General features: G+C 42.3%; 1 protein-coding gene across 1 annotated transcript; it reads right to left on the bottom strand.

Annotated features, from left to right (window-relative positions):
• Positions 1-6,318: 6,318 nt before the first annotated feature.
• Positions 6,319-37,699, bottom strand: LOC108941030 (inhibitory synaptic factor 1-like). The gene is made up of 2 exons (XM_029256461.1): positions 36,362-37,699; positions 6,319-7,188 (listed from the first exon to the last, which is right to left on the bottom strand). The coding sequence occupies exons 1-2, from the start codon at positions 36,503-36,505 to the stop codon at positions 6,367-6,369; spliced, it is 966 nt and encodes a 321-aa protein (XP_029112294.1). The 5' UTR covers positions 36,506-37,699; the 3' UTR covers positions 6,319-6,366.
• Positions 37,700-65,154: the final 27,455 nt, after the last annotated feature.

Below are 65,154 nucleotides of genomic sequence, written 5' to 3'. Positions count from 1 at the left end.
TTTGATTTTTAATAACTCCTGCCTATTGGTGCTGTTTATCCTTTGACAACAAACCCCAAAAGCAAACTGCATGGCAACCCTTCAAAAGAAAAGGGGGGGGGGGAAACCTCGATTTGTTTGGAAAGGTTCTTTGACTACCCTAGTGAGCACATTCACAAGGTGAGGTCCTGTAAAGTTGAGAGCACTGTAAATTCAGCTTGGTCAGTGTTCGATTTGTTAAGTATCTGTTGAACGTAAAATAATATTGATCTGGCTGCTCCCTCAGTATGTTGTGTATGGCAGCAGTCTGCCACAACTGGCTGCAGTGTAAGATAAATGCGTGTGGTTGATGCCCACCATCAATTTGGTGGCTCTGTGTTTTGCCCCACCTCAAAGTCCCCCAGCGAGCCTCTATCATGGCAAAAGCACAAATATAAAATACCCCTGAGGCCCTTTAGTGAGTGTACTGTTAAATATAAAATACCATCAATGTGTTTTATGTCTGTATTAAATTTCTGCACCCCAACATCTTCTCTGAAGCGCACATTTAATGCAGTTGCCAAAGGCCCCATAACTTAAAATCCTTTAAAACCAGACAGGTATTATGCTCAGTCATAATTGAAATGTTATTCAGACAAAGCACAATGTGTTTTCCCATTGTCTTTCATTATAAAATGCAGTTGTTTCCTTCTGCATGACCCACATAATGGCGTTTGTAGATATGACATTAACAGTGAACACATCTTTGTTAAAAAAAAATGCATAAAAACAAATTCCTAAAGTGTAATGTGATCCAAGCTGACCAACAACGGATACATTAAACAACAATTTTAAAAAACTTGGATTGCTGGTAACGTAGTGGTAAGAGTTATTGCCTTTAGACCTGAAGGCCACAGGTTTGGTTCCAGCTGTAGTACCCTTGAGTAAGTTCTTTATCCAAAGTTGCTCCAGTAAAATTGCCCAGCTGTATAAACGCGTAAATAATTGTAAGTTGCTTCGGAGAAAAGTGTCAGGTTTTCGATTGCCATTAATCCTTGACTCACTTGTACGATAGAACTCCATTGGCACTGACAACCACCTTGATGTTACTTTTCCTTTAACACTGAATGCACTGAGCAGCATGGGTGCACACAGTAAAATGGGCTTGTCATCAATTTTTTAGGCATTCTTGCTGCATGGTGGCAGTTCATTAGCATTGTAAAGCTCACTAATGGATTCCTAATAAGCTAAATTGAATTAAAATGTTGCATTATTGAATGTGGCTAAATTAGGTTTCGCCTATGTTTTAGGTATGATTTCTCTGCTATTTGCAAATAGACTAATTTGTTCTGAGTGTATTATAAATGCATTTGTTTCAATAATATGTATCTACTCGCTACCAAATATTGGTGTTCAGTACCTAATTACACGGTGAGTTTGCTCTTGGGAATGTTAGTGACATTTAGTGAACGGCTGTTTATTCTTCAGTATTTCCTAAGCAAAAGACTTAATTAAATCCCATAACTATTAATCTTTAGACATACCTCAGTGTCACTTTGCTAGTGAGCCTCCAGCATGGAGAACTGGCGAACAAAATCTGACATTTTACTAATTGCTCAAATTTGAGAGCGATCACCAGCTCCACAGCTTCGGACCAGCACCGTGGTGAGATGAGATGCAGGGGAACCCTGTCAGGGCCACTGACCCATACTGTTTTACATGCTCCATAAATGTGCTTAAATGACCCAATTAGACAAATAAATTGTTGTGATAATTAAATGGGAATGGGGCTAAGGTGAAATTGATGGTGGTGCTCCAAAGGCCGACTGTGTTGTGGGAGCAGTGTGCATTTGTAGATGAAGAGCTCCTTGTTCCCTGAGGGTTCGTGACCTCCTCCCTGAATATATTGATTTTAAAAAAAAAAAAAAAAAAAAAAAATCTCTAATACAGTCAATCCTCCACCAAACTCATTTGTTGCTGGGCCTTGACTTTGCCCTCTTTCACATGGGCTTGGCTCTGGGAGATCAACTCACACTTGTCCCCAACACCAAAAGGAGTTTGCAAGCATTGGATATTTATGAGTGATGAAGAGAGACCAAATGTTCATGTCTCCCTGACTGCAGATAAGGGACTATCCAAGAAATCAACTTTAAAAGATAACTACCTCCATTGTGGGACCACTGCATACATTTCATCAGTCCTCATTTGCTTCACCTGATAACTCTGTGAGGGTACATTAATACCATACAATCTGTAGAAGACATGGAGAAGGAAACTGACTGCCTTAGCCCCTCATGGCAAGAGTAAAAACATGTTCCTTTGTGACAGAGCCTACTGGGATGTATGCACTGAGTGAGCATAAGCTGCATGCGATGGCTAACTCTTGACCTTTACACAGTAACAAGACCGGAGGGACTCTAATGAGCAAACGTAAGGCCATGTTGCTTTCCCATTGTACCATAAAGGCAAAAATAAAATAATTTATTTAGCAAAGCAATATCACATACTTCCTTGCAGTTGTTCTGATCTGGCTGGATGGGGCTAGAAATCGGAAGGCCAGCAACTGTCTTTTCTGGTCTTTTAGTGCTCTCCAGATGAGGTGGAAATTGGGTCTTGTGTGATGGATTCTGGGTGTAATGGAGCTGTAGAGTCTAGGAACTATTTGTGTGGATGGTTAGTGGTCACTTGAGAGTGGGGGGGTGTGTGGGGACTATGGAATGGCACAATTCCTTCTTTCTAATGGGGGGGAAACTGGTAAGACCACAGGCTGTTTTATTTATTTGTTCATTTTATTTTATCTCTTTTGTGAAATTGGAAAATATGAGAAAGCAGCTCAGTTGATTATGTTCATTACTGTGTTTATTACATCAGCTAATTGCTTTAAAACCAGGTCCCTTTGTGCTCCATCCGGCACAGGATTTGCCCTTCATCTTCCATGAAGGACTAACGTAATCTGTGGCTGTTTCCCGGGGGTTCATTAATCATCCCTGAGAGCCTACTCGGTTGTGAATGATGCTGGTCACGGCCTTGCTCAGGCATTCCTGGGGAAGCTCGACTGTCCCCCCCCCCCCCCCCCCCCAACCCTCTGCACCTCATGTCTGTATCTATGGTTCTCCTGCGATTTCTAAATAGGCGTTTTCTTTTCTCAAATGAGCTTTGCTGCTGCTGCTTAATGTCCACCAAATGATTTTGGATTTTGACGACAGCCTCAACTTTGAATCATCAGCACAAGTGAAGGAATGGCCTAGAAGTATCAGATTCATTTCCGTGTTGTGGTTTGTCTTCGTTTTCAGAGAGAGATGCGACCTTCTTCTGTTTGAACTCAACCAGTGCGTTTCAAGGATTGTGAACTGGAACAACAAGAATAAATGTCTCTCAGCACGTTGCGATGCACATTACCTTCACGCCTCCATGCAATTTAGACAAGGCAGCTAAGCAGTGAATTTAAAAAGGCCATAGGGGTGGGGGACACATGGTGGGGAGAGAGGGAAGGAGTGGACAGGAGTTTGTTCAGGTCACGGCGGGAAATAAATGGCACAGAGATTAAACAAATCAACCCCTGGTTGCCCAGTCCAGTGGCCAATCCATAGTAATCAGTGAGGCCATATTGAGCTCTCTGTTCCTGTGGAGCCTTTCCAATCAGCAAAGAAAACACCCTTCCAGAACATGGATCCATTTTCCATTATCTCTCTTTTTTCCTTCCCCAGCTCTGTGAGGAACTCAAGGAACCTCTTATCTGCGTGTGCACACAGCATGGGGGGGGAGGGCACTCTCCTGTGCTGGGTAATTTTGCATGGGTGCGTGAATGTGCTCAACTGAAATAGTTCTGTTTTGCCGGAACATGGACATGGGTAAAAAAAGGATGTGCAGAACCACACAATTAGTTAACCGAATTATGTTAAACAGTTGGAAACTCGCCCATGAAGCCCAGCAGCTTCTACTTTGCTTTCGGCAAGGTGTGCACATGTGAGTGCTAGCAAGAAGACACGGTACTCATAGAATATTTCAAAACAGTTCTCTAAAACTGACTTCCCCACCCAAGTTTCCATGACTGCCCTGTATATACCGAATCACTTAACTAATTCTTTTACCCTTGGATAGCTAGCTACATAGGTTCAGTTTGATGCGGCAACAGTGATTTGCATGCAGCAACAGTTGCATTAACCAGAACCCTTAAAATCAAACATGAAATATTTCATTTACATGGTTCTACTACAGTTTGCTTCTCTTGGACATCAGGTTTTCAAATCATAATTACATGCAAAACAACAATAGACAAATTGGTTTTCAGTGGGTAGAATCCTGCAGAAAATGTTTCATCTGCTGCTCAGCATAGTGCTACTGGAAGACAAATAGAAACCTCGAGAACCCAGGCAGACCAAACAACTTTAATACTGATTAACACCTCTTGTAGTTGCAAGGGGCATGACGGATGCTGGCTGTGGAGGCCGAGAATGTGCTGAGATTTTCATCTCTCTGTATCTGAGCCTCTTCTAGCCTCTTGCAGATAATAATCAAGCAGACATCCCAGGCTCTAAATATGCTGGAGAGGAAGGAAGAAGGATGTATGGTGCCGATGTTGATTTCTCCTTAGTTAAAGGTTTGTGTGAAAGTGTGCTGTCTGTGTCTGCTTTTGCTTCGGAAAAAGGTGGAACCAGGAAGCAGTTTATGAGCAAAGTGCAAGATGGGCATCAATCAATCAATCAATCACTTGTGACTGTCAGGGTTTATTAAAGTGTGCGGCAGAGCTGTGGTCTGCCGACGGCGGATCTGTCAGAGTTGGTGCGATGGTGATGGTGCAAGGCAGTGAAGTGTTTCTAATTGGCAATCTGCTCAGGTGGAAAGTCCCAATTTTGTTTCGCACATTCCCAAATGCATGTGACAACGGTTCTGTGCCTTGATTTGATCTGCAATTGGATTGGAGTTGGGGAGTGCGGCATCACATGCAGCCAACTTGAATGAAGAAGTGAACTGTGGAATGATGCAGGAAAACGCAGGAGCCACGTGGCATGCTCAGTCACCTGAAACACTCATGCAGAACAGTGAAAAATTAGTTTGAGGCTGGAGGCGGCTGTGTTCTGTATGTACACTGTTGACATCTGGGCTTCCGTTACTCAATAAGAATGGGCACCGAACCCAGAAACACAGAAGGGTGTGATAGAGCTCAGATCAGATATGCAGTTAAGGGCAATTCCCAACTCCCCCCGTCTCCCTTTCCTCGCCAGCGTATTGAGTGTGTGTCAGCGCGAGATGCTAGAAGCTGCAGTGCAGAAAATGATAGGCATGGAACAAGGATTAATAAGAGCAATCTGTCTCTCTGTGAGCCTGCACTGCACCAAGTGCTCACTTTCGGCATGTGCTTTTTCCGTTTCCTTTATTTATTAAATATTGTGTCCTTTATTATTTTCTGCCTCCTCCTTTCTGGCTAACTCACCCATGCATGTCCCCTGCCTATGCTGCTCTCTCTTCCTATTGTACAAACACATGGAACAGCCCTAAGGAGGGTTTGTGGGGACAGACCTTGGTGTGAAGGTTGTGTACCCATTTGTGACTCGTCTCAAGCTGGTCAATACATGCATTGAGTAAAAATGCAATTCTTGGGTGGGGGGGGGATAAGAAGTTGGAGCCAGGAGAAAGGCAGTTTTCTACGTTATGACTATGCACAGGCTAATTAGTGTCACCCTTCATGACATCGTTCCCTCCCAGAGAACAGGCAGAAAACATGCCCCAATGTGGAATACAGCAAAATGATGTAGGTCGACTATTTCCCCCTCAAGTCTTCACAAGAAAATGAAGAAATGTGTGAGGAGCTCTTCAAATCAGATACTATATTTTGCTTGCCTCTGTCAACAACACATCATAGTTCTCACAGATGCTGTTTTATGTTGCAGAAGGCATCATCTTGATGTTATTGTACACGAAAACATTTCAGTCCATACCACATTGTTGTTTCCCGCATTCATAGGAACATCCAGCCCGTTTCTATATAAAGCATGTGGGAGGCAATAAGAAAATACTCTCCAGGCTGGAGGTGGTTGGACTTTGTGCAAATGGAATGCCTTCTCCTGCCTCAATCAGCTCCGACGCTAGACCGTGTGTGTGTGTGTGTGTGTGTGTGTGTGTGTGTGTGTGTGTGTGTGTGTGTGTGTGTGTGTGTGTCTGGCTTGCGCAGCAGGAAACGGCTTTCTGCGTAGCCCGTGGGCGGTCCGCTTTCGTCACTGCAACAACGAGCTTTGCCTGTGTGCCACAAACACTTCTGTTAATCTCAACTTCCCTCGTAATGAAGAGCAGATGGGCAGGTTTTTTTCCTATATCATTTATTTATTTAGCAAGTAGTTAATTTGTGTAGTAATCTATTATCTAAGTATTTCAATATCACAGAGTCCGTGTTTGTCACTTTCGTCTCGTTCAGTGCTGGTCCTTTGCTTTCTGTTTGGCTGGGACATAGGGCAGTATGGTTTGGGTGCTCTTGTCCGACACAGTTTGTGTACTGCTGTTCCGCAAAAGTTTTTTTCTGCAGCTTGGGTTGTTTCGGGCCTTCCTGGCTGGCGTGGGGGGCACCAGTGGTGTTTGCAACCCCCCGGCCCTTGCAGGCAGGGAGAGAGAGGAAGAGTCAAGACAGTTGTGATGCGAGTAGTCAGTGGGCAAGAGCTCAGGTGTGGGGGAGGCAGTGGGCGGACTGGGCTCGCTGTCCGTCTCCGGCGTTGCGCGGCCACCTTCCTCTTCCTCTTCCTCCTCGGCATCATCGTCATCGTCGCAACACAGTGCGTGGTACAAGATCTTGTCGCTGAAGCGGACGCGCTCTTTGGCCCCCGAGGAGCGCGAGGCTTTGTGGCTGTGCGTGGAGCTTGAAGCCTCCTCGCTGGATGAGTCTGGGGTCACTCTCAGGGGCCCGTTGGGGACAGGAAGGCCTCCATTCATCTGAGAATATGTGGTGGCTGGTATGGGCATTACCACAGTTGCCTGTCCTACCTCCTGATCTGGCTCCTTGTCACTCGATCGCTGCCCTGCAGGTTTCTGGGTGGGCGCAAGGCCTGAGGAAGGGGTTTCTAGGAAGCTGCAGAACTCCCAGCTGTCTGAGAGCACGTCGGGGTTGAAGAAGTCCAGCCGGAAGGCGTCGCCCAGCCCCCTCTCGCTACTGGAGGTGCTGCTTGCTGTGGCAACTGTCCAGTCATCTGGCTCCAGGTCAAAGTCAAAGTCCGACGTCAGCTTGTCAATCTGGCCCACCACCTGTGAGGGAGGCAGAACCAGGTAGAGGATGTGAAACAGATGGTTGAGTTCAAGCAGGAGTTACAATGAATTCTCAGAGGAAGACTTGCAGCTTTCAGCAGTGTCCCAACACACAACAGTTACATACTGAATTTCCTACAAATATCACTCAGAAACATTCACCATTAAAGAAAAAAAAAATCTCAATAGCTCGTGTGAGGCAACAGAATTAATCCGTACTCCTTTTCCCTGCTGAATATTTCTGAATTTCATTTAAGAAAGTAATCCATCTAACATGGTTAATTCACGTGCTTAAATAACCCTCCAGGCTCTTCGTAATGAGTCAGTTTTCCAAAACATTGTGCAAAGTACAATGTTAAAAAGGAATCCATTTCTTACTGAATCTCTTCCTGTTACATAATTTGAAGTTTAATAAAGTCAGGGGTCAATCTGAGGCCCAGCCAGTTTATTCAACCTGAGTCCTTTTAGGACTCATTACTCTGGAACGGCAAGAAGGCTTCCATTCACCTGTTTGTCATCAGTGCCACTGAGTTGAACCTCAGATACGGTGACCACTTGCATGGTTTTCTGTGCAAGTAATGGAAGTTGTCTATTGCCTTCTTCCATGTATGCCGCACGGAAAACCAGCAAAGTCTGCTCCGGGCTCGAACCCGTGCACAATGATCAGCTCGGAAGATGTTAGGTAACATGCAATTCCTCCTCTGTCCTCACAATGTGGTACGGTAGAATTTGTTCTTAACTACACCTGCAGAGTCAAGGACCGGCAAACAGTCTTTTGTTAGAGTCCGTAGAATTAGTGGATGCTTGAGTGGTTCTTAGAAAAGAAAATATCAGCCGAAGAGCCCAATACTCTCTCAAGATTTTATCCCAAACTTTACTCTGGATCAAAATAAGCCTGTTTTATATTTTTCTGTTCTTAATGAGCAATTCACTTTTTAATATCTAAAGAATATGCTTTAAAATTTATGTGATCACTGGAAGCAGGTTCAAAAGATAAACAGGGAGCTGGAGGAGTGAGGAAATCGGCATGCTGCTTTATTTAGCTGAATGCTGCCAGGACATGTAGACATCAAGCTAAATTCTCCTCGCATGTTGAATTCTTCACGCAGCCTGTGGCCCTGGTAGAAGAACTTTGCGCGAACGAAGTTTTATGACATATGCCTTTATAATTTGCAGGAGGTTGACTTTTCAGTAATTGTCTTTTTGTGCAATGCTTAAAGCTGTGTTCCAGTTTCCCAGTGGAGGGAAACGATTGCACGGGAGAGCATGCAGGCCAGCAGCCCCTCTGTTGCAGTAAACATGCTGAGGTTGCTTCCTTGCCTGATCACTTTGTGCACCTGGAACTGTGCAGGAGAACTTTGCTACTCTACATTTGGTTACTTGGTGGTTCCAAGCGCAAGGAGTCTAAAATCAAAAGTCTGTATGTTCTTATTTTTGGCACAGATGTGATTGAATGAACCCCCTCAAATCTGATGAATCCCTTCCAGCATTCAGTAAGGGTTTCAGTCCTGTCTCTTTTGGACACAGTTTTCTCATGATCTCCTGACAGCTTCGTAAATTTGCTTCACACCTCTCACAGTCACCCCTGTATTTCTTATCAGACTGTTTTTTTTTTTTTTTTTTTTTTTTTTTTTTGCAGCTACTCATGTAGTGTGCTCTTGTAAAAGCAGTGCTATTTGGCAAATGAGCTCTCTTTCAGTAATCCCATGTTTTTGCCTAACGTTTTTTTCTGTTACTGGAATGTCATTCGTTTACTCTGAAATATGTGGTTTGGGAGGGAATGTCTGCCAAAAACACGAATGTGACGTAAACTTTTCACCTGATTATAGAGGCTATTTCTCGTTAATGTAGTTGCAACTCTAATCCTGACATTTCAGGACGTGCCTCGCTAGCAAAAATCATATGTTAGCTTCTTAAAGATTAGCTGATGGCACTGCAGTGTCTGTTGGATTATGTGAAAACCTGTGTAAAATATTGTGCGCGCACACTATCTGAAACGGCTTGTCTCGAGCCCAACCTGGCAACACAGGGCGCAAGGCTAGAGGGGGAGGGGACACACCCAGGATGGCACGCCAGTTCATCGCGAGGCACCCCAAGCAGAACTCGAACCCCAGACGCACCAGAGAGCAGAACCCAGCCAAACCCACTGTGCCCCCCTGTAAAATATCAGTACTATTCTATATATCTGTCTAAACACCGAAAAAGGAAAATTATAAAAATCTTCACTAGCTGCCCTGTGAAGTGTCTATTAAATGTAAAAATCAGAAAGCAAAATGGGTGTGGATGAATTTTTCAGAATGAGTATGCACCAGCAGTGGACAATGTTGTGTGTGTGTGTGGTTTTTTTTTTTTTTTTGCATTAGCTTTGGCATGCCGTGTGGGCTTTCCTGATGTGGTTGCACAGCATTGCTCTGATAATTGAATAATAAATAAACAGAGCTTGTCTGATTATTCCACCTAAGTGGGAACATTTCTGAGGTTTTAGGAGATAATTCTACTCCACACAGTCATTTGGCTGACGAACAGCCTGAGCTTATAGGGTCTATTAATTCTTTCTAGACCACAGATGGGCTCAAGCAGGAACAATGAGCAGTAATCTCCAGCCTTTTTTTTTTTTTTTTTTTTGAGGGGGGCGTTTTGATTTGGAAACACAGTTAATGATTGGGCAAACAGATTGTGGTACAGTTTAGCATGAATAAACAAATCAGGAATGCATCATTTGCAAGGGACAGACTGTGTTTCAAACGTATTGAGCACAATGAAATTCTGAGGCAATTGTGGGTTCCGGCGCCAAAACACACCCTTTTTGTTAAATTTTGCACAGGAGGTCTAAAGTGCTGCCGGGTCACAGTGAGTAACTTCCCATAGTAGCGGTATAAAAAGTTCATTTTGAACAGATTTACCAGTAAAACAGTCAGATGATTCTGCCATAGTGCATCAGTTCATGCCCTAATTTGAACTGGACCATTTGTTTTGACATTCACAATGTAAGGAGATGGCAAAGACCTTCATCTCCTGCTGGGGAGCATGTGCTTATTCTGCCATCTCCACGTCAACAGTGATTCCAATTTGGGGTTCCATGTGTGCGCCCGGCTGGTGGTCGAGCAGGGCCTCAGCTTTAGATAACTACCTCACGGCATGCTGCCGCTCCCATGAGACTCGCATGTTTCTCTCTGACAATCTACCGGGAGCCCCAGCCCAGACCCGGCACCCTGCGCGGTTTAGCGTCTCGTAGGGATCCCGGCTGCTCTTGCAGGGTTCCGCACCGGCGCTGCCGAGGAGGAGTGTCACCATGTGGGGTCTTACAGTAATAGGGCGAAATGGGTTTTAAGTGTAGCTTAGAGAATCTGGTGACACCTTAGCATAATGTTTCAAAAATAATTTTACTTTGTTGCAGGTATGAGTTACAAAAAAGTAATACTTCTGTGACTGAGCAAGAAATATTAGCAGTAGAGGAAGACGTGGGGGAGGTAATACAAGCGTCAGGAAAATACATCTTGGACACACTCGCGTTAGTTGAAACATTTATCGTTTGCTGAGCATTGAAGTCCACTTTTATCTGAAAAAGCTGTCTTCTCATCGGTTTGTTCTGCCAGACTCGTTCTAATGGTAGTCTTGAATACTCTGGTAATGGGGCAGCTGGAAGTGTACTGGATAGAGCTGTTGCCTTTGGATCTAAAGGTTACAGGTTTAAATCCAGCCTGTAACATCCTTGAGCAAGACACAAACCCTAAAACTGATCTAGTGAAAATTACCCAGCTCTATAAACGAGTAAATAAGTGTAGGTAGCTTAACATTGCAAGTTGCTTTGGATAAAAGCATCAGCTAAATTAATAACTGTTGACACAAAGTGGTTGTTTGCTGCTTGGTTATGCAACTGTACAGTAAATGAGTATGTCGCAAGCACAGACTTCCAACGGCAGCAAATAATACAGAAAGCTGAAATTTACAGAAAAATCAGGCTTTTGTAACCCTAATTTTGCAACGTAATGCAACATATGTTGTTTACCACAGGGAGTACAAAAATGTGGGCCACACGATGTTGCCATTAGAGGACCATCTCGCCTCTGATTCTAGCTCCAAATATGTCAGAGGCCCTTTTCAGCTCTTTTAGAAGCAGAAGCCAATGTTTATTTACTTTTTCCTCCTCTTCCGGATTACTACATGCCAATTAGGCACTCTCCCAAATTCCCATAATACCTTTGCATGCTGCTGCTGAAGTGAAATGTTAGCAAATATATATTTTTTTAATGTTTAGATAATGCACATCCCCTGGTCCTCTTCGCTGACAGCCAGTTTCTTTCCGATCAGTTTGCCTCCCTTTTGGACCAAGGCGTAGGATGTATGTGCACCCTGTTCGGAGACTATTTACTGCATCCCATTAAAACAAATTACTCATGAAAATATCATTCTGAAATGCTTTTTTCCCCCTCAGATATGCTCCATCTCTGCACATATTGCTTGCGTTTCTTTAGGATTTCTGTTATGTGACATGGATTGCAAATTGGAATTTACATAGAAGGGGAAAAAATGTCAGAAAAGTGTTTTAACTGTTTTCCAGCTCATGCTGCTGTATAATATTATGGATGCAATAGTTTTCAGTATTGGGACTTTTCTCCTGGTACATTCTGTGTCTCAGCAAAGAATAGATCAATTCCATCCATGTATTTTCAATTACTGCTTATCCAGTTCAGGGGTGTAGTAGTTTGGAGCTTACCGGCTCCAACAAGTAGCTTACCAGCGTGGGGGACACTTTTCCTTGAATTATTGCTCATTGTTTCTACTCAAAATGTTTGGTATCAAATTAACTGGTAATTAACTAAGTAACTGGTTCCAAAGTGACATCAGAAAGTAGCAACTCTTGACGCTGACTTCATTAATAGCAGAGTCCCCAGCCTTTGAGTAGTGGAACCAGTAAAGATGCTTATCCCTCCTGACTGGATGTTCCACTGGTTACAAAGAGCTGAGGTTCTGGCCTGGGTCTTTTTGTAATGTTTTTGGCTGACCGTTAGACCAGTCTTTCAGGGACCAGTAACATGCCGGCGGGTTGCCAGCAGTAAGAGAGGTGCTACTCCTTTTATGTTATGTGACACGATAAGGATGGACCACAGAAAAGTGTGAACCTGCAGCACTCACTCATTTCAGTGACCCTGGGAATTACTAACAAGCTTGGAGTTGGTCTAGGGTTAGCAGCTTCAGTCTTTGAAAGGTGCAGGCTCGGCAGGTTTTTTGCTCTATACACAGCTCTTAATTGAAGTAATTGTATGACAAACAAATCACCTCATTTGTGGTTCAGGTGTAAATGACCCGGTGCTATGTAACGAATGCAGGATCCAAAATGACTTCAGCTTGTGTCTGCTTCCAGTTACCACATAAAGGGCTCTGACAGAATTCATGTGACACCCGTGACCCCATGCTAATGTCTAGTGGTATGCAGAGCTGCTGACAGAAGATTTGACCACCTGTATCCCCATTATTCAAGGCAGGAGCAAGCCAAGCAGATGCTGTGTGGATGAAGGCCTCCTCGGTGTGCTTTTGCATTGAAGCTTGTAGTGAGTAGCCAGAAGTAGTGTGACTGACTGACTGATGGACAGACTTATTGATGGATGAACAGAGGGATGGACCGAAACTTTATTGACCTCGAAGGAAATTGAACCACTGTAGCAATACTGTTGTAGCTGAATGCCAGCTAATCTTCACCCTCCAACGTGATCAACATGTAAAACACCGCGGGAGTTTCACCTTACAATCTAAAAAGTCAATTTGGTAAAACAGTTCAAAGCTGAGGTTGCAAAAAACATATCCTACAATTCTTCTCTATTGAGCTGGGCTACCCCTATCTGACAGAATGATGTGATTTCTGCCAGCAAGAGGCTAGCAGGAGTTTCGGATGGTATTAGTCCAGTTATTAAATCCTTAAACCGTGCACAGTCACCCTAATATGTGAAATCTTTCCATTTTCATTGAACTTTAAAACCCTAGAAGTTCATCCTAAATGTTTGCGCGAAGGTCTAAGCAGGTTAGCCACTTTAACTAAAGGCCATGTAAAAGTTTGGCACTCTGCCTCTGCTCCAAATTGACAACTGACCTCTGCAATGACCCATGGGTAGCAGGCTCGGTTCACTTTATTACTGATGGGGAGGAAGAAGGCGAGGAAGAAAATAGGAGGGAAAGAAAGAGAGGGGAAATGAGGACCTGCAGGATACAATCTCATCTCAGCATGGGGCATGCAATCAATATTTTGCCATCATCTTCAGGTTACCTCTATTTCTGTGGCCTTTAGATGTTTTTAATGGGAGAGTTGCTACACTCTGTTTAATTCTGAGGAACCTCTACATCGTTAGCAAGCCACTGTGAACAGATAATGGTGGTCGAGTAGAAATACTGATGTCTGTCGAGCAATAATTTATGCAACTCATTTTCATAGTTCCTGTATACAGGTGGTTTCCAATTTATGATGGGGTTACGTTCAGTGAAACCCATCGTAAGTTGAAAATATCGTAAGTTGAAAATGCATTTAATACACACCTTTGCGTGACAGACTGGGAGATACGGAGAGCTGCCACTGCCCAGCATCACAAGAGAGTATCACTCTGCATATACTTTTCCCAGGAAAAAAAAGAAAAATTCAAAGTATGGTTTCTACTGAATGTCTATTGGAAGCTCATCGTGAAGTTGAAGAAACTAAGTCGTTTCATCGTGAATTGGGGACCCCCTGTATTGCTTTAGGAATTTTTGGTGTACATGAATTTATTTTATACTGAAAAATGCATATACACTAAAAAAAATGTTCCTTACATATTTTACACATTGCATTAATAATTGTGCATATGGTTCATATGAAAGAACCTACTGATAGATAAATGCACTGTATAGCACTGTACACATGTATGCAGAGCCTATGGCGTTTAGTGTGGTGTCAATTTTCACTCACTTAAAATTTCAGCTACAGCAGGGTTTCAGGAACAGAATACACACACACACACACACACACACACACACACACACATTTTCAGAACCGCTTGTCCTATACAGGGTCACGGGGAACCGGAGCCTAACCCGGCAACACAGGGCGTAAGGCCGGAGGGGGAGGGGACACACCCAGGACGGGACGCCAGTCCGTCGCAAGGCACCCCAAGCGGGATTCAAACCCCAGACCCACCGGAGAGCAGGACTGCGGTCCAACCCACTGCGCCACCGCGCCCCCCAGGAACAGAATATTAGAACCCTTATGTAACCTGAGGTGTGTGTTTGTGTGCACGCGCACGTATGCATGCGCGGACACACACTTGCACGTATTGCTAACATCTAAGTGATGAATTTTCGAATTGCATTTGCAAGTTGTACTTTTAGTTTCTGTTTTCTACAATTTCTGTCCGTAGAGTTTAAAGCTTTTGTTTCTGTATCCAGTTGTTTGTTGGCAGAAAGCCACAATCGCACAGAATAAAATACAATAGGTGCTGTCACTTTTATTCAACTCACTTTTACAATGTTTACAGCTCATGTTTGGTGTTCCCTGGGATCAGTGATCAAGAACAAGTTTAAGAGATAAGTTATTTACTGTAGTTATATGAAAGGTTTTGCAGAACCTTTGAGTGAAATAAATCAAGGGGTACTTTTTATTACGATTTTACTGTTCATGTACGTAGTTGAACGCAGCCTCAAGTTGACAAACTGTATGCTTAAGTGATGAACTGGTCATCAGTATCAAATGGGACGATCTGGGGATTATCTTTTATTTTCAAAAATTTTTCTTACTTTCAATTTTAATGCATGATGAAGTTGGTTTAAAAAAAAAAAAAAGCAAGTATTTGTATGACAATGCAGTAGTTTGACAGTCAGGATGTATCTTCCCTCATGGCCTTCCAGAACAGGCTGGGCCATTGCATTCCTATATAGGACAGCTGGATGAAAGTGTTTATGTATATTGTGACTTGAACTGCGAACTGACCTCTAATCCTAGTTGTGTTCATAACCTAATTTGAGGATCCTGTGTGTGTTTGTGTGCTCAGAGAGAGGGAAATGTATGTGAGAGAGGTAGCATAACTAAAAGATTGCACAAAAAAAAAATGTTGCATTGTGAGGTATTTTGAATATATAGTAATCATTTTAATCTGAATAAATTAAATAATTTAACACTTAAAATGTTTCAGAATATTTTTGCCATTTTTCTTAATTACTCCCTGTGTTGCCGGGTAGGCTCCGGTTCCCCGCAACCCCATATGGGACAAGCAGTTCTGAAAGTGTGTGTGTGTGTGTGTGTGTGTGTGTGTGTAATTAAAATGGACTAATATTTTCTTTGTTTGGTAGTGGGTCAATAACTAATGGTTTAACTTGAAAAAGTGAGTTGACCTGTTCAGTCAGTGGCATTTACCCCCACTGCAGTAACATGTGAACAGTTCATGCTGCCTGAGCAATTTTGTGAGTACAGTCAGCATAAGCAGTATGACATGAGCACAAAGGAGTGCCGAAAAGGTAGTTCAGTAAATAGCATCACTAAATCTGCTAAACTATTTTATCGTTGCAATAGCTTCAGTATGATTTTGGTTTCAGTTTATTAAATATATATTTTTTTTTCCCCATTAGATATGCGTTTTGTCTACTTTTCTTTACAATTACCGAGCTTTTGAGCATTTATTTCAGTTACACTGTAATCAGAAAACTAACCTAAAAGAAAGGATGTTTAATGTTTTTTATTAAATTTACTAGTTGCTAAATTAGAATTTTAATAATATTGATACTCTTTAGAAAGAGAATGAAGTATATTCCAACACAGCAGCTATTTCATGCTGGTTCAGAAAATCTATTTCTGTGTTGTACTTTGTAGGGGGCAGAAAATAAATTTAGGTAATTAACTGCTAAATGGATCCATTAACCCTGAAGATTTGTGCAAAACAAAAATGAACGGACACATGGCCCATGTGCCTGCCGAGGGGCGAGCGCTTTACAACCCGCATGTCGATTTGTCCCCCGTCCTCCCTCCTGCTTTTAAATCACTTTGTCATTCCTTCTCAAATTTCCACCGCCTCTATCTCTGACAATCTACAGGGGCAGACATCTCCACGAGTGACAACATCTGTCAGGATGCGTTGTGTTCGCTCTCACTCCGGTCCTCTGCAGGTCGCTTCTGAAGCCTCAACACCTTTATCAGCTCTGTCAGTTCATAAAACATTCACTGGGAAGCCTGGAAACTTATGTATAGGGGGTGGCAGGGACAGAGGACTGTGTAGAGGATGATTTGCAAAGGCAACTCTTCTGAGATGTCCAGTAGTCCCGCGTGACAACATCTGGCAACACTTGCTTAACCTCCACAAAATCGGTGGCTTTGCTATAGATAAATTTGTTTATCCGTACGCTGCATGTCATAAATCAAGTTTTGAAAGGAACTTAAAGTTCTTGACCTCGTATGTCTTTCAAAGTGGCCCGAGTGCAATCGATTTTCATTTGTGGACACACCTTCGTATGTCTTTGACCTCTGTGGACTGAATCTGCATAGCCCTACGTCCTGAAGCTCGCCGTAGTCAGCCACGGCATGCTTTCCCAGCTCATGACTATGGATTCCCCCGAAGGAATAAGTTGTCCTTTTGAGGCTGTCCCCTTTTACCCCACCCCCTGCATGCAGTAGGAGCCCATAGCTTGGCAGCAGGCCTCACTTAGCTCTTGAGTGTTAAGCCTGCTAAGGAGAACACAACACATAATTAATGGGATTTGCACATCGGGAAAGAATGTCTCCATTCATACGGAGGCAGTGTGGTGGAGGTGGACACAGAAGTCACAGTTACTGCTAAAGTGCTATTAAAAAAACAATCAATGCCTGGGCAATGGGGGTGGAGTGCAGAAGAGCGGATGGGGGTGGTTATTAATGTTGACTTTGCTGTTCTTCATAGGCTGGGAATTATGGGCTGAGAACCTGAGTCTCTGCCTTTAAATGGTGGATTAACATTTAGATAACATTTATACCACAAAGTCTTTAGGTTGCTGATAGTGTTCACTCCCACCTTTGCTGCAGCTCTCACAGTACTATCAGTGCTGCAGTACATTTTTTTGTAAAAAGAAAATTTTATTAAAAAAAATCCTCTTCGCACATGTGGTGTGTTTCAGTCAACAGAGCCAGAAATGGAATCTCAACACACCAGCAAGCCTGGTTGCCAATCATTTCATTGCTGTCTGAAGAAAAGGCTCTAACACCTTTAAACAGCGAACTGGGGAAATTAATATTTTTTTTAAGTTTGAAATTAAAAATGAAGTGATGTGTTGCACCAAAAGGGCACCCATTCAAACATGTTGTTGAGCATATGAGCAATGGATGAGCATATGAGCTTATAACGCTAGCATTAGTGAGCCATGTAGGTGTGATGGAAGGTCCCAACTGTTTTTTAGAGGCAAGTTCCTTCTAGATTCGGTTACGACGATGATTACTTAAAGAACAAACATATTAGTGGCCATATTCCCATACTTTTAAATTGGAACAGGCATGGACTCACATTCAGGGTACTTACTGGCACTGTGGGCTGTGCAAACCCTAAGTTCATCAGCGATAAGAACAGTAGCATGATAATGAACCCCCCCCAGCTAGTGCACATTCATAAATGGGCCCATTCGACCAAGGTAGATAAGGAATAGACTAATAGGAAAAAAAAGCAGAAAATGTATTTCTCCCTGGATCATTAATGGATGTAAAAGAGGTTATTATGCTCGTACGCTGACAAAGATGGGGAGAATGAGGAATGAAGATCTGATGTTCACAAGAATTTAATTTTTTTTTTTTTTTTTTCTTTACAGGCAAGGACAGATAAAATTCTCCCTTATTTCTCCCGATATTTACTGTATGTCAGTGTTTGAATGGTGACATGGGGTGACGCTCAAGTTATTCAGTGCTGGATTTTCTGAAGACTGTTTTCTATTACCTGTCGGCCAAACACTATTGAGTATAACACTCGGTAAGACCTTGGACAAAAAATGTGCAGGATGTGCCCATAATTAAGAGCATGGGTCTGAGAATTCTAGCTATCTTTAATTATTCTGTGTAAGATTTGAAATCAAGTGTAGTGTCTTACTGACAGATACAGCCAGAGACTAAGCTGGAACTGTCTAGGTCCCATGCGCACTATACGTATGTCCAATTGTAAAATGCCCTTGAGAATTCCTCAGTTTTTCATAAAACGGCAGAATTCTTTCTCGACAGTAAATCCATTTACATTTCTTCATTTAGCAGATTCTTTCCTCCAAAGTGACTTTCAATGAACTCTATGTAGTGTCATTAGCCCACACACCTCATTTACTAAGGTGACTTACACTGCTAGATACACTGCTTACAAGGCAGGCACTCATCTACAGATCTAACTCTGACAATGGTGCTTCCAAATGTTCCATAATTTATAATGGAATTTTTTTGTTGTAATGTGGAGAAAATGTCATGATAGTAGCTATATTTGTGATGACAGTAATAGTAATGAGACCCATGTCTCTCTATTTTGACCTGACTTTTTATGGACTTGGGTGTAAGGCTGATGTTCTCCAAAGATGAAATTTGCTCAGTCTTCGCTTTTAAGAGTAACAGCTGATGTAAGGTTACAGTTTAATTTACCCCTAGTTTCAGCAACCTGCTTCCTAGTAAGGACTCCCCTGAAAGAACGTTGTGAAGCCACTGAATTTTGTGTGCAAAAGGCTTTGGCATCTAGCTTAGCATGGAAAATGCTGCAAAGGGCATCAAACCCATCTCAGTGGGAATGGAGAAAAGAATCTATATGAAACGGCCTCACACACTAACACACCGTTAACTCTTACACATTTTACTCAATCTTTTATCTAAGCCATTCCCAAAATAACCTATATGAGACTCTTCAACATTATGAATCCACACTCTATAGCCTAAAGGGTCTCTGACTGCACACAGATTCTTTTAGGCCCCATCCATCACACCCCTATGGAAGACAGTCTCCTGTATCCTTAGAGACCTTTACATGTCACATGGACTCCATATCTTAAGAAGACACCCTTATTTTATACAGCCTTCATTGAACGTGTGCACCAAATTACACACACCTTTCATACCCCTATGAGATCTACCTACTGCAGCCCCAGCATCCTCAGTGCGCTTGTGTATAGTTTCCGCAGACCTATCCACATTATTTAATCTCCATTGGTAAAGATGTCTTATAACTGTTGACAGCTTGGTGGCTGGCCACCAGCTTGTGTCATCATGATGGTCTTGGTGACCACTCTATTGAAGCCAGACGGGATGCACATATTCCTCCCTGCCACCATCTAGATGAGCTGCACAGGCTGGTTTACTGTCTTTGCAAGGCAGCGCTGAGTACGGTGCCACCCACCTCCTTCAGCAAACATACCTCTCGGTACCTCTGAGACTGTGCACCTACTGTTTCCCGCGAGTGAGCCTAAACCCACTCGCTGACCCTAGTTTTTATCTTCTCGCCCTCATGTTGAAGAGTATACACTTTGGAAACACGCTGCAGGCCTTGCTCTCTCAGAAACATAAGTTCTGCACATTCACTGTGATTAGGCTGACCTGTGCATGGAGAAGGCCTCTCTCCACTTGTCCCTAGCACTCGAGGTGATGCACCACTTCAGACGCGGGGCGATCCTGGAGGATGAGGTCATCATAAATGTCTCAGCCTTCGGAAAGCAAAGCAAAGCAAAGCCGACCCGGCCAGTGCCTAGTCCTTTATCCCTGCTGGACTAGTCCCAATATTAACTGCAGACTCAAGCAGAGTTCTGACAGCCTCGGCCTGTGCGCTAACCCCCACTGCCCTCCCCACCATCTGACACATTCTGTATTATTTTCTTCATCCCCACACCCCCTCCTGGCATTCATGATAGCAACTCTGGCCCTTGGAGCTGTTGTCAGTTCCATTTTGCTGCCATGTCTGAGACACCCAATAGATTTATGAGCTTTGCTGTCAGCCATTCTCTTAAGTTCTGTCTTGATCATCCCTCGCTTTCCCGTTTCCTCCTTTTCTTTATCCTTTCTTGTTTTTCACAGCCCAGTGTCTTCTCATCATGGTGACATTTCCATTATTCTTATTACAGAGGCTGTCTGAGCCTCATTTTGGGCAGCCTAAGATTGATTAAAGTGCTCTTTTTCAGGTTTTTGCAGGGCGATTCTGTATGTGTGTATGCATTTCGCCGCACCTGTGTAGGTCTGCTGCATTACATTCGCTGTGGAAATGGAAGTCGGAACAAAATTGCTTCGATGCATGGTCCTAAGTCGCACTGAGTTAACTAAAGAGCAGCTTTGAGATCTCACTGGCTCCTCCTTTACCTCAAACAAAGGTGTATTTAGTGCCTGCAAAATGAAATAAGCCCATGATCTGTTGTACAAATACACAGTACATTAGACTTTATAATAGATGATTGCCAGTGTTATTCATTGGTAGCTAAATGTCTGAATAAAAGGATTTTACATGGTCACATAATGTACCAAATGTGTTGTGTCGTTACTTTTGAAACAGCATATTGTATTAGGTCCTTCTGCTGTCCATCAGAGATGACCGTACCCAGTAATGAGAGATCAGAGCTGGTTAAAAAGCCAGGGAAATAAAAATGAAAGAATTTTAAAACAAGACTGGTGGGGCAGCAGTGGTGTCTCGTGTGTGTGTGTGTGTGTGTGTGTGTGTGTGTGTGTGTGTGTGTGTGTGTATAAGAATTCATATCTGTGCGGGCCACACGGAACCAACTGGAAAAGCATCTTCTCTTTCAAGGCAGAATAAACCTCCAGTTGCACTAATACAACTCAGTGACATAAATCGCAGGTCCTCAAACTTCCACCACTCTAAGAGAATTACTTTTCCTCAAGTTAACGCAAGCAGATATGTGCAAATCATAGTTTGATAAAATATTTTAAGATTATCTTGAAGTGACCAAAGAGGTCAAATGTAACCTGTCTCAACTTGATGCATGAATTATTTGCTAGAAGCTTAGACCATAAATCCTGTATAATGAATCTCTTCTATGTCCTCAAAAAACATAAATGCACAAAGTAACAATGTACCTAAAAAGGTTTACATTTGCCACCATTATCATAATCATGAGTTAGATGCAGAAGGTTAAACAGAGAGAGCTGGAGGTCCTCAATTCTGTACCGATGATGCGCCTGCAAAGCAGACAATTTAACGTGTTTGCGTCACGTTATTCCGTTTAGGCTACTTTTAAAAACAATCCAAGTTCCCTGCTTCCACTACACTGAGTTGAAATACGTTAAAACAAAAACAGTTTACACTGGAAGCAGGCCAGCTGTTACTGGGGCAGTCTGAGGTGTGGGGCTGCGGGCGAACCTGCTGTTTCCCTCTGCTCAGACCACAGCTGTCGGATGGTGTGATGGAGCACTTCGACTCACTTGTCTCACTCTCTCTGTTAGACAACTGCTGAGTGTGAGTGTGTGTGTGTATATTTCCTCCTGTTGGGATTGTGTGAAGAGATATTGAGAGGGATGATTCTGGGGACAGGCAGTGACCTTTGAAAAAACTTAAAGGGCTCTTATGGTGTACTACACTGCGTCGGGGGGGAGACGTTATTCACATGGAAGTCAAACCGATTTCAGAGAATTTTTTTGGATTTCCACAGTTTTAACAATGGCATGATATGTTCTGTTGTATCACTGCACTTTACAGCTGCTGTCTTTAGCAATAGGACAACTGCTCTTAAACTACCATCCTTTTCCATACATCAGCAAACCTTCAGGAATGCCTGTAATAACATGGTAAACATTAATTTTGATTCCACCTTAGACCACGCTTGTCCGGCTGCTGAAACCTGTCAGTTTGGTCAGAAGCCAGGGTTAGAGACGTATTGGCTATAAATAAGTGGTGGAGATGTCCGACTTCAGACAGTCTGATGTAATTTCCTTGACGGAAGCTCTAGTTCTGGAGTTCATTTCAGGATTTTATTTTTTATATGTATATGTGTGTGTGTGTGTGTGTGTGTGTGTGTGTTTTTTTTTTCCGTGTTTCTTGTAAACTACCTGCTGAATATTTTTGTTTACTGTCGGACCAAAAACACCAGCACTAATCAGAAGAACAGATCTAATAGGTTGTAATGCTACACTGGCACTACCAAAAGCTCTGTGTAAAATGCAGTGCCCATGCTCTCTCCAAGCAGGACTGGACATTTGTTTTGATGCTCTTCTCAGAGTAAAACAAGGGAACTTCCATTAAAGTTACTGAGCTAACCAGAGCTGCAAAACATCCCATAGACTAGAATAGCATCTCGAAAGCAAAACAGTGATTTAAAAATGTAGCAGCCACTCGTATTAAAACACAACATTTTTTCTGTGTGTCTTTGAACTATGCTTATTTCCAGCTTAAAAAAAAATATATTAAATTGGATTGTTTAAAAAATAAATTAAAATTGGCAAGAAAAAAGGAACAAGAGGTTTGAGGCTGGATGGAAAGGGACAGCTGAAGAAAGAATTGTTTTTAATGTGTGCCATGTAGTCTGTGGTAAATATTGTGGAAAAACTGGAAGACCTGTTCGCTACATGGCTGATAAGAATTTTAAACAACATTATCGGAGATAGTGATCCTTACATTTTGAATTTAAATGGTAGGAATGGGGACAAGCTGGCATGAAATGTCAATGTAAGGTGAAGAGGCGAGGAAATTAAAATACTGTGATCAAAGATTATTGACTTTTACTAAATGCAGAAATTAGATATTATGGAGGAACTGTGATATGAAGTATGACAAAGTTATACACGCCCATTATCATTTTATTGTATTTTTCTCAATTGGATTTTATCTGCTATAATATATCTTCCTGTTATGAGGAGCATTTTCTTCTATCCAGAAGATATCACAGAAGAAAGTGAAATACTATTAAGTAAACCTATGATTCTCATAATAATGCTTGTATGATTCTACAGTTGCAAGAAAATGTTTGTGAAGCATCTGAAGTTACCTGGATTTATGAATTAATTGCTCATGCTTCCTGATCTTCAACTATGTCTCAATAATATACAAACACAATATTTTTAAACTACAAATAAACTGTACTACTTGTCAATATTGTATACATCACTGAAACATTCACAGTCCAGGCTGGGGGCGGGTAAACATAGACTAGTATAGTGTATGTGAATGTGGGCTAATGACTCCCTCTAAAGCTAATTGGAATTACATCTGCCAACCAAGGAACTGAGATTTGGGGGGGGGGGGTTAGACATCTCCTGTCCTGTCAAAAGAAAAAATTGTTATTGACAGCCTGTTCTTCTGAAGAAAAATTTGCTCATTTGAACCATGCCCAGATCAAAAAATTTCAGGTTATCTCAGAAGAAAAATTGTGAAAATGCATAAAGCTATAAAAGTCTATAATAGCGTTTCTAAGGTCCTGGGTGTTCATCAATCTACAGTAGGACAAATAATTTAAGAATGGAGAAAATTCAGTACTTCTCTCAAGTAGTTCACATCCTGAAAAGATCACAATAAGAATGCAGCATGTAGGAGGTGAAGAAAAACCATAGGGTAACAGTAAAGTACCTGCAGAAATTTTTTGAACTTGTCAAGTTGCACTGAACAAAAACTGAGTGCATGGAAAAAGACCATAGAGGAGACCACTGCTCTTCAAAAAAAAAAAAATGGGGAGAAATCTGCATTTCTCAAGTCTAAAAAAGTCAACGTAGTGACGCACGATGAAGGGAGCATCATGATTTGGGCCTGTTTTGCTGCCTCGGCGCTCGGACAGCTTCCTATCGTAGATGATGAATTCAAAATTGTATCAAGAAATTTTTACAGGAGATTGCCTAGGAAACTGTTAAAAGGTGTTTATGTTAAATAGTGGCGTATGGTTTCAAGCAAAAAGGACTTTGCAGCCACATAATTCATTTATGAGGAGCATATTATTCAAGATATCATGATGTAAACCATGGCAATGTTTAGAAACTTTACACTGTACATGTTGTAATGTTCTTTCTTCCTGATCTTTCCTGAAGACCAAATGTGTTCAGCCTGACTGACTCATGCACACTGACATTGGCTCTAGCCAGAGATGCCAGTTGATCCTTTGATGTTGATATACAGCGAAAGTGCATCATTCATGATGGATGCATGTGGAAAAGGTTACTTGTGCACATTGAAATTACTGTGTATTAAACATGTGCATGTACAGTGAAGCCAAGGAAGAGATCAATGACCGTGGGTTGTATAAGGAGTCAAAGTCTCAGGCTGGAAGCTGAATGCTTGACCTACCATGTTGCATGTCGATTTGGTTTTCTGTTTTTCTTTACAAATGATTCGCTGAGTCAGTGGCTCAGTGCTTTCCTCAGAAACAGTGCCTTGAGCACATCCATACTTTCCCTTTCAGTTCTGTGACAGTTGCATGGTGCTACTGCCTTCTTCCAAAACAAAAAAAAAACATGGTACAATGCTGTGATTTCTGGGTCTGAACGTTTTAAGCTTACAGTAACAGTATTGAGTATATAGGCCTGGTAATCCTCTTTATCGGGTATTGACCTTCACGCATTATGTTTCTTGTATTAGGGATGATGATGTAAATTGCTACTGTAACCCTGGCAGCACCATGTTGGCCTGCCAAAGAAAATACTGTCTTCGCTTGCACAGTATTTTTTCATTGAAAAGCTCCGGTCGCCTTCATCACAGTTTGAAATGTAGGTATGTGCTTAAGTCTCGAAATGAACATTGTTCCTCAATGCAGTGATAGTAAATGTGCCATATCAACAAGTTTGCCATTTCCCTGCACCAGTCTGAACTATCTGTGTCAAAGATCAGAATGTCGGCTATCTTTCCGTATTTCTATAAACAAAGAAGTAGGATATGACAACTTCAGATTGTGTGTTTTTCAGTCATAAGAGTATGTTTATGACTCTTAGGTAGCAGATCACAGGACACAGATTACTAACCTTAGGAGAATTATGGTAAAGGTTGTGTTGCATAATGAATGGAAAAGAGTTCATCTGGCATGTTGATGGCTATACTTCAAAATAGAAGTCCGAACAAGAAATAAGTAGCTCTTTTGGAGAATCTGGGATTCTATCTTAAGATGCAGACTTCTTGTGGTTCCTACATGGCAGTATTTCTTTTTGCTAAGAAATATTTTCAAAAGCATTGCTCCCGTGACTACATACTACAGCCTTTTTTGTTCTCTTTCCTATATTTGGTTTAATTACAATTTAGTCGATTATTAATAATGAAGCATAGCTCATTGGAGAGGAATGGTCTGTGTCATTCAGGTAAGCTTCTTGTTGGTAGACTACTCAAATGGATGAGGAAGAAAGCAACATTCATTTTCCCCTTGCCACAGGCATCAATTACTGATGAATGACCTGAACAACACATTCAGAGGAATTCCACATGCAATAATCAATACATTCCTGTGTTATTACACAGAGTAGCTGCCTGTGTACTCCTATGCATGCAACAAAGCCTTTCCCAAGCGCCTAAGGGTTAAATTCCACAAATTTAGTTACTCTATTAAAATCTGATTTAGTTGTCTCTGCCATTTGTCTATAGCTTTTACTAAAGTGCTGCTAAAGCTGGTCATTGAGCAGTGTAGTGCAATAGCTGTAGAGCTGCCTCTATAATTTACGTAGAGGCTGAGGAAAGATAGCATAACTGTTGACATTGGATTTAGTTAAGGAGCATTTTGATTAATTTGGTGAGTTTACGTGTATCCTTGCAGCACATAATTGTTCAGGAGCGTCATCATTTTTGCAAGGGTCAGCACATCCCCAAGTTTTGACACAATGACTCTATAAGGGAGCCAACAACCATACGGTGTCCATAAAAAGATAAATATTATCATTACTTTTATTTACTTGCTTAGTCAACACCTCTTTCCAGGGTGACATTTACCGCAGTAGTTATTTACGGACGCAATTACACTTCCTCCAAGGTGTACCGGGAACACCTGTTTATCCCGTGTCTTATGGAGCAGCACTTAAGGACAGAGTATAGTTAAGTATGTGAAATATCCACGTTGTAAAGATGAGGCTTTTTGTCCCTGCCCCTCACTTGATTTTCCTTGCTTCATTACAATCTGTGTCAAAAGGACGATAGCATTGGAAAGACATCTGTTGCACTATAAGGCAGGGAGGGCTATAAGCTCAGAGTTACCGAGTTCACATCTCCATTGGCCTGAGCAGAGCTTTACACTGATTGGCTTCCTGTGCTCCCGGGAAATGTCTGCGTAGAGAAACTGGGCACCAGAGATGTGTGTCTACATGACAGGCCATTTTCTACACCAGCATTCCTTGACCCTTGTCCTGGTAACCCAGTGCCTATGGGGTGTCAGGTAGCATAACTTTTAGCCCCAGTGCCTTGCCTATGCTGGCTTTTAAATTTAAATTGAGCTTAACATAATTAATGTAATTAACTCTGACTGACACTCTTATTGAATGGACTGCATGATTCAAACCATGTCGAACTGCACATGACTTAAAAATTTGCTATAGCTACCTTCTATTGTATTGAGGGAAACAATAAGAGTAGTTGCGCCTGTTATAGCGTAGAAACTAGCAAACAGTTTCTGTGTTTGCGCTAACGAAATACTTTCCCTTCATAAATACACTTGTTTTAAGCTGTAAACTCAGTGTTTTATTTAGACTTGATCAGTATTACTCGAATTTAAGAATGGTAAAGTAGTATTTTCTATAATTGCAGCCACCGATTTACCGAAATTATGAAAACTATGTTGGGTTTCATGAGGGAAAAATTAAATAATGTTATCTTTTAAATGTTAGATATCTTCTGCAGATCTCAGAAATTAAAGCAAGTACCCAAATAACACGCTCAATTTAACATGATTTGAATTATGCGATTCATTGAATGAACTGCTCAATTAGAGCTAATTAATTACAAATTCATTTCAGATATATACCAGCATACACAGTGGGTCGCCAGAAAAAGGTCTGAGAATCATCTGCAATACACAGCCTTCTTAACAGAGAACCTCTTCCCATTTATTCAAAGAAATTTGCTCTATCAAGCTGACATATGTTCTTTGTTTTATTAATGTATTGGCTAGACATCTGACAATTAAAAGTAAATCCATCAGTTATGACACTCCTATTCTGAGCTTTCTGAGCAGCTCAGTTTATCAGTTTCAGAAACATTTCATGTTCTGACAAAGATTAAATGTAAGTGAAATGTAAAAATGAAATACGTCTGTCTTGTCACATCGACGGTACAATATACTCCCCGTTCATCTAGAGTGTTATGTAAAATTAGAAAACACAAAAAGGTACAACTTTTGTATTCTGAAACTGCAATGGGAACATATGACATTTCACTTATGTTACTCATGCAAATAAAAAAGTATGATGATAAATTTCCAAAACTGAGAACTAAATTTTCATGTCAAATTTGTGCTGTTAGTTAAATGGAGTGACTTTTGTATCGTTTTTGTTTAGCGCTGATGAAAACGTTGTCTTAAAATAGGTTTTGAAGAATAAAGATATTTATCATGACTTTTGTGAACTTCTAAAATACTGCTTTTGTCTTCACAGTAATATAATAAGAGTAATCCAGTTTCATGTTAAATCTTTCAAAGAATAAATATACATACTGTTTTCTCATCAGAGCGTTAACCATAATGACAGGAACGGTGATTCTGTGGGAGCCTTTAAAAATGAAATATATCACTTATAAAAACAATACAGAATACTTTTTTGTCTCAAGTATTTATTTAAAAAATAATATTACTGAAAGGAACTCTAGTAATAAAAGTAACTTTCCAATAAAGTCGATTTGGTTAAAATTGCAGGTTGTCCAAAACGAAATAGCCCTATTTGTCATAATAGCCAAACAGTGTACAGTAAAACATATTCTTCATTTGCACAAGCAGTAGATCCCAGAACAACTCCACTCCATCCAAGCTTCAGTGAATAATTTCAAGGCAGATCATGCTGACTGTATATGAACTGAAATAACCCAAATATCCTCCAGGGCAAACTATATAAGTATTGATTGAGAATCGATCACTTCTCATAACATGCAAGGCTGTGCACACGTTAAGAGCACATGTAAAGTATTAATTGTCATTCCTGTAACGTAATCTTTCAGGGGGAACCAGCTGCTCAATTAGCCTCAAAGGCAGTGCTGTGGAAAGCTGTCCTCTGAGTGGTGTGGACTATTCGGTGACATGTTTTGAATGGGAATCACCAGGTCTGAATGGAGCACATGTCAAGAAATGCATCTTTCTGAGTGTTGGGTGCAGCAGAAATAACCTTGATGATAGCTGTACAGCACAAAATGCAGGACAATAAGAAGAAGAGACAAAAATGGGAGATGCAGACTTTTTTTTTTAAATTAAATGTCTTTTTGAGTGCATATCTTTCTTTTTTCATGCACGCACGCACACACACACCAATCACTGTCGGTTCTGTCACAGTGGCAGCAATGGCTGGGTAATTCGGTTGGTGACCTTGACTGTGATGCCGGAGGTCACCATCCCAAAGTTCTGCCCCCTTCAGCCCACGTCATTGCAGCTCTCTGCCAAACAAGGACGGCATTAAACAGTCCGCCAATTAGTCACAGTTTGCCTGTTGGCAAGTGGCAGGAGCAGGCACCGTTAATGGAGCACCGAGCAGGCAGTGTCCATTGTGACATCGAGCAATATTGCTGGGGGTCGGGGTGGGAGCTGAGGTGAGCCAGAGGTACAAAATTCTCAAATGCTAAATTTTCTTGTTTCATTCCACATTTCTTTGTCTATGTCAGAACTGGGATTAACAGTCAAGCTCCCAATTTTTGCATGACTCCATGACACAGCATGAACAGAGATATTCAATTCTGCACATCAGCTTTAAGATACAATACTTTTATGAGACTTTTGGGGAAACTTTCTGAAGATGTGACTTTTTTTTTTTTTAAACCCAGTCCAGTGTTTTCTTTAAAAACAAGTTTTCCTTCTGCAAAAATAAATTCATATTATTATGAATTATGAGTGACAGCTGAATTAAGCGCAAGACTGGCAATTCTACTGTTACTCTTGGCAGTGTAACCCACCCATTCAGTACAAACTGTACAAAGAAAACAAATGAGCAGAAGCTGGATATTGTTATGCTGTAACCTCTTAATTTGACTATTTCTGGCTTGTTACCTGGAAACTGCAGCTGACTACAGGCTATGTGTATCAGACAGTGATTGTCAGTTATCTGCTATAAATGTATATTTTTTTCCCCTCACTTTATGATGAAAAAGTGGCACCCCAGTCCTCAGTTTTGCTGTCGCTCAATTCATCTGTGACAAGTTTTGACATGGATAACAAACTGAAAAAGATGACATTTTCCTAAATGAGATGCGAAGCTATAGTGACCGGGGCATTTAAGTGAGATGGATGGCGAAGCAACTGTGGGGCAGTGGGGGCCCAGGAGGGTATGTGTAGGAGGCCTATGGGTAATGGTAGGCAGGACCCATCTGCTGGTCCGGCACTGATGATTGTGCTGATGCTTTGTTTTTCTGTATCTACAGAAGCTCAGCACACCATGCACTCTCATGCTCCACCTTTCAGCAGCCATTGAGTAAGTGCTAATTAAATCCTTATTACCTGTTAATTAAATGTCAATTAAGCATATGTCAGCAACTAAAAAGGGAGTGTTAGGAATTTATTAGGTTTACTGCTGTTCACACACCCAAACCGATATTGACCACAGCTTCTTGATACCCGATAAAACAGATAACCTACAAACGAGACAGTCAGAAAAAAAATCACATTCCTCACTTCAGTGTCACCTAAGTAACTGTTTCACAATGTCGTCATTAACCAGATTAATAATATCTATTACACGAAATATTGTAATGAAAGAAGCTGAACAAATGCCTGGAAAACTTCCGGCAGACGTTGACATGTATGTCATTGATTTGAAGTTAGTTGTAAAGAGGAGCTTTAATTGTGCGAGACCACGACAGAAGGTGTTACCTAAGACATACTTCTGCCTGTTTTTAAACTGTCCTTTAAAATAACTCATGTCCCTTTGTGCCATCCATCTTCAGCTGCCTGTCAGTGCTATGAAGAGGTGGTGATGGCAATAGCAGGTGTCCTTGATTGACCTCCCCTCCTATGTTACCCCAGAATCAGGGTCCAGCTACACCATAGTAAGCTGCTTCCTTCTATCCAAAGGTCAGAGGTGATCCTGGGTTCCTACTCAGTGTCATTATTCTTTGCTACACGAAGAACCGGGGAAGGTTCACAGGCAGTAGAGCACAGAGGGGCTCCAAAGGAAGAGGGTCATTAATGCCATTTAAATGCAAAATATATCCCTGGCTGCTGTTGATTAAAAAGGATTAGTAACAAATAGCATTAATGCAATAGTTTCTTGTTGTGCTAAAGATTGTATTTGGGATAGTCTGTTCTTGGCAGATTAGTTTTTTCCATCTTGCTGATATGTTTGTGATAGAGGCTGCACCAAATCTTGCTAAGCTCTGGAGGTATTTGTCAAATGATCAATAGATCAATTATTCAATTACTGTTGAAAGGACGATTTAATGTGGTCATTAGAAGGTTTTGAAAGGTTACAGGATCTGAAACCCTCCCTGCTTGCTGTTTAAGCCTCAGTTATTACCTTTGAGTTTCTGAAAACTATCGCGCTGCGGGATCATTGAAAACTGGGTTGATTCATTATAACGGGAGCCGGTCGTGAGAACTGGGTTTATAAATAGCTGAGCTGAGTTCACGAGATCAACGACATAATGGGTAGCGCAGAAGGGATGTCCACGTATGGCTGATGTTCCTCAAAGGTGCATTTCTGACTGTGTGTTTACGCTCTTGAGTGTGTAAATATGTTGTATATAAAAGCATGTAAACGTTCAGCGGCTTCAAGCTGTTTGCCTTACATTAATACTTTTGCTTCTAAATGCATCTTATTTGGTATAATTTAAGACTGTGCATCACAAACTGACAACCCACACTGCTGACCCTGAATCCTGAATTCACACGAGTAATGATTTGTCCATTCCGCCTCCATCAGTCTACCTATGGGGGGGGGGAAATCATCTTCCCTGCATTTTTCTTTTTTTTTTTTTTTTTTTTTTTTTTTAACCAAAAAGTAAGGCAGTTTGAAGGGATGATATATTCCATTTGGAGGATAGGGTCAGTGGAGGTAGTCTTTCTTTTTTAGGTCAGTAGGTGCAGCCTGCTCCTTTTATGCATGCATAAAGCTCAGCCAAGACAAGCGTGAATACACCCACAAGCACAGCTGCGATAATGCACCCCCACTATTGAATCACTGTACCACTTTTCTGCCCTAAATGGTCTCCCTCTCTTCCCCTATCCCTGTGAATGGGTTAATGAAACCATTTAAGGTGATATCCTACACACGAGCTTTGCTGACCTCACCTTCCCCCTGGCATGATGGCATGATTTCAGTGTAATAGATACAGTACACACCACATGCTGCTGCTTCCAGTCATTTCTCCTTCATGATAAAGTTGGTGCCAGGCAGAGATCTTTAGGGCTTTGTGTTGCATTAGTTGAGGAAGATGTACAGATGTGAAAGAGAAAGCCCATTTTGTTACTGAGATGAAGGCCGACACCTGCTGTGATCTTGGGTTACCTTCTGATTGATGGAAGATGTGCTGGAGGACAGGTCTATGCAGTGAACGACAAGGCCCTGCTGCACCCTTAGAACCCTTGCCATCATTCTTGGAAGCCTGGAGCATTGCTCAATAGGGTCAGCTCAGGGTAGTGCCTTCAAAGCAGGGCTATTAAGCCATGCTGCCTCAATGCACAGCACCACCTCCTATAGATCCATCAAAATGGATGAGACTGGGATTTCAGTGTGTGTGTGTGTGTGTGTGTGTGTGTGTGTGTGTGTGTGTTGCACAATTGTACGTCACAGTATGTATTGCTAGAAGAAAAGAATAGCGATGGGTGATAATTAAAAGAAAAAAAAAGAAAAAATGAAGAGACCTGGCGGTGGGGTATCTCTTTTGGCTTCAGGAAATAAAAGCAAGGATTTGGAGTGGAAACTGTGGGCTGTGGAAGCTGGAGCAATGTATTTAATCGGAGAGCTGACTGCTCGTGGGGACAGTTAGCCTCTGCCTTGAGCTTCCGCTGTCTCTGTTAGCGGGTGGGGCGGTCGCTGGGTGCATTTGAAAGCTGGCTGCTCAGCCCAATCCTTCCCATAATCCCCAGGAAATTGACTCTCTCCACTGGTGGTGGGGGGCCGGATCAGAGCAGATGGCTCGCGAGACATCTGTCCACATCGTTGCCTTGGACCAGTCAACTTGGGGGGGTGGGGGGGGGGGTCAGAGGGCTGTTTGGCTCATGAAGGAGTGAGTAACTAAAATAAATAAGGGACAAGCACCGCAAAGCGTGATTCCATCGCATCGATTCCATGAAGCCATCGCATCCCATGGCTTGTTTTTTATTTCTAAAATGCATTATGCATTTGTTTTGTAATTAGTTTGCCCGTGATGCTTGTCAATCCACAGCAAAGAGTCACCCAAGCTTGAGAAAGTCAATAACACAATGCTGAGGCTAATGTCACTGTTATGGTTACTGTAGACTACCCTCCCAGCCCCATCCTTAGGGAACTGTAATCTTTTTCATCTCAATCAATGTCAGGTTGTAGGTAGTTCCATGTTCTGGGTTTTGATGTTCTTAGTGACCAGGTGCTGACTGATGCTATGTGAATCCAGGGTCTGATGTTTTTGTTTTTTTTTTTTTTTTTTTTTCTTCCTTCCCCGTCTTCCCAATAAACTTTGTTTATGCCCATAACGGATGTGTGCTTTGTGTCCGTTATAAGCGTAACCCAAGGGCCTGTGAGTTCTGCTCTCGTCTTTCACGCATTCCAGAAAACCCATTGATCCCAAACAGCCCCCGGTGGTTCCCAGTCTTCTGTAGTGGAGATGTATTTGCCGCAAAAGGTTGGTGGGGCTCTGAGCCCGTTCCCGCCATGCATTGCCTGCCTCTTGCATAAGAGCCGGTTTGATGCTGTGCAAGAACCGCTTGAAAAACCCTATCTGTGAAAATTTTCGAGCACCAGGACTCGCGTGGAGGAGAGCGGATGCAAACAGCCGTGAGGTCTACTGTGTGCTGAACAACGCTACGGCCGAGTGGACGTCAAAGCACAGGAGCCTTGACAAAAATAAACAGAAATGCACACACATACGCAACACTGTACATGATTGAATCCTGATTTGCCTCTGGCTCTAGAAGCTTACATCTACCCTACTGCAATTCCAGGAGGAAAAACAATATTCTCTTTAACAACATAGCCTACACTGTTTAATTAATTAATTAATTTATTTTTTTTAAACTTACAGCCCAACTGCAACAATATATACAGCATTCCTTCTCCTGCCTCTGGTAATTTTGTTGACTTTTCCATTCTCTCTTTCCTCTACCTTTTTTGTTTTCCCTTTGCCTGTTTTTTTTTTTTTTTTTTTTCCCCCCTCTTCAGTTCATTCAGTCTCTCTCTCCTTCAGGCTGTCTTTTGCCTTCTGCTGAAGTTCCATGCTGAATTTTCCACAGGCCAGCCATCTCTGCCATCCTTGTTGCCTTTCCCCATCCCCAGATGATCCTTTTACCAAATGACATAATACTCACAGCCCTTAACCAAGGGATTCTTAACCTGGTTTCCTTGAAACCCTGGAGGATGTATAAATGGGCTTCAGGGGTCTGCAAACATGAGTCTTGCTTTTTAAAAGTGCTAAATTAATAGAAGGTAAAGACGAAACAGAAACTGCATGCCTTTATTTTCTGAAATAATTACGTGAAGGTAATCAAGTTCTGTACATTGAGCGGGAAATTCTTTGCAATTTTATTGATGGAATTTTTTTTCTACAGTTAATCTTTCATGGGGTCTATAGTCTCAAAAAAACAATCTGTATTATCCATTATTAGCTGTCCTCCACCTCCCCAATATTTAATTAAAATGGTACTTCTCACTGTCATCGTTCGGCTCTTCACACCTTATTTGATGCTATCAATTTATTCAATTTATATGTCCCTTTAATAAGCAGTATCATCTGCCCTGTAATTATCTGCAATAATCCAAAATGACTTTTAGACAGCACTCTGTGCCTCAGCTGATAGTATAAACCCATAGTTCAGTGTGAGATTTGAGCTAATGTGTTTATTGTAATTAAGTTTTAAGCATATGCAAGTTGCCACTGATAACAGCCATTGTTAGCATTGTTGTTCTCAGTCAATATGATTCTCAGCCAAATAACTTTCAGCATATTCAACACTTGGTGTAGCTGTTAAACCGTGCAATTTCAGATAGCTGCCAGAAACGAGCTGCACGGCTGAACGTGTCCCAGTTTGCTGTCTTCACCTGCGGTGTTTCCCAGCTCTTGCAAGCGTGCGGTGACGACAGGATGACAGCCGCGATCTTTATGTAAGCAGCCATTAAGTGAAGTGAGTTTTGCGACACTTGCCACTCTCTGATTCCCCTCTCCTCTCCTGACTGGGGGGTAGGGGATCAGGGAGGTTGTTTCCCACTCGCTACCGTGACATAGTTTGCGCCTGACATGCATGCGGTCCTTAGCCCGACGCCAGTTGTTAGGGCGCTCCGACAAAGCCTGAGAGGGGGTTGTCCCTAGTCGAAAGTGGGAGAGAGCAGTCTATGCACACACTGTTTTGATGAGTTCTGGGAAGCTCGCTCTCAGCTCTAAGTGGTTTGCTGAAGATCATTCCTCTCTATAGCTATGACCTTTTGTTAATTTCTAACACAGTCCTGAACAAGTGGCACAAGCCTGGCTGTCCAGTGGTGTTTGACTTTAATCCTGCCTATGTTCGCCAAATAGAATATGTTGATATCTGCACGATGATTTAGATTTTTTCCTTTTTTTTTAATGCGCTGAGAGTAGAGGGTAAATTCCAGATGGGTCCCAGTGGCACTTGGTGGTGCCTTCAACAAAATTTTAAAAGTGAACAGATGGGGTGAAATCCAGCTTCGTATGAATCGTAAAGTGATCTCAAAAAGCCGTTAACAAGGCCATTGTGCCTGTAGCAGTAAGGTTTGTACACCTTCCCTGAACCACACACTTGCCACTTAACCCAGAGAAGACCAAATTTGTAAATGATACAACCCTTCTAGGGTTGCATTCTGGCAGATAACCCCCGTCTGAGTCACCCTCTTTGTAGAAGTGGTATGACAGAGTGAGCGCTACTCAAGCAGTGGATGTCCCATCATTGCTGACCTCAACGAGAGCCTGTAGCACCACGTTAGTGGCCTTGCGTATCCCCTTAGCTCCTCCCTGGGTTAGTATATCAAGAAGTGAAAGGTGGGCTGAAGGGGCTGCCAAGGATTTGGAGGTGGTGAATTATGACCGTCTCAAACACTCTCAAATCCCTTGACCACCCCTCCTTACTCCTCCTCTTCGCTTGGCCAGCCTTTCATAGACTCCATGTTTAATGTATCCCTGACAGCCTCTGGCCTCCCCATTCGATGGATGGCTGGAGCTAATCAGAGGCTGACGGCAGGCAGGGAGGCGAGGGTGCAGGAAGTCTGCATATGCATGTGTGTTTGTCTTTGTGTCGTTGGAGGACAAGAAGGAGCTCACGGGCGTTCGGGAAAGTGAAAGATATGCTCTGGAGGAAAGGATTTAATTAGAGCTGCTTTCCTGATTTTTCTACTCTTTTTTTTTTTTTTTTTTTTTTTTTTTTCCCTGAAGGAACTGCACAAAGAGACCTCACAAAGAAGGACAGAGATGCTACCAGGGATGGGTGGGGGAGTTTGATACACACACACACACCCTGTGTCAAACACTCATGCACAGCGTCACAATCAATCAGAAGCGGTTAAACCACTCACTCTTACTGTGACTATTCAGCGCCTTGTTGCCATGGCTTTTATGAACACACAAATTGATAACATGATTAAATGGTTGCATAACTGCTGCTGAGTCCTGCTGCTCACCTAAACCTGCCTACCTGCCTTTGTTTCAAGAGATGCTGCGTAGCTCCCCTACCTGATTTGCTGTATTCATGCGATACAGAGTGCAGAGTGTGCCTTCGGAACTACAGTCCCAGTCTCAAGGTTGCTCTAGGCTCTGAATACAGAAGGTAACCAATGTGCCAGGCAGAGGCAGACTCAAATCATCTCTAGCATCCAATTAAGAAGTAAAGTATAGTTGGAGTGCCACAACATCCTGCTTTTGGTCTTGTTCAAGCCTTCAAAAGCAATACCAGGCAGCCTAATGTACCTGTGCAAAACCACCATCCCTCAAGAAACTCAATAAGTGAAAGTTGGCCTCACCTCCCGCAGCTCCTTGGCCACCTCCTTGAGCTCCTGGAGAATGCCCTCTAGCTGGTCGATCACCATCCTCATGTGGCTGCGGATCCTCTCTCTGGGGCTGGGGGTCTCAGGTGTGTCCCGGGCTGGAGCGCCACCGAGGGACATCCTTCACAGGGCGAGGCGGGGCCCGAGGCCGTCGCACTGGGGTCGGGGGCGAGCCGCTTCGGGGTCCATGGCCGGGGGGAGGAGGCGCAGTGTGAGTGATCCAGGCTGGAGCTCCGGCGATGCGGGCAGGTCTCAACATCTTAGAAGCGCCTGGGCAGCTAGAGACCTTCCTTTGCCTGGGTTCCTCAGTGTGCACGTTAGCGTGGCAGACCCATGGCCTTGCATGAGCAGTGGGAACACAGGAGGGAAACCAGACTCCCACCAGTCACATCCACCGACGGCAAGAAACAGGGAAGCCGATTGGGCAAAAAAGAATCCCGTATGACAGAACTGACGCAAAGTAGAAATTAATCATTTTTTTTTGTGTGTATATGTTTGCAAATGTAAGTTCATGGATGATAACCATGTTTCTGTGTATTGAAGTTTCTGTTGCCTGTCTTTTTGTCCATTAACATCTTTGAGGAATGAGCTCAGGTTTGCGTTTTGCTCTTCGCCCTAATAAAACGGAAGCAGCCGCACTTGTTGACCTGCACAAGGGGCTCGTGCTGAACTCCCCTCCATTCCTGCCATATTGATAAACTCCACTGCAGTCCCTACGTGTTGAAGATGATTTTGTTCTACATTATTGTGAAAGACAGCAGCTACGTCAGTCTAAATATGCATCAGCTACTCTGGAAATGGTTTCAGTATCCCAATAATAGTTTCCCTCTTCGTGTTGGATTGAAAAGCAGAGAGATGTCAAAGTGATGTGTGAGGTGCCTTTCCTGTACATAAGAGACCATTTCTTGTGGGACATCTGAGTTGTGCCCCCCCACTGCCCCTGGAGTGGAGTAAGGTGGAAAAGTGGAGCCTACGGCCACCTTCCTACCGTCGCGTCCTCCCGGAGCAGTAATGGGGACAACGAAGTCTGCAGAAAAGATGCGCGCATATCAAAAAGGGCCGATCCAAACTCGGCAAAGTGAGGAGGTTTGGTGTGGAAAACAGGAGGAGGAGGAACTGTGTCCGGAGTCCGTCATCAGGGCTGATAGAATACGCTACTCCACCGCTACGTGTCTTTCTCCAACATTAACTCATAGGACCCCCCCCTTCCATGTGTCCACAGAGGAGGGAGGCACTGAAAGCAAAGTATCGGACAAAAACAGCAGCGAATCAACCGGCAGAACTTCTTTAGTTGAAAGCGGAATCCCATCAGCAGAGACAAAACAGGATTTTTGTACTTTCCCTACATAGACTTTTCCCCCCAGCAAGTGTGAAGGGACTCTGCGGTGGACTTCATGTTCCCAGGCTTCTGGCAGCAGGAGGAATCCTGTGCTGGTTCCCGTCCGAAGAGGCGACGTAGAAGAGAGCAGGCACACGCAGAACCTGGGGTGATGCTGCCGCTGGGATGACAGCTGGGAGAATCCTGCACGACACCTGAATGGCCCAGAAAGCTGATAGTCTTGTTCCCTTTTCCCTCTTTCTGCTTCCTCTTGCTTGGTATTGCAGCGCCGCAAATGGACCACGAGAAGCCGAGAGCGAGACAGAGAGCCGGAGAGACGTCAACTGCTGTGCTGGAACTTGCCAAATTTAGCCCTGTTGAGGTTGCGATCCCCCCGCACGCAACACACACCCCAGCGGCAGCCGCACCTCCCCACCGCATGCCCCCCGCACACCTTCTCGCATCATCGGGGCTGTCTGAGGCCGACGCTCCGTGCCGAGCGGTGCGAACGAGCTGTCGCAGGCGAGCCGTACGTGTCCCGTTGGCTCCTTCGCGGTCTGTCTGTATCCTTCAAGCGGCGCGCACACAAACACTGACACACACACGCGCACACACACACGCATACACACGGATGCTGCCCTCGTCTCTCCTGGCTCTCTTCTCTCTCTCACCTCCCTGGTCCCTCCCTCCTCTCTCTCTCTCTCTCTCTCTCTCTCTCTCTCTCTCTCTCTCTCTCTCTCTCTCTCTCTCTCTCTCTCTCTTTCTCCCTCTCTCTCTCTCTCGCTATCTGCTCACAAACAAGGCTGCTTCAGTCAGGGAGAATTTATTCACTGCTGGAATTAGGGAGAACGTGGGTGGGAGGAAACGGGGAAGTGGAGAAGGTGGAGGAGGAGAGTGAGGCTCATCATTGAGGTAGTAAGAGTACAGTAGAGCACGCTGGGGAGAGGGAGGCAGCAGAAAGCAGTGTCTCCCATTAATCGCTCACACCACAAACACAGGGCTGATTGAAACAACACGGTTCTGATGGTCTATGCCCCCATCCCCGCCATCATTACCCATCACCTCGTCGGGGATCATGATCCACTTGTTTTTTACATTAGTCTTAGTACCCGCTGTATTTTTTTTGCACCTTCTGTGAGGACTTTTTAATTCTAATGTTTTATTCCATCCTCCCCTAGTTAGTTTACATCTTAATATCTGTACCCATTTCAGATTATTTACTTCAATATCCCATTAAATGCATGAGTGCTTCTCTTTGCCAAGCAATTATGCCACATTCTTTGGCTGTGCATAATGGCTCTCTAACCTCTGGTATTTCTGGTTACATAAATGCATTTAACCAGCTTTCGGGCTGTTGTATGTTCTATTTCTATGTTCCGTTGTTCGCAGGGATATAGGGTACAATGAAGACAACAGAACCTGCCTTATGATTATGAGTGAGGTCTGCCAAGATTTCTGCAATGTGCCAAAGAGGCTATTTGAAGAAATGCTGCAAAATAAAATGTTCCCTTTTTTATTAGTAAAACATTCACTATGGGTGTTATTTCCTCCAGTAGAAAAAAAAAAAAAAAAAAGGTTTTAAATGGATCTTTGTGACAGTTTTTGTGCTGACATTTTTATTTAGATTACTTTCATTATGTGTGTTGGCAGGCTGGCTATTATGTGTTTTTATCTGCCTTGTCTGAACTTGGAGGTTCTGAATTCTGCTCCCAGTGTGGCAGCCTAGCTGTAGAGGCTGTTTGTGATGGAAAATGGATTTCTGGGGAGGACAGAAGCAGTCTGTAAGTGTAGATGTAGACATGGGTGATAGGCAGGAAGGCCATGTATGTTTCTGGGGTTGGGGGTTCCCAGTTCATAGAAGTCAGGAGAAGTACGTGGAGTTTCTGCATGTAACATAGGTGGCGGGTAATAGCATGATGGCGTGGGATTGTGAACGAGATGGGGAGTGTCTAACTCTTGGTCTGCTTTTCCACAGGGTTCCCCGTTTTGGTCCACTTATCCATCTCTCTTCAGCATTACCCAATGTACTCCACTGATCTGCTCCACCCTTTTTTGGTCTCCCACTGCTCCCACCCCATTCTGCTGGTCAATCACTACTTAAGGTTTTCATCCACACCGCACAAAGCATTGTCTCAGAAGCACAACCACAGCCATTGTATAAGCTGTCCTTGGTGCCGTCTTTGAATTGCTGCTTGCCTGGTCAAGTGTTTGAAAAAGGGCTGCATGTTCTTAGATACTATTCCACCTTTTCCCTTTTTCACAGGTGATTTGTGATCAACAGTGATAGGGGAAGATCACTATAGCAATAGTTACTTTAATGCATTTGTCCCCAGATTAAATCTGCCCACAATCTGACCTGCTGCACAGGACCATATCTGCATGCCTTCACTGTAAAGTGATTGCATTTCTTCTCTCTCTCTCTCATATATATATATATAATTTTTTTTCTTTGCCCGCAGTATATATTGTAATGGTGGGTCATCCAGGCCTGTAGTTTTTACTAGGAAGCTGGAACAGGTCCAACAAAATATTGGTTCCACTTCATTTTTCAAGCCAGAATTTATTGTGCCCAGCCATTTATGGAGAAAGTTTATAGGATGCAGTTTTTTCTGTCTATGTACATGAAATGGCTGTTGCGCCAGTATAAATTGCTGTCTTAATGTAGAAACACAACCTAATCTCTAGGGCATATTCAGTGCCTTTTTACCCATGAACATATTGGCCGGGGTTTGTGACAGATTTGTCCATCTTAACTTGAATCAATATATTGAGAATTGGTCCAGTGAGTGGGGGAAGTAAAAAAAAAAAAAAAAAAAAAAAAAAAAATCAATAATGCAAAGATTTTTTTTCATTGATTATAATAACAGCTCTGCTCAAAAAATGGTGTAAGATGATCTTTGATTAATTATTTGTTCAGGAATGTCAGTCTAAAGACCACCCCCATATATTTTTAAAACATTCTCTTAGAATGTGAAAATTGCCTTGTTAGCGAACTATGCAAATAAGATTTACCCTTAAAGTGCTCAAGCAGAGTATAGCAAGACTTTTTGTCCTTGTCAAAGTCTGAAGACATTCCAGGATTCTCCACTGTATGGCACTGTGGTACAGACACTTACACGTGGGATCAGTCCTTGGCCCCACTACCTTACAAAGTGGTGCATTGTGAGGATTAGCAAATCACCTTCAAAAATACAATTGTAAAAATTATGAGAAAGATTAAAATGATTTAATATTCATTAGATTAGTGGTCCTTGCTAGAGAACCACAGCATATGTTTGGAGAAAATTGAGTTGTGCCATAATGGTGCTTTGTGAAGTGTCCTCCAACCTTGTAGATGTAGATGGCTCGATCAGAGTGTCAGAAAGGCTTTGAGCACATGTACATCAGCTACTTCCCCAGGAGGGTGTCAAGGATGTAATGAACAGGCTCCAGCTAGCTTTGAATTATTACCCACCTGCAGAATGTAGTGTGCTTGTGGTGCATGTTGTGAGGTCTGCATTTCCTACTAAGAAACACCTGCTCAAACTCCTCAATAAACAATTTTAAAAAGCCAGCTCTAGTACAGCAATGACAGACGTGTAGGCAGCAGGATTCTTGGCCGGGCCCTTAAAGCTGGTGATCAGAAAGGAATACGTTATAAATATGAGACATGATCATAAATGCAGTGTATGTGCATGTTTAAAAAAAAAAATAAAATAATAATAATCTGTTCGATTTAATACAAACGTGACATAGTCACTTTCAAAATGATGCTCTCGGCTAGACATACACTTCCAAGAATCCTGACATTTTCAAAAGCAGCTCTGGAAATCAATCACCATTAAGGCTTCCAGGTACTGTCATAGCTGCTCCACAGCTTTAAAAAAAAAAAAAAGTTCCTTTTATTGTCATATTAACTTTAAGGGATTTCCAAAAATCATGGGGCAAGTATCTGGCAAGTATAATGAGTGCAGATATACAATAATGTTTTTATCAACCAAAGCCTGGCAGATGACGAGGTATGCCATTAAAAAGGGCAACAAAAAACGAATGCATTGGGTTTTCATCACAACAAGGGCTCAGAAGGTGTACTTGCAAAAAACCTTGATCACTTGTAAACCTTTGAACCTGTTGTTCAAACTTTCCAGGCTGCTTTAGAAAGGTTGCAGGCCTAAGGTCTACTTACAGGATTTGTCCTCCATATGCTGGTTTGTGTACAGCACATGCATTTTTCATATTTTCTGACCACACCTCATATGATCCTATCAGCTGATGGCTAGAAGCCTGTTCATTGAGAATTTCCCGAACTCACTGCCTGTGACCCGTTATCATCGAAGCTGACTAATGCGGTTTTCACATCCAGTTCATTTTCATCATGTGAAATGCAGCGTGGCAGAGCATGTTTCTTATGCATTCTCATCTTTTAGCTAAAGGCAATTTGATGTCCCATACATGGCCTGTTTTTTGCAAGACCTTTTGCTTCCTTCCATTTTTTGATATTGTGCTTAGTGCCCTAAGACCTTATGTAGGTGAAAAGTGTGGCATGACCTTTACGTGTGTGTGTGTGTGTGTGTGTGTGTGTGTGTGTGTGTGTGTGTGTGTGTGTGCACGCAGCTCTTTTTTTCCCCTCCTGTCTATGAGCAGTTAAGCAATGTCTCTCACAGGATGTGCTCTCTGTGTCAGTTTTTCAACACACTCTTTCCACGACTGGTGGAATAATGGAGCATTACCTAACAAATCATTATGCTGCCATCAGTAAGTGTATAAATAATTAAAAATGTAAATAATTGCATGCATACATAAGTAAATTACAACAGTGATTAATTATGACACTGGATTTTAGATTTTGCACAGAGTTCACATTTTTAATCAGTGACTGGGGAGAAAGGAATGAAAAGGTTGGAGGTTGGTGTCCCAGGTTCTGCCCTGAAGTTGCACACTTTAGCAATGTACTTGAATTGGTTTGGCTAAAATGCAGTTGTACAGTGAGAATCTGAAACTTTAAGTAACTGGGGGGGGGGAGGAAAACAGCAGTCGAACAGATGAATACACCAGACTATAATGGAAGTGGTACATGTCTCACTTAATGAGAGATCATTCCAGACAGCGCTGACTCACAGGTCCTGCTGTTGAGTCCTAAGACCCAGATGTAAAGGCTCTGACCGTAATAGCCCAGGAACTTGTGCATTAGTTGCTCAAATAGTCAATATATGAATAATTAAGGACAAATCAGCTTCAGTAAGAGCTTGAGAACTCAACTGGACAGGTATCTATATCTTCTGCCATTATTTTAGTCTGTAGGTTTGTCTGTGCTATGGGAGCCTTTTACTATACAGTTTTCTCTTACCTTAAGCAGGTTTCCTGAAAAGCCCTGTGTGAGATGAACTCTCAAAAATCAAAGATCTTTTTACCATTGCTTTCAATGTTAAAAATTTTACATGTCCTTGAGCCTCAAAACTGACATCCAGGAATACCACAGTCCAAATAGGGGCCATGATTACTGAGACTGAAACAGGTCAAATAAGACCACGTGATGTTGCAGATGATGTTGATTTCTGGTCTGGGTGGCATGGTGACACCGTGGGCAAATTTGGTGCCTTCACTTCCTAGGCTGTGTGTTTGGACACAAGTTTGATCCTTCCTCAGTCTGTGTGGATTTTGTATGTTCTCATATTTACATGGGTTTCCTCTGGGTGGTTTGGTTTCCACTGATAGTCCAAAGAATTTTTTTCAGGTGGACTGGTTATTCTAAATTGCACACAGTATGTATATTTTACGTTTCTCTAGTGAATAGATGGGTGAATGATTGTTGGGATTTTTTATGGGTTATATCTAACATTGTAAATCACTTATGGCAAAGGTTCCAACTAAAAACTCCATGATCATCATTGCATGTCACGTTGGAGAAAAGCATCTACTAAATGAATAAATCTTAATGTGCCATTTGGTTGGTGAGAAGTGCACAAAATCTAGATTCTGTGCCTCGTAAGCTGAAAGCAGGGGGTATTCAATGAAACTCCTACTAAAGTCAAAATCATCTAGCATGAATGAACGTATCTCAGGGTATGACTGTATTTCTAATTTTTTCTCTCTACTCAGCCATTGTGTTTTCCATGGTTCATACTTGTCTTCCACTCCTTTCATGCTTGCTAACTACGAGATCATCTCCTTTCAGCATGCACTCCCTAAACCATCTTTCTTCTTCTCCATTTGTGGATTCTTCTCTCATTCTATTTCCCATCTCCCATTTTATCAAGTTCTTTCAGTCAGAATCCTAGGAAAGCCAATTCCACACATGTGGGTCATCTCCATCACACTCACTCCTTCCTCACCCCTTTTAAATTTATATTTTTTATTTATCTGTTTAGCAGCAACTTTTCTCCAATGCAACGTAAAACTCCAACACAATATAAAAAAGAGGAAACTACAGTACATTTCACTAAGAGAGGAAGAGATATAGATGAAGTTATTTGAATCTCAATGCAAAGTCTGCTTGTCCAATACTGTCATATCTTCCCTGCCCACAAGCAAAGGAACTGTTTCAAGAGTTTTGCCTATAGAATTAATAGGAATTATGAAGGTGATTGTCACAGATGATGTAGTGCAGATTTATGGAGCAGATAGTTCAGAAGTGGATGCATTTTGAGAAATTTCTTGAATGTTCTAAGGGATTCAGCAGTTTCGAAGGAGAGGGAGAGCTTCTCCAACCGTATCAGAGCCAAAATTAAGAATGCTTGGCGTTTTCAATTTTTGGATGTTTTTTTCCCCCCTCACTTGAAGCTGAAATATCAAGAAGATTCTGTTCTGTGTACTTGCAGCTTGAGGCATCTGTGATTGATTGCCTACGTTAAACCAACTCCACAAAAAATGTCAAAGTTCCCCCATGGAACTGTGATCCAGAATCATCAGGTTCTGCAGGAGGAGAATGTGCATCCTTTTCAAACTGCAAGTCTGGGGAAAATATTCCTATTCCTGTCCTCCCATATGCCAGTGGATCATAGTTGTGGATCATGAACAGCCACACCTGGGAGCATGGTGAGAGATGGCAGTGGCCATGTGCTCTGCCCACACACAAAACTGGGACCATCTGTCCAATTGTTCGCCTGACCTCTTTCATGCACAGCTGTCAAAACCTGCTCTAATCTCTTGCTGTCTGCAGTGAGCACACCTCTTCTTGCACAGGCAAGAGTGATGGCTTCTAAGTACCCCTGTCAACAGCTGACATGTGGCTGTAAACCTAACCAGGAAGCAGAGGCCATAGGGTAATTGGTCTAACCCCTGCAAAAATTTTGCCATGGATATCTTATGCTGTGGAAGGATGTGGAGAAAGAATGACATTTTTAGAAGCAGGAATCAATTAAATCTGAATCTTGAACCCTTTTGGCGTGTCTGCTCTTGTGCAGCGTAAAGTATAGCAACTCAAATGACATTACCCAGAGTTGATACTTCACTTGTTGTTCAGTGCTGATGTCCTGCAGTTGTGGTTCTAGGGTATTTTTCAAGGGCATTATCTTTTCTTTCTGAAGGTAGGGTGCCACCTCACTCCAACCTACTAAAAGCTGTATTTCCATCTACTTATCACCCGTCAATTCACCCATCTCCTCCTTGACCTTCAGCCATTATCTATATTGATTTCGACCCCTCTCATTAAATGATCTATATTTCTCAGATCTTTTTCCAAGGACAAGTCTAATGTTGTTGGAATATACATTCCTGAATCACTGCAACCACTGAACATTTTTGTGGTGAACCAGTGATGGCTATTTTGTTACCTATACACTTGTTTTCTCCAAAACAAGGAAAGTAATTTTGTTTAATTATGGGACAAGCGGTTCTGAAAATGTATGTATGTATGTATGTATATTCATTTGATTTGAATTATAAGCTCAGAGTTAAAATCATAATGAAATATTATAGACACAGACTGGAAAAAAATTTCTGTATTAGCAGCTACAATGGATATACTTATGCATTTATGTAGGTCCTACCCTTATTCTTGGCAGACACATTTTCTGGCCTCTGACAGCTATGGGCATGTGAAATTTCCAAGGAAATCTTACACCTGCAGGCTGCACAGCTGTGAACAACAGGGAACAGATAAACTACAGACCAACCCCTCTCACCACTCCTGCAGTCTTGCCCACTCCTCCCCATTTGGGTACTCCTGGGCTTGTCCTCACCTCTCTGTTACCTCCACCAATACTTCTTCATCCTTCTCCCCCAGGACAGCCAACCTTTTCTGTTCCTGAGAGGAGTGTAAGTGGGGGTGGAGGTTAAGGGGGTGAAGTCATTTTAAAGACAAAGTACATTATGCCACGGAACTATTACCCTTGAAAGTGGGAACTCCATTCTGGTCTTGGGCCGTTTAGCACTATATCCCGATGAGCCGTACCCCTACAGATATCTGTTCCTGGCACAGTAGTGCAGAGCTGCCCATCTGTATACATTTTTTTTCAGCGATCGTCACTCAACGAGAGCTCAAGTTCCCTCTTAAAATCAACAGAGTAGAGACATACGGAGGAATTTTACTCAGAACTTAGATTTGTGAAGAAAAAATAATTGGAGCTGTGATGGGTAGAGTTAAATGACAAAAATGGCGGGGTGAGAGCTGAAGGTTGTGGCCACTTTCCTCTTCCGTTCCCCTCAACTGCTTCACATGCATGTGCATATACACAAATGATCAGTACATGCAAAAATACTCAGATTTAACTCACTGTAAGTAGTCAGTCAAACAGTCAGTTTCCTTCTGCTGGTCCAAGAGAGGCTCTTGGTGGAGTAGTCAGGCTAAGACCTTCCTTTCCCCAGTAACAGTCTCTAGCTTCTCCTGGGAATCACCTGGTATTCCCAAGCCTACCGGGAGATGTAATTTCTCAGATGTGTCCTGTGTCTGCTCCAGGATCTCTTCCCAGTGGGACATGTTCAATATACATCGAGTGGGAGCCAACCAGGAGGCTTTGTTATGAAATGCCTGAACCACCTCAAATGACTTCTCTCAGTCACGAAGAGTAGTGACCCTGCTTCAAAGCTTTCCTAGAACACTGAGTTCCTCACTCTTTTACAGAAAGTAAGCTCAGCAATCCTGTGGAGAAATCTAATTTTGGTCCCTTGTATCTATGATCTCATTTTTCCAGTCATTACTGAAACCTTATAACCATAAATGAGGATGGGGACGAAGACTGAGCGATAAACTGTACACTTTGTCTGAAGGCTCAGCTCCCACTTCCACCCATTACAGAGCAATACACTGCTCACAAAACTGATGGCACTATACATATCAAGGATTCTTTCAATTTCCTCTTCCACTTCTCCATCACTCATCATTGAAAGTATTATATAATATTTCCCTTTGTATAAATTCTTCTCACACTGTCATCATGGGGCTTTACTGTGGTGTTCATCCTAGACTGACCATATTAAAATAGACTTCAAAGGCAGAAAAGTATATATTTTTTTTTTTTTAATAAAGTTTCTTAACATCAGATCTGTGTCTTGTGCTGGTGGATACTAAGAACATGCTGGCACCGCTGAAAGCAACATCAACTGACACCCATTTCAGTGCATTTTGAGTCCATCCTCTGTGGGATTCTCCCGTTCCTCTTATAAACTTTGCCTTCATGAGCTTACAGTGAGAGTAAGAGGCACCAGAAAGGATACGCTCTTATGGAAAGAAATATATTGGTACTGTTTTATCTGGTGATTGAATAAGCTTAATGCTCTGTGTTTAGATGATCAATATCTCTTCTTTGTATCAATCAGACAGAAACTAGTTATTCATGTAACAATCAAAGTATTTACTTTGGATAATCCCTGTTCCGTGTCTGAATACATTCATTATCACAGCGACACAATTCTGTTGTAGCTCAGTATATTTTTCTTGCTGCTTTTGATCCTTCACACTATTGCTCCATTGAAATCTGCATCGTGGTTTGGAAATGATCCAAAGTCACCCAATGTACTCATTTCCATTTGTTTTTGTTAATGATTACAGTTTAATCAGGAACAATGAGGTACAAATTGTTTGCAGTCCTTCATTGTCAAACAAAGGCATAAAAACTGGCTTTGATATTTGCTAAATATTGTGTGATTTTTCAAAGAGAATGTTTGAGTGTGAATACTGATGTTGTTATTGCTGGCTTGAGCACTGTATATTTGTAAAGGTATATGATCATAATGGTGATGAAGTGACCTTTTCCTTTACCTAGCTTAATAAGTCCCCAGTGGGCAGGAAAACATGTAGGCCCTTGGCTAGAAGACTTCATGTAAACTTCTTCTGGTTACTGCCAAGAAGATGTTAAAATGGAGCCATTTTCTCCCATGGCACTTGCAATGGCTCAGACTGTACTCACCCAGGATGGCTAGGATGTTGGGGTCACCTGTTGTGAGAACTTCCTGGGATTCCTGACATCCACAAACAAAATCCATTTCGCTAAGTCCAGGTTTAAGTCCTTTAGTTTATCAGTCCCATCATCATCAGCGCCTTCCACTCCTCCTGGGGCACGGGCCGCCAACAAAGGCTCTCCAGGCATGAAGTGTCTTGAAGTTTGCTTGCTGGCATTTTTGTAGCTGACAAGGTTTTCACGGGGTGGGGTAGCTTGGCCCACACCCAACCCTCCTCCTTTCTTAGCGGGACTTGGGACTGTCCATGGCGGAGTTTGTCAGTTTCAGGTATCTGCTGCTGTTCCTAAAATTGTCTAAAATTAAACAAGCACAGCATTTTTCACAATACTTGTCAGTTGTGCTGTTAATGTGAGAGTCTGAAGCCTATTTCCTTCAGCAAGGAACTAGCTGAGATGAACACTTTCCCCCCATAGGCTCATTATGTAACACAATAAATGCAATGGGAAATTTTAAATTCAGCTGCTGTGTGCGGTGGCCATATGTGAACAGTTTGTGTAAGGCTCCACTTCAAACTACTGCATCACTTACAGGGGATTTGTGATGCAGCTTCTTTACGTTTGCTTGGATACTTCTGGTGTGTCTGTCAACCGTGTAATTTACTTTTAATGTTTGTTTTGTGTGTGCGTGTGTATTTGTGTGTGACAAAATATAGCAGGAAAGAGGAAGCACAGTATTTCCCAAAGGCCTGAAGAAATGCCCTGTACATGCACCCAGGTCACAGTGTTAAGCAACATGGGCAAGAGGCCCAGCCTCATGCAGGTGCCAAGGGTCCACTCGGGATATCGGGTTTCTGTTATCCTACAGCTACCACAGTTTGCACATAGGGAAGGCAGAAAGTCAATTCTCATTTAGGAGTTATTTCTCCTTTATCTGTGCAGACACTGGCATATGTCAGGTATATAACGTGATATTTTGACTTCTGTGCTGATTTTCACTTGAATTTTATTTCTTTTGTTAATCCCTAAACTGTTGTAGCATTAGAGTGTTCTTAAATTCATGGACATTCTTTCAAATTGCAATCATTGTAATGCTATGCCACTTTTGCAGACTGGACCCTTGAAAGTGCCTTTATCTTTTCCTTGCCTTTACAACACACACACACTTTCAGAACCGCTCGTCCCATACAGGGTCGCGGGGAACCGGAGCCTACCCGGTAACAAAGGGCGTAAGGCCGGAGGGGGAGGGGACACACCAGTCCGTCGCAAGGCACCCCAAGCAGGACTCGAACCCCAGACCCACCGGAGAGCAGGATTGTGGTCCAACCCACTGCGCCACCGCACCCCCTTTACAATATATTGTAGAAATTTGGGTTATAGTTTACTGAAAGAGCTAAAGATCTGTCTCCTCCCAGGCTGTCTAGGAAAAGTATATCATATTTATTATAATCAGATGGACTAGTGTTATTGGGAATTTCCCTCATTGGTTCTCAATTTCTTCTGGCTACTGTTCTTGGTGAGGGATGTGGTGGTAGCAAGCCAAGTAAGCAATTCAAGACCTTCTTTTCTCCAGCAATAGTCACAGTGCCTCCTGGGGATCCTCAGGCATTCCCTCCAATGTGTCTTGGGTTTGCCCCTGGGTCTCCTCCCAGTGTAACATGCCTACTGGGAGACAGCTAGGAGTCATTTGTACGACATGACCAAACCATGTCTGCTGACTTCTCTATCTGGAGGAGCAGCAACTCTATTCTCAGGCTTTCTCAGACCACTTAGTTCCTCACCCTGTTTTGAAAATTAGTCCACTGACCCTGTGGGATAACCTTATTTTTGGCTACTTATATCTGTGATACTAATATATTTCAGCCATTACCCAAAGTTCATGACTATGGGTGGGGGTGAGAGTATAGATTGAGCGGTAAACCAAGACCTTTGTTTGAAGACCTAGCTCGCACTTCACCACGACAATCGGCACAACAGCTGGTAATGTTACCCCAGTCCATCTGTTAAGCTTTAATTTGCTTCACTCACTGTTTTCGCAGCATATATCTTTAGAAAAAATAAAATTTGCCATGAAAATACACACACACACACATACACACACATTTTCGGAACCGCTTGTCCCATACAGGGTCGCGGGGAACCGGAGCCTACCGGTAACACAGGACGTAAGGCCAGAAGGGGAGGGGACACACCCAGGACGAACAAGATGAGCCTGCCGCTAGCATAGTCTTACCTTTGGGATATATGAAGTTTTCATTCATTAATTCATTCAACAGAAAATATATTACAGGATTTTTAAATAATGTCCTGTAGGCTTTACTATTTTGAAGTCATTTAACAAAACAAACGTGTTTTTCTCTATGACGTACATGGTAATTACATATTATATTAAGAGCAGTTTCCTACCAAGTGATGGGATAGTCTCTTTTTGGAATTGCTATGCACTACTGGCCTTGCAATGAACTGGCGTCCCATCCAGGGTATGTCCCCTCCCCCTCCAGCCTTGCACCCTGTGCTGCTGGGTTAGGCTCTGGCTCGCTGCAACCCTGCTTGGGACAAGCGGTTTCAGACTCTGCGTGTGTATGTGTGTACTATTGGCCTCCAGCTCAAAATATTGTTTTTTCTCTGTTTTCAGCTGTCTTTCATACTTCAATACAATAAGGGATTGTAAATCAGACACTGTTTAATTGATACAGGATATGTATTAGTAACAAAGTTCTCTTCTTATGTTTCCAGTGTTGAATGGTAATAATGCATCTATTTGATATGCAGCCTGGTGTTGAAATAAATAAATAAATGTAAAAAGAGATATCACATACTAAATTTAAAAATTTAGATGACTGGTGAGGCATCTTTTAAAGATTCAGTGGGTCCTGTAGTGAGTGAAGTTCAGTTTATTTACTTAAGAGTTTTCTTCATGCCAGAGTGACAGCCCTGAACAGGGTTGCTGTATAAGGATCTAAAATTGCAATTAAATAGATATAGTTATCAGCAGAGTATGCCAGCTGGCCACAGAGGAGAGGAAAACAAAAACTTGCAATATACAACAAAAGGAGAAGAATACACCTCTGGGGACCCAAATACCAGCTGCTGCCCACCCCCTACATTATGTGGTAGCAGAAGACCTGTATGGGTATATCTAATACAGAAAGACCACTGTGTCTGTCAAGGTACATCTATAGTCTACAGAGGCCACAATTGGTTGTCTAGGCACAAGGTTATCCTATCAGTCATGTTATACAGTTGTCAGCTTCTGGCAGCAAAGTACATCAAGTATTCTACATTGGTAGTGACTCCCATGCCACCCCATACTACCAGTAAGATACTAAAGGAAAAAGGGTTGCAACAACCAACATTTAGCAAACACAGGGTAATCACGCTGGTTTCTAATAAACAGCAATGCAGAATGAATAGGTCAAATAACTCTACAGCAAGTATGAACAGGAGAATAAATATTGTCTTAAGCCTGGATTTAAAGGCTGAAACTGAAGGGGCCTTCTTGATACTGCTTTCAAATATTCTGCATGTAAGGACCGTACCAAATGTTCGAAAATGTAGGAATCAGTAATCTCACTTGGGTAAACTGGAGAAAGGCCTTTAAGTACCTTGTACATTAAGAAGAGGTTTTTATAATTTCATGTAAATTTAACTGGAAGGCAGTGTTATAGTGACAGTCTCATACAGACAGCCCATTTATAGAGCATTACTGTAGTCAATTTGGCTCAAGATAAAGGGATGGACTGGCTTTTCTGCCCCTTCTCAATATCGAAAGGTTTTCAGTTTAACTACATTTCTTAGCTTGAACAAGCAAGACCTATGTGATATAGTAACATGAGAACCAAAAGAGTAATATCAAATAAAATGCCCAAGTTTGTTATGCAGTCAGAGCAATTAAAATTTAGTCCTTGACAATTTAGAACGGAAATGATTTGTTTACGGGTTATGTATGAGTACTTCAGTTTTGCCGGGGGTACAGAGATAAAAGCTGTCGGCCGTTCACCATTGTAATTCAATGAAGCCATTGGCTAAAGGCAAAGTAGGTGAGTGCTGGTTAGATTTGACAGAAAAGTAGAGCTGATTATTGTCAGCCTAAGAATGAAAGCTAATGTTACCGTTTTAATAACATCCCCTAATGGCAACAAGAACATTAATGGATCCAACACAGAACCTTGGGGAACATCATAACTGACCTGACATGAAAATGAAGGAGCACTATCATCAGATTTCTTTCTTCTTAATTGTTGACAATTTGAAAACGATGAGCTGTTTCTGTGCTATAACCAGAGAGGAAACAAGACTAGAATGTTTCAAGTTTATTATATATACTAAAGTTGAAACCAAAATGTAAAGTCTATAATTTCTAGATAAATTTTTGTCTAGGTCTGATCTTTACAGCAGGAGTCTGACAGCAATTTTAAAAGCATGTGGATCACTAACATAAATTATTAATAATATTAATAATATAATAAATGAGTCAGTAATTTAAAGGAGATTTTTTTAAAAAAAAAAAAAAAAAAAAAAACAACTTTTCCACCACTATGCTGGACACTGCTCAAGTAGTGTTTTATATATATAATATTTTTCAAGTTTTACACAATTGGCCATAAACACCCTTCTGAGTAAATGAAAAGACATTCTGATATAGAGTCAGTAAGAAATTTAAATTCCAGTTGTTATATATATCTTGAAGTAAAAAACTCACTTAAAAAGGATTAAATGTCGCGCTTGAATTTATCTGTAGAATCCTTGTCTAGTTTAACATAAGAATGATAATCAGAAAGTTGAGGTTCAGACTTTCACATTATCATCTTTGTTCATGAGCACACTCTCACCACTTTTATCACCAAGTTTGTCAGACATTCCTCCATTTATTAGTGACTCTCTCTCTCTCTCTCTCTCTCTCTCCCTTCTCTTTGAATGACAAGGTTTTCACATCAGTGCTGGAGTTGGTGTCAGAAGTACAGAAAGTTAAATTGAGGATAGAAAGACAAACTGTCTCTGTAAATGTAAATAACTCTGCATGATTAAATTCCTGTGTTGATTACAGAAATCCATCCTGCCATTATTAATAACCATATGGTCAGTTGAGGTTTGCAGTCCTTTGGAGCACCTCCTGGGAAGCAGGGCTCAAGGCATGGTACACACCAGTGGTGTCATCTGTCCACTGCGGAACAATCACACACACCCTGACACATTCCTCAAATCCCCTGAAACACACATCTGGACTGTGGCATGAAACCAAGATACCAGGAGGACACCCATGTAAACATGGGGAGAACATGCAAACTGTACACAGACTGAGCAAAGTTGTACAGTGCAGGAGGTGTGAGATGTTAGTGTTACCCACTGCAGGTACAGAAATTCTTCCACTTAATGGAACAAAACTACTTAAACATGTCATCTTGGCTCAGAAAGATCCAGGAGAAATAACAAGAACATCAGAAACCTTTGTTCAATACCTGACAATGGAAATATGCAAATGTATACTTTCAGAAAAACTGAAGATCAGTTCCTGATGCGGTTGATGAGTTCGGGGTTTTACCTTTGGAGCCTAGTCTTCCTCGATGCATTTTCTATGCCTTGTGTCACAAAAATAAGTTCATGAAAAGGCACTTTGAACTTTTTCCAAAGAATGATTGTCAGTCTGCTTTTCCCAGAAACCTTAACCAAACTCTTGATCTTTTTTGTCCTAATGATGACACAACGTGAAACATTCACCTTTTTCATGTAATATATGATGATGAGTATTGTTTCTGGAAACTTCCAATGCCACTTCCAGCTCAGCATTTAAAAAAAAAAAAAAGAAAAAAACTTATTTAATTCAGTGTGATCATTAAGATCATACTGGTGCCATGTTCTGAAACAAAAATTGTCCGCAGAAGCAAGCCCGGATCATTTGACCTCACCTTAAAGTGTGCGTCTATTTCCGAACAGCAGTGACTTACAGGAGTACCATTAGGGTACCTCATTGTGTAAAATCTGTTAGATCCTGGATCTGCTGTGATCACAGTGACATTCCATGTGCTTTAAAACGCAAACTGCTCTATGAAGGGATCTTATATCGCATGGAAACATTGTCGGTGCTGAGCGAGTGTCTTTCCAGAGTCAAAGGAACATTTGCTTTGAATAGCTAGGAAACTGGAGCTCCATTGGGGGAGAAGAGAGGAACAAAGGACACAAATCTCTGTGGAAACAGATGGGTTTGCTGGGCTGGCAGCTGCAGATCCCGGGCCCTCTGTAATTCTTTTCTCCCCGGGGCTGGACAGGACCTACGTGGACATGCATACGGTTGATCATGGCGGTGTTTCCATCGTCGAGCTTGAGTTGGAAAGAGTAGCTGCAGAGGCTTGGAGCGGTCCACCTGCCTCCGACATGCTTTTTTAAAGCTTGGTTTGTCGCCAAGCTTGTTGATCAGGGAACGCAAGCGCAACTGTTGTTGGTGCCGTATAATAAGAGTTTGAACAGCGAAATGTCCGGAGTTCAGAATGTGAAATGTCCTTCTTTGTGTGACTCGTACACTGTATACACATTGGGTCTTATTATAGTGCTAGTATGTTTGTGTCAAGTAAGGAAGGTATTTGTCAGCAGTGAAATAGATTTTTGGGAAGTTTACATACATACTACACACACATGCATCTTCTGAACCGCTTGTTCCATACAGGGTTGCGGGGAGCCAGAGCCTAACCTGGAAACACAGGGCATAAGGCTGGAGGGGGAGGGGACACACCCAGGACAGGACACCAGTCTGTCACAAGGTACCCCAAGCAGGACTTGAACCCCAGACCCACCAGAGAGCAGGACCCGGCCCAACCCACTGAGCCACCGCGCCCCCTCATACATACTACACAATTTTAAAATATTTTTTAAATGTATTTAAAATAGAGGGTGCTGTGGCACAGCGGGTTTGACCTGTGCCTGCTCTCTGGTGGGTCTGGGGTTCGAGTCCAGCCATGGTTCACATCAAGAGCACTAAAGGTAGGGGGGGTGGGTCAGTGGGTGAGTGCAGTGATGCAGCAGGTTTGGCCTGGGATCACTGTGGGGCAGGTCTGGGGTTCTGGACGTGTGTGTGTGTGTGTGTGTGTGTGTGTTTATTGACACACTGACTATCTCACACACACACACAGTCTACAACCGCTTGTCCCAAGCGGTGTCATGGCAAACCGGAGCCTAACCTGGCAACACAGGGCGCAAGGCTGGGGTGGGGCTGGGTACACCAGTCCGTTGCAAGGCACCCAAGGCAGCGCTTGAACCCCAGACCTGCCCCACAGTGAGCCTGGGCCAAACCTGCTGCATCACCGCACTCACTCACTGACCCACCCCCACTACCCTTAGTACTCTTGATGTGAACCATGGCTGTGTTTTCACTTTGGTTCATAAACGTGTCCACCCCATAACACCGACAGGATAAAGCCACAGAGCTTCCTACAGCTAGTGTCTGGACAATTTGATTCCTCAAAAGGTACACAGTCCCAGGGCTGATAGCCAAGCGAACCCCCAAAAAAACTTCTAACCCTTCTAACTTTCACTAAGTTTGCATTCGTCCATCCATGGCACACAGCACTGGCAGTGTGAGTCTTTTTCCATACCTCTTAACAGTTCCCAGATTGGATCAAAGATGCACCACAGCCTCTTGTTTTTGCTCCAGCTAAAAATTAAAAAGTGAGTCTATATTTCATATTGTATTGATTTCTCAGTGAAGCCGTATTGAACCCCAATTTTTCATCATGGAGACAGGAGGGGTAGAGAGAATCAATTCTTCAAACACTAACTCAGAGGATCCATAAATACCTAGAGCAACATGTACTGTTTGCAGACATGGCTTGCATTGTATTTGTTTTGGAAAATTAAGAAAGAGAGACGGATGTCTGCCTAGACCCTCCTCATAACATACGTCCTTTAGGTATTTATTAAGAGTACAGTACAGCACGGGGGTTTGTTTGCCACGGCTTACAGGGGGGATGCGATGTTTGGACTGATTGCTGTCTGAAGCCCACAGGGAATGAAGTACCATTCAATCAGCCAGCTATATTTGGGGTATGTTTTTGCTACAGTTGAAACGGCTTGGTGAGGATAAAATACATTTCGGTGATGAAATCATTATCTTGCTTGTCTTTGGAGTATTTTGACCCTCCACCTCAATGTGATGCTCCTGCAGAACATCTTGTTACCCTTCATTATGGTTTTTTTCTATTATTCTATTATCTGATTATAATTAACTGTTCAGTAGAAAGTACAAGCTTGCCTAACATTACTGAAGACCAAAGGGAACAGTTATAAGGGTAAATATCTCATTATTTTTATTATGTACTGATTTTGCTTTATCAATCATGATGCTATTTTTTTTTTAAAAAATCAGTTTATTTGAATGATACACACAGTTAAAATGAACAGCCCTATAGTTCAAGGCTGAACTGTTTTTACATTACTTTCATAAATGTAACTTATATAGTTTTGAAGGTTTTTCCAAATTAATTTTTGTATTGTAATAACATTTACTGACCTTAGTTATGCATTTTCAAAAAGTTCTTCTTCTTATTATTATTATTATTTAGTTTTCAAAGATGACAAGCCCACACCAGAGTGAAAAAGTACGAGCAAAAAGCCTTTCTCATTACCACCTGTAAAACCATCTTAGTGAAGTGTAACACGTAGGACTCCACAGAGCTGGCCTAAGGGCGATGCCATTTGACAGATGTGGAGAACCGCCTCCATGGATTTCATCAAAACGAAGAGGAAAGCACATGCAAAACAAAATGGAAATTTAAAACCTCTTGACTTCCTAGAAACTTGCTACAGGCAACTGTAAAGGGGGGGGGGGGGGGGTTTCAGCAAGGGAATGAGGAATTTTTCATACCTCAAGGATGTTACAATGATAAGGCTTGCAGTTGGGAGCACTTGAAATATAAGGCGTTTGGTAGGAAGACCGCTGATGAACTAGGATGAAGATGTGTGCCGGAGGCCAGGTTTCCCATAGCTTTCCAACCACGTGCCTTTGTCACTGGCAGCCTTCTTGGATGGGCCATATCAGGCACTTGGTGGTATGCGAATTCTTGCTTCTCTTCCAGCGGGAGTGGAGGAGAAGTGAGGAAGAGGACAAGGGTGGGAAAGGAGAAAGCAGGGCAGAGATATTAAGAGGAATAGAGAATAAGAACAGCATAAAATGACACAATTCCATTGCAAAAAAGCAGCATGATTTTTTTTTTTTTTTTTGCCTTATGGGCAGGAAATCTTGATTATCTCGGCACTAGGATAATCACAGCACAATTGCAACAAGCCCTGTAAATTAAAAAGAGATGGTCAGTTCACCAGCTAGGAAGTGGTGTTCTTCCATGACTTGAAATGCAAGCCCAGAACTCTGTGATATAATTTGGCGGAATTGAGAGTCATCCTGGAGCTAACCTGACTGAGTAAATTGAGGAGCAGAGGAAGCGTTTTCTGACTGCCTCTGTGATCTGTGGACAGTGTATGTTCAGCAATACTAATCTTAGCAGAGTGATACACCCTTCTCCTGGAATTGCTGCCCTGTTCTGTAGCATGACTGGAATTTTAAACAGTTGACTCGAGCCATAAACTTTGAAAGACCAATTTTGGCTAAATGAGGTGAAATTAAAGGTTATGTAAATATCAATATTCTTTGGTTCCTTTTTCCTCCCCTTCCTACACTTCTGATGACACTGCATTATTGCTGCTTCCTTCTTGCCCCAGGTCCGGCTTTGTTTTCTGCTAATCAGCCTTCGCACCATGGGAATGTCCCTCTTCCTGCTACTTGAAAAAATGGCTTTGATGCACCTTGGGACTTGAATGTATTTACCTTTACGTTCATTCATTTAGCAGATCCTTTCCTGTAAAGCGACGAACATCTCATAGAAAATACAACGTATGCATTAAATTAGGAGAAAGAGAGACATAGATGCAGACGTGTGATTCTTAAGTGCAGTTAGTTTCTTTCCGCCATATGAACCAATGTACATCACACGAGTAGTTGTATGAAACTTTATCAGAATATCGACGATTCCAAATCACCTTCCTAGTAATTATATATATATATATTTGAACAGCAGGATTCTGTCTCTCTCGGCACACCTCTTCAAGCAGCATTGGGTCGCCCAAGCGCTGACTGCTTCATTTTGGGCGGCCGCATCATAGATTACTGCATCCACATTTTCTTTGCTTGAATCCTTTGGATTAATGATGCTTGCTTAACTCAACATGTGCACATGTGTAATGTTGAGTCTCTCTTCTATAGAAGAGGGCGTTTGAGTGTCCTGGGGGAAAGGCCAGTGAGTCCTTAGGACTGATTTGTGAAAGGCATATGCTTTGGTTATGATAGATGACTCTTGGGGCGGGGGTTGTCTGGAGCTGGAAGACGAATGGGGAGTCCCTTGCGACCGCTGGAGGGATGCAATCTGGTCATGCATGGAGGCAGGAAGGGCTGCATTCAGTGCCTCCAGCTCCTTACCGACTTCAATTGCCCTCTTGGAGAGAGAAACTGAATTTGCATCACACGCCTCGGTGCTTTGCTCCCTGTGTTCCAAAGCCTTCAGTGAGCTCTCACACCTGCTGACTGCTCTCAGACAGGTTTGAAGTGTTCTATTTAATTGGAGGCAAAATATGATCACAAGTGGACAGCTCGGGGCTGGGCAGTTCCTTTTCAGTGGTAAATAGGAAAGTAAAGTAAATATGAATACACTATTAAGTACTCAATCTCTGCTGTGGAATTGTGCAGCTTTTGCATGGTTGACGAGTCTGCAAAACACACTTCTCTGTTCAGAAATAAGAACGTAAAGATGCCGCTAGTTTAAAACCATTCAGAGAAGATATGTGCCCCTATTTCCTGCCCTCTCCTGTCCTTATGTAACTGGCCAAGACAGGAGATTGTCCCCGGGGACGTGTTGCCATGTCACTGGACATAATCGGATGTGAGGCACTGGCCGGTGTCCCACTAAATGGTTCCTGTCTCCTCCGACCGCTGCAGCCAGATTCGAATAGGCGCCTACAGACTGTCACCACAGTATGACCCACCTGCCTGGCTGGATTGTGTTTGGTACTCTGAATACCTTTGACTCATCCCCCCATGAGGGACAAAGGTCTGCTGTGGATTCTGTCACCTTTGGTTGGTAATATTATGCATTTGCCAGCAACAAGCATGTAGGACTGCCCACAAAGCTTGGGTTGGGTCCGTGAATAGCAAAAAATGGGCTGCGTGGTGGCACAGTGAGTAACGCTGCTGTCTCACAGCACTTGGATTGTGCGAGAGTACAGAGGTTCAATCCCCACTCAGTCTGTGTGGAGTTTGCATGTTCTGTCCGTGTGGGTTTCCTCTGGGTGCTCTGGTTTCCTCCCACAGTCCAAAACCATGCTGTTCAGGTTCCCCCATAGTGTGTGACTGACAGAGAGAGTGTGTTCCACTGATGAATGGATTAGTGACCCATTGCAGGTAATGTATCTAGTAGTGTAAGTTACCATGGTGAATAAAGTGTGTGGGCTAATGACACTACATAGTATCCACTGGAAGTTGCTTTGGAGAAAAGTGTCTGCTAAATAAATATATATGTATATATTTTAAAACTTTCCATCAGAAGTACACTGAATTTATGTTCTCATGCTATGCTCATGACATAAAATTTGTCTTTGAAAATTAGGTAAAGCCAGTTTTCTGGTTCATTATGCATTTAGAGAGTTTGTGTGTTTTTGGAAAACACCGCTGTCTGGTGTGACTTGTGATACAGGTACAAGCATGTGCTACATTCATACATACAGGTGCACTAACAGGTAATAGTATCTCATCAGTCGAGTGTCTTTATATGTCCTCCTAGATAAACTTGAGTCACAGGATCAATTTCTTCCTCCTCAGTTGTTATCAGTTTCTCCATGCAATTAAACACAAGAGTACTGTATATATCTGTACACAAGAGCATAAGGTGTATTTTATAAATAAATATGAAACTGCTAGTAGAACGAATAGTGCAATAGGAATAGTGATTGCAGGATGGTTATTCCAAACATCCAGGTTATTCCAATCAAGTATTCTCAACAGCAATAAAGTGAAGAAGGCATTTTTGTTTTACAGTGAATGCTGTCAGAGCTTTGATATTATGGGGTGCAAGGTAAGTCTGAGTCCATCATTAATTAGGTGTAGTAACAAAAATAGCTCATATAGCAAATTCCTATAAGGGAAAAACTGGTATTGATCATAATTTCCAGCTCCATAAACATTACCTGTCTCAGCACGTCAATTCAACGTTGCTATTTACAGTTTAAATTGTGGTTTGCGCTCTCAAACTGAATCAGCGTTGTGGTAAGAAGTAAACATTTCTTTACAGCTGGGTGCAGCTGATTAAGCCATTAGAGTCCTGGATATGTGGATTATTATTTCTTATGATTGAGCAGCCATGTAATGCTGTGAATAACGGTCAGGCAATAATGCAGGTAGACTAATGGGAAGCGGAGGCTGAACTAACAGTTTTTCTTAATTGATTTATTCTGTATGAAGCAGAATGACCTACTTATTTTAACCATCTTTAGAGGCTCACTGGTAATCCCTCACCGAGTTTTTTTTCCACACTCAGCAAATATAGGCTGGGCCAATTACATCTGTTATTTTGGCCACTGCTTGATGATTTAATCATGCCTTATTTGTTTGACAAAAATGATCCATTGTTGCCTCTAAGAATTCTGCAAGAATTTTGAGTTCCTTGAAATGACCAACCTTTATTTTTTACCCAGGATCACTGATGTTTCTTAAAATTACTCCTGTATTAATACTGAGTCAGCACATTCTGGCTTTCATCATTGCGTTGCTTTATAAAGTAAAGTAGAGCCCCGGTTGATCTTATGAAATGTGTGTTTTTCTGCAGGCACAATACAGTTTTATTACTGGGGTCTAGAAAGGAAGTAAGAAATATAAATAACTATTTCTGAATATGCTGAACCATAATCCAATGAGGGGAAATTTTGGGAGGGTGATTGTTACACACCTTGCCATCTGAGATTTTGTGTTTAAAGGTGCATACAGATACTTGACTACAGTTTACACACACACACACACGCTATCTGAGACCGCTTGACCCGAGCAGGGTCGTGGTTAACTGGAGCCTAACCCAGCAACACAGGGTGCAAGGCTGGAGGGGGGAGGGGACACACCTTGGACGGGCGCCAGTCCACCGCAAGGCACCCCAAGCAGGACCTGAACCCCAGACCCACCATAGTGCAGGCCCTGGCCAAACCCGCTGCGCAGCGCAAAATCTCAAAAGCAGTGACAATGAATGAAGCTGAAATGGATTTGTTCAATTTCAGCCACCCTCCCCAACTAACAAGATTTTTATTGTTTTTATATATCAGTGTTAACCTTCATGTATTTCAGCACACTGGCAAATTAGGATTTGCTAGACAGCATCATGGATTTGACTTTTTCTCCTGTTATTGACTTCAGTCCTGTAAATGAAACCATACCGGAGGACTGGAGCCTTGCAGCTCTGGGACACTGGGCATACTTCATGTGCAGGGTTGAAGTGAGGCAGGGAGGGAGCTCATTATGAATCTACACTTTGCCACGTTTGGCCTCAGCCAAGAGCCTGGCAGAAACATAAAAATCCAGGGTTCGACTCTTCTTCCCAGCATAACCTCTGCATGGTTCCCTGCCTTTCTCCATCTACTTAGTTTAGATTCACACCTTCAGAGCCAGCACCTGTTCCCTCCCACTGCCATACCATCCCCACGGGTGTCTGCCTCCCCCTCCCTCTTTGTCTGTTTCATTATTCCTCCACTGAATACATGGCTACCCATTGTAGGAAAGAAGTTGGGCCGCTATAATATGAAAATCTGACCTCATCTCAAAGAGGTCAGTGGCAATAAACAGCTGACAAGAAGGTGGACCAGTAGAGCTTGAAATTTTAATCTTCTCCCCAACCTTTCCGTCCCATAGTGGCTGTGAGGGCAGATTTTTCCCTCCCCATTTTTTCTCTTCCTCCCTCCACTCGATCAGGTAGAGCGAAAGAGAAGAGCTTTACTCCAGTTCCTTTTCAAAACACTGGATTTATTGATGTTGACCTGCTGAAATTAAGCAGGTGAACCCCTGGGTAGCTAGAGCAAAGTTTAAACCAATTAGAAGTTCACCAATCAATTAGAAGTGAGGGGAACTGTTCAGCTGGAGGGGCCTGGAAAAGTCTTTTGCTTTTGTTCCATAAAATGTCCCTCCTACAGCAAATGGGATCTCCTCTAAATGATGCTGTATGCCTACAACAGAGTTTAAAGCCACTACAGATGACCGGATATTGAAAAGCTGCCAAACACATTCTAATATTTGAAATGTCACTAAGTTAAAGTCCAGAGCCTATCCCAGAAACATAGGATGCAAGGTCAAGTGCAGAATGCTGCTGCACAAGTTTTGTTTGACTTGCCAAAACATTCCCTTGTATCTCCCCTACTCAGTTCTGTGCGCTGGCTTCCTATAGCTGCCCGGATCAAATCCAAGACCCTGGTTATTGCCTAGAAATGCATCAATTGAACTGCTCCCAGCTATTTACAAGACCTGATCAACCGCTATACCCCAACCTGACCTCTTCATTCCTCTACTTCTGCTTGCTTTGTGGTCCTGCGCATGAAAAGTAAAGCGTGGAGGGTCTCGGTTCTGGCTCCGCTGTGGTGGAACGACCTCCCCCTCTCACTCAGAACTGCAGAAACTCTGCCCACATTTAAAAAGGGTCTTGAAACTCACCTTTTTCAGACTCACTTCACCCATGATCTCTTAAATTCATGTATGGTGTAAATGTTCATGTACTGTAACTTTATGATCATGCCCAGATAAGCCTTTACACAGCCACTACTCCTGTATTGAATAAATCTTTGCGTACCCCAAAAAAAAAAGAAAAATTATAGGAAGGTGATCAGGATTTGTCTATTCTGCGTTTGATGTACCCACTCGTGTGATGAACATTGGTACATGAAGTTGAAAGAAAAAAAATTAGGTTTACTTAAGAATTGTCCGTCTGCAACTATGTCTCCCTTTCTCCTAATGTAATGCACAAATTGTATTTTCTCTGGAGTAAAGCGTCTGCTAAATGAAGAAATGTAAATGTAAGTAGTATACATTTATGTGGGACGTCAGGCTCGGTATGTACCATTCTCTGGAATAACAACATCCATCTGGATTAAAAATACGAATAGTGAGCTGCTGGTTGGATATGTTAGTCTTTGGCCATGGCCGCATGATTTGTTGGCTGACCATGACAGTGTTTTTATTTTCAGCTGTCAAAAGAGCTCAAAACTTAACACAATGGGGCTGTTTGGGAACAAATCTCTTTGTTCCATTTCTAGCATCCATATACCAGGTGCACACGAGTCTAAAGTAGTAGCATTATCTTCACTATCCCACTCTTAGCATATAAGGATTTAAGTTGCTTGTTCCTTTCCAGTGCAGCGTTACTGAATCCTTGTCAGTGTGGAAGAATGTAAACTCTCCCTTGTTTCCTCCAAAAACCCACACGCAAAACTGTAAAGTTTGATGCAATGTTGGACAGAAGTGTTTAACTTCAGCCTCAGCTAATGGGCCTTTGTTTAATGGAACTGTGGGAGGGCACCATGTGAAGTGTCCCCTTAAAATGCATTATTTTCAAAGTGTATTAGTGAACTGGAGGCCACCGTCCTCTCTACCCTCTCTCTGAGAACTGGCACGGTGCCTGGTGTCCACTTTTCCAAATAATTGTAATATTGTTTGCACTGCCTTCCAGCTTCTACGGCAGCGCCGCCGTCTCCCAGGCTGGACCGCATAGTTTCGTCAGCATTTGTTGTCCTTCCTGAAGACGAGCCCCTCCTCTGCTGTTTAGTGCAATAAGCTGTGTTAACTACTTGGTTTGAAGTAGTCCATTCCTAGCCCTAATCTGATCATTTTTTATTGTGCTTTTAGATGGACTGTAACTGGAGAAAGGAGCTAAAGCATGGTTTTAGAAAGTGTCTGTATAGGTATGTCGAGTCTGACACTCTGTCATCGTGTGCATCCACAGGGATGGTAACCTTCACTTGCGGACCACTAGTTTTATCCTTTTCTGCAGACTATCAGCAGAACTGTGCAGCTGCAAGGATTTGCATGCCGTATTGTGGATTTTTCTATTTATTTGCCAATACACACATTCCCTGCTAGAAATTCCAGCACTGACCAGTAGTATATTTATAAGATTATTGAATTCTACTCCCTTGGTTCAAGAAAATTAGTTGATTTCATGCAAACAAGCTTTGAAAACACAGCTTGATATGGTTATTATCTTGAGGCTGGTTCAGGTGGAATTTTACCCAGGTTTTGTTATGTTAGTTTCAGTAGATAATAACTGTTTGCTCGCCCTTTAACAATAGAAAAATCCATATTCTTATTTTAGTTTCGTGCTTCTTATTTTCAGTGATACTATAAACTGAAAGTCTTCTTTAAAACGTGGTGAAGTTTGAGTTTTTCTCAAGACACACCTTTACTAGAAATGCCGTGTAGAAAGCACAGCCATTTAAAGTACAAATTTTGTGTAATACTCATTATGCACATTTTAAATTTCTAAGATGAGTCTTGTTGAGTTTTAGTAATGGAATCATGGACATTTACAAACCTTTAAAAACAAAAGAATATTTTTGAATATTTGATCCGCTTGGGGTTCCCTTGAGAGTCTGTAACGTTAAATTTGACTGTTAGGAGATTTTTTTTTTTTTTTTTGGTGTCAGTATAAAGGAGAAGTGTGCGAAATTAGTCAGCACCCTGCAGATACGGTGCTGGTGTGGGCCAAAAGTGATGTAATCAGTGTGCCAGTATCACAAAGAATAACAAAGGGAACCAGATGAACAGTCAACTATTTTGGGTACATATAAAGTTAAATAAGACATTTGGCTGGAAGTCCTAAGGAGCTGCTCTCCCTCAGTATTCATCTTCTCCAAGCCTTTCTGCACATGGATCCATGAGGGGGTGTTCAGCATGCAATAGAGGAAATGTTCTGGCCCCTTATTGACTTGTTTGGGGGGAATCTGCAGATTGATTGAACACCCTACCTCTGGTTGGGAAACAAGTACTGAGCAAGGTTAACACTATGTCCAAGGTTAACACTACATCCAAGTTAAAGCATGAATGTCAGAACATGAAATAATAGTTCACTTATAGTGTGGCT

Source organism: Scleropages formosus, chromosome 11 (genome assembly GCF_900964775.1).
Source record: "Scleropages formosus chromosome 11, fSclFor1.1, whole genome shotgun sequence".
Lineage (NCBI taxonomy): Eukaryota > Metazoa > Chordata > Actinopteri > Osteoglossiformes > Osteoglossidae > Scleropages > Scleropages formosus.
This window is presented reverse-complemented; position numbering and strand designations above follow the sequence as displayed.

What these genes read in the sequence shown, in the direction of transcription:
- LOC108941030 (XM_029256461.1), bottom strand. Translation starts at nt 36,505, where the DNA reads ATGTCCCTCGGTGGCGCTCCAGCCCGGGACACACCTGAGACCCCCAGC. An exon ending in TGGCCAAGGAGCTGCGGGAG is followed by an intron (nt 7,189 to 36,361) that starts GTGAGGCCAACT and finishes CCTCCCTCACAG; the next exon opens with GTGGTGGGCCAGATTGACAA.